At 37.0% G+C, this 71,912-nt stretch overlaps 3 protein-coding genes and 3 long non-coding RNA genes across 16 annotated transcripts; 5 read left to right on the top strand and 1 right to left on the bottom strand.

The window, feature by feature from the left end:
• The first annotated feature begins 232 nt into the window (after nt 1-232).
• On the top strand, nt 233-3,986 carry LOC135839591 (uncharacterized). 4 transcript variants are annotated; one of them, XM_065355683.1, is made up of 12 exons: nt 233-536; nt 673-811; nt 884-1,037; nt 1,106-1,253; nt 1,329-1,498; nt 1,565-1,814; nt 1,883-2,024; nt 2,094-2,299; nt 2,361-2,590; nt 2,718-2,858; nt 3,432-3,576; nt 3,718-3,986. In XM_065355683.1, the coding sequence occupies exons 2-6, from the start codon at nt 711-713 to the stop codon at nt 1,664-1,666; spliced, it is 675 nt and encodes a 224-aa protein (XP_065211755.1). In that variant the 5' UTR covers nt 233-536; nt 673-710; the 3' UTR covers nt 1,667-1,814; nt 1,883-2,024; nt 2,094-2,299; nt 2,361-2,590; nt 2,718-2,858; nt 3,432-3,576; nt 3,718-3,986. The 4 variants fall into 4 exon arrangements, with proteins under 4 accessions (XP_065211755.1, XP_065211754.1, XP_065211756.1 ...); XM_065355682.1 differs by lacking the exon at nt 2,094-2,299; XM_065355684.1 differs by lacking the exons at nt 2,094-2,299; nt 2,361-2,590.
• Nucleotides 3,987-7,405: 3,419 nt separating this feature from the next.
• LOC135838323 (uncharacterized) lies at nt 7,406-8,666 on the top strand. The gene is made up of 2 exons (XR_010557380.1): nt 7,406-7,786; nt 7,878-8,666. It is a non-coding gene; the product is annotated as an uncharacterized LOC135838323 (long non-coding RNA).
• On the bottom strand, nt 8,048-17,757 carry LOC135838322 (uncharacterized). 8 transcript variants are annotated; one of them, XR_010557379.1, is made up of 13 exons: nt 17,626-17,757; nt 17,333-17,528; nt 16,440-16,636; nt 13,553-15,932; nt 13,379-13,474; nt 13,085-13,269; nt 12,909-12,997; nt 10,898-11,000; nt 10,315-10,709; nt 10,055-10,235; nt 9,800-9,916; nt 8,317-9,715; nt 8,048-8,230 (listed from the first exon to the last, which is right to left on the bottom strand). It is a non-coding gene; the product is annotated as an uncharacterized LOC135838322 (long non-coding RNA). The 8 variants fall into 8 exon arrangements; XR_010557376.1 differs by having other exon boundaries at nt 10,805-12,997; XR_010557375.1 differs by having other exon boundaries at nt 10,840-12,997.
• Nucleotides 14,448-23,799, top strand: LOC135838321 (uncharacterized). Its single transcript, XM_065353904.1, has 3 exons — nt 14,448-14,579; nt 16,778-18,194; nt 23,582-23,799. The coding sequence occupies exons 1-3, from the start codon at nt 14,496-14,498 to the stop codon at nt 23,602-23,604; spliced, it is 1,524 nt and encodes a 507-aa protein (XP_065209976.1). The 5' UTR covers nt 14,448-14,495; the 3' UTR covers nt 23,605-23,799.
• A 6,608-nt stretch (nt 23,800-30,407) lies between these two features.
• Nucleotides 30,408-36,654, top strand: LOC135840502 (uncharacterized). Its single transcript, XM_065357092.1, has 8 exons — nt 30,408-31,385; nt 31,478-31,596; nt 31,675-31,979; nt 32,060-32,903; nt 33,149-33,823; nt 33,953-34,215; nt 34,307-34,414; nt 35,832-36,654. The coding sequence occupies exons 1-3, from the start codon at nt 31,360-31,362 to the stop codon at nt 31,959-31,961; spliced, it is 432 nt and encodes a 143-aa protein (XP_065213164.1). The 5' UTR covers nt 30,408-31,359; the 3' UTR covers nt 31,962-31,979; nt 32,060-32,903; nt 33,149-33,823; nt 33,953-34,215; nt 34,307-34,414; nt 35,832-36,654.
• Nucleotides 36,655-57,183: 20,529 nt separating this feature from the next.
• Nucleotides 57,184-70,694, top strand: LOC135838440 (uncharacterized). Its single transcript, XR_010557412.1, has 3 exons — nt 57,184-57,276; nt 57,393-59,143; nt 70,680-70,694. It is a non-coding gene; the product is annotated as an uncharacterized LOC135838440 (long non-coding RNA).
• The last annotated feature ends 1,218 nt before the right edge of the window (nt 70,695-71,912 follow it).

The following is a 71,912-nucleotide window of genomic DNA, read 5'->3' as shown; positions in this document are numbered from 1 at the left end:
TAAAACCGCGACTTACTATGTTCAAGACAATAGCCGTATGTTACGCTTATGGGCCGCTAGCAGTCCATATCTAAAAAGTCAATGACTACGACGAACGTTCCGATTCCGAACAAGTGAACGAGATTGCTCGCTTCTAGAGCAAAATGTTCCGACATGTGTGTCAATATAACCCACCTCTCAAGGACACTCAATCAGCTGTGCAAGGGAATTTAGACGTGGGTATTTTTTTTTACTCGTCTACGACGAAGGCGCAAATAGAATTGACACGTCTTTTAAACATATACAAGATTTACAAGCTATAAAAATGAAGTTAAGGTTGGTTGATGTTTCTCTCTTTTTTTTTTACCAAAAAATTCGCGGCAATTTTTTTTTCTGAGACAGACTCAGAATCAAGCACTGACAGAAAATGAATGAAACATGAAAAAAAGTTCAAACTGCTCAAAGTAGAATACTTCTAGCTTTTACTTACGTATAATCATTGTTATTGTGATTACATTATCAACTGAAATTCATGAAACAAAAATATGTGTGAAAATGTAAGTATTCATATTCGACTTTTACCATTATAGTCAAAGGTATTCGATGTACATGTTGAACAAATACTGCATTTTTACTCGTATACATATAGAAACTACTCTGTTAACTAAAAATGTAACTTGCAATTTTTCGCAGATTTGAAGTTCAACTTGAGTGCTTGCTTGAAATCCACCATGTCTGAAAACATAGCATCTGAGTTGAAAAATTGGTTTCTGTCTCTCGGATTTCAAGATAAAAACGTATCTCCTGAGCAGATTGAAGAAGAATTTCAAAGGTTGGATGAAAAGTGAATTCTCTCTCTGCCTGTGCGTATTTTCTAATTAACTCACGACCATTTACATTTCAGATTATCTCCTCCGGAATTAAGGGATATATGGCGCAGTGTTATGATTCACGTAATTCCATCAAAGGAAGTTCGTTACATAAGGAATTGGAAAGTCTTGATGTTACACGAACTGAACAGGTCAAAAACGACCAAAAGGAAAAAACTGTTCATAACGGTATTATTTTTTTGATAGTTACTTCAATTCATGTTATCGTTGATTTACTGAACTTTTCTCATATGTAGAAAAATTCAAAAACCCTTCAAGAGCTCGAACAACTCAAATCCTTCAATGAGCTACACGATAAATTGAGACATGTCTCAATTTGTTATCAAAATATTGCAACTTGTGAAAATGAGATCGCTTCATTCGAAGTTAAAGTGGCTGAAAAAGGTTATTACATCGTCTTTAACATAATTTTTACCTTTACGAACTGAAGGTGTAAAACTGACAAATTCTGATTTTTAGAACTCGAACGTAAGGAATTGGTGAAAAAGAAACAAATGCTCGATCACACTTCGATCATGATCGATTTGAAGTTGAGCGAACGAGAAAAAATGATCAAAGAGTTATCGGAGATGCATTCCTATTTGAATTATTTGATTTCGTTTTGGCAAGCCGAAAAGAATACTCAAGGGGTATTTTATAACATTTTTTATCAAATGTAATATCGATTCCACGTTTTAATGTTCAATTTTTTTCAGGATGTTATTAAAGATCGCGTAGAAATTGTCAAGGATTGCCTTAAAAACGTTCACGATTTTAATAAACATCAAAATATTTTATCAGAGATATCGATTTGCTGAAAGAAAAAGCGAGTTTGATGAACGATGTTATACGATTAAATGCAAATATTCCAATTTCCAGTTTATACAAAATTGTCATTGATATGTTGAAAGAAACGCTTAGCTCTTCGATAAAGTTAGCAGATTATGTTAACTCAGAAAGCTCGTGGTTAGTAAGTTGAATAATGTGGACATTTTTTTAATTTTTCAAAATAAATTAGTTCATTTGATACTCAGGCTGAACGATGCGAAATTAACCGAACTGAAGAAAAATTGTGTCCAATACTTCTTGAAAAATGTAAACAATGAAAAAAATCTCCAAACCCTTCGGGACAAAGTACAGATTGCCAAATTAGAATTATTCAACGTATTAAGTGACGTAAGTAATCAACAAAATGTAATCAGTATTGACATGTTCAGCAAAATTTATTTTGTGTTATGTTTGAAGAATAACTACATATGGGCTTTCAAAAAGAAACTTTCAAAATATGGTTTGAATCAGAGTGCCAAAAACAGTGTATGGTTACTAGAGAGAATTATCTTCGCAATGAATTCGATTTAATTAAAAATAAAGCGGATAAAATTGTCGATTACTCGTGCGAAGATGACAAGGCAAAATTTTTCGCTGATTTTTTCGACATAAACACTCAAACGGTAATTATAGTTTTAAAAATTGACCATGCACGAAATGAAACTAATTTGTAGTACATTTCAGTGCTTATCAGAGCCAGACGCTATGAAACATATCAATCATTTATCGGACGAACCAATAAATATTATGTTTATTAAATGCCAGAATTACTGTATTACAAAAATAGAGCTTTTTATCGAACAAGAAAATTCGGAAAAATTGGCGCACTTTGCCGATTTGCCTTCGCAAAGTTTAACCAATGAATTGCTAGGACTTAAGCAGCTCGAATTACTAAAGGTTTTGAATAATGTTTGGTAAGTTTGAATCATCGCAAGATGATCAATGATCAGATTGACTACATGATTCTGCGAAAAAATAACGTAATTTTCGGGTATAAAAATAAGATGGAGCTAATCACTTTTTTCTGTTGAATAATTTCAGGTTTTCTGAACTAAACGAATGCAACAGTTTACCTGATTCTTCCATGAATATTTGCATCGAGCAGTGTTATTATTTAATTTATTTAGCAAATCTCCACGAAACATTGGTAAACCAATTTCAACCAGTCTTCCATAAAATCTGGTACACGAATTTGTATTCTATGTAGATATGTGCTGTTATTCAATGAGCGTTTATTTCTATTTACAACATATTTTTTAATTCGTTTTTTTTCATCAGTTTCCAAAATCCATTAAAATATCAATAACGAAAGAAAATCTAAAATTTTTAATGTTTTATTAAGTAATACCTACATTTACAAAATTTTATTTGTAATCATTTTTCATTTTCTATTCGAGCTACTGTATGTGTACCTACTCGTAATTCATGAATAAGGTTTATAGAATTAGGTATAGGTTGGGTTGGTAATAGGTATCGAAGTTCACCTCGCCCTATGACTCATTTTAATGGATAATGAATTGATGATAAGCAAAATTTTTCAGTATACTCGCTATCTCATCGCCATTAAAATTCTGCGGACTAAATGACTTGATCAATGTTTTTCTCGGTGTTCATAAGATTAAAATAAAATTTCCTTGCCGTTGGAATGTATAATCACGAGCGTCGACTCCATTTTCGATAAATGACTCGATAAGAAGAATTGCGAATGATATGTAAAAAAATAATTTTAACGGTTTCGTGTTTTTATGTTCACAGGTTCTCTTATCGACAAAAAACAGCAAATAAAAGAAGACCAAAGAGAATTGTTGAACAAGTTGAAAAAAACCATTCATGAAGCAAAAACAAATTTGAAAAATGTAGAGCAATATGCGTCTTATTGTTCCAAGAATGTAGAATTATGGTGAGAGCGAATAAATTACACGTGTTTTTATTCTATTGTTGTAACAGTCCATTTTCCTTAACTTGTACAGTTCACAGTTTAATTTATGTTTATTATTGACAGATTTATGAATAATATTGTTATTATTTATTTAATTTTCAGGATCAAGTTATCCGCAAATGATTGTCCCGAAAGGAATGATGGTGGCAAATCGAGAGTTTGTTGATTGGATGAAACGCTACGCATCTGTTATTCAATGCTTACGCCATAAAAACGTTAATAATAACAAAACTGTTTTTTAAGACGCTGGCATCCTCGTGAATCAATTTTTGTACGCGTGTAAAAGATTATTTATTCTTTTTCTCCCAAATACTCGATTTTATATCATTTTATAGGTATTTAAATTATAATAATGTCATTGAGTTATACAATGTATTTCTTTTGTCGTTTACTGTTATTAACCTCTCATGAACTTTGCACTTACCAATAAACACTGAAAAAAAATTGATAAATCAAACATCAAAGTACTGATAAATATTATGTCCTATATTGATTTAAAATGTCAAAATTTCCTCTTCGAAAAAAAAAAACAAATGGTAAGAAATTGATCTCAATGATAAGCGCGCGTTTTGAACGGATTAGGTGTAGGTACTTAGGTAGGTAGATATCAGGTTACTATCTTTCCTGATTATTATTAAAATTTTTCCGACCAAAAAAGTGTACTGTGAATTGTGATGAAGGAAAAACTATTTCATCATTGATTCTGAAAAATGTGAAATTGCAATTATTACACAGGCTGTTGTAGAAAAAACATCTTACTTGGTACTGATTTTAGTAAATGAGTTACACGTGCACGCACAGTCGCTTATGTATGTAGGTACTAGGTAGGTAGGTACCATAAATATAGAAATGAAAATGAATCACTTGAATTTGTATGCGTGTTTACTGTTTACAAGCTGTTAAAAAGAAACAGTTAATTGCTTGCCAAAATTTTTGTAGTACATTCATCTCTCATTTTTATATTTTTGTTCGAACTCATTATGCCTATACGCTAACTAACAACCGTTGTCATAATTGGATAAATCTATGACTCAAAAGTTCTCTTCGACATCGCATATTCTAGTGCTAGCGCAGCAGATTCAATACGATCTATACGTGTGTTGTTCGTGTTACAATAAAACCAAAAACCTTCAATTTGAATATCTGCACATTTTTATAACGTTTAATGTATGTACTTACGGTACTTCTACTTGCTATATTCGCGACAGGAAATAAAAAATCTAGAAACTGATTAGGTTAGGTACCGGTTTGTTTATCGCATGATTCATTTTCCTTCTTACGTAGATATACTGTGTAAGTTGGTAAAATTCGGATGAATAAACGGGAAAATTCATGATGAATTTATTGTACAATTTGGTTAGGTACATATGGTATATCTATTCGTAAATTGCCGACGACGACAAAGTAAATTCAAAGATTTGATATTTATTTATTTATTTTTATATTAACTAGGTACCTATCTGAATTTTCTCTCGAATGCACGATCCCCAAGTATACTTACTTCAGATGTGCCATGTTCCAGTCCTCTTTTTAAAATTCTTAGCTAATGTCTGAGTCAGAAAATAGGTGAAATTCTAAGAGATTAGGTTTTGCTCTTTCTAATAAAAATGAACTGAACGTTTTTTTGCACATTATTCATTTAAATTCGATGTCAATATAAATAAGTGAATCTGTTGGAAACGTGTAGATATAAGTATTTACAATTTAGGTAGGTACCTATATTTTTGAGATAATGATATAACATCGAGCAAATTAAGCAAAAAATATTTCCAATCAGATTTCAGTTCATGGGTACAATCAATTCGTTTTAGAAGTTGTTAATACTGCTGAATGTACGCCTACTTTACCTACCTGCCTTGTAGGATACCACAGCTCGTAGCCATATAATAAACACAGGTGTTTCATTGAATGATGACAATGAATATTTTATACTGCGTCGCAAAGTAACATTATTCTGTTTTTCTATCTGTATTTTTCAAGCTCTGCAATGTTTTCGTCCTATTTTTGGTGCATTTATCAAGTGCTAAAATCGAAGATGAGTTGAATAACATGCTTCTAAATTTTAAATCTAAAATTTTCATTTTCTTATTCGATAAATGCATTTCCATACACTCATTGCGATGAAGTATTCATTCAATACAAATATATTAAAAGTATTCTTACCTACTCATTGCATATTGATCTTTACATGGCTTATAATTTCGAGAGAAAAAAAACACTCTAATGAATTTGAGTTGGTAATTATTTGCAAATTTTACCTACATAATATTTGTGAACCAAGCGAAGCAACACTTACCTAGGTATGTCACGTTTATTACCTGCTTACCTGTGTCCCTCTACCTATCTATCAAAGCCAAGTCACGGGTGGGTACAATATCACTTAATTAGTTTGACTTGCATATTAGCACAATGGCTAGTTTAATTTTTCAATTTCATTCTAAGATTGTTTCATTTTTAGTCAAATTTGTTCTGGTCTACAGCAATTACAATTTATTACTTCTTTTCCTAAATATTTTCATATGAACAACCTTTGCCACGTGATGTACTGTACGAATGTACGATACACAGGAAATTTCGATTAGATAAACATGCCTTTTGAGTTTTGATGACATTAACTCTATAGGTATGTATGCTAAGTAAGTATGTACATAAACCTCTATGTACATAGACATACGTAGATTTTGGCACAGAAAATAAAATTTCAAATGTACGAAATTGTAGAAAATTAAATTCTCTACAATTTCGTATATTTGAAATTTCCGTAGGATGCTCGGTTTCAAAAGTGTAAGCCTTTAAAGTTGGAGTAACGAGAATTTTATGAAAATTTACTGCAACTCCAATTTTCAAGTTTAACTTTTTTTACTCAAAACTTCAAACGCTTGCTGCTGTGAAACCGAGCGTCCTACGAAAATTTCAAATATACCAAAATGTAGAGAATTTAATTCTCTTTCTACGTAATGTTATCCGATTTTGCTAGGACGTACGGTCCGTCCGGGATATGCGAAAAACTAAAACACTAAAAATTCTCTCATGTTTACTTCAAAGAGCTTTTGTGAGCGTTTGGAAAATTTTTTTTTGGTTCAAACACATCAAAATATTCTTGGAGGATAGGGCTTTCACCCACAATAAAAAATTTTTCAAAATTGTTATCGGTATCATTGTAGCGAGCATTTTAAAAACGGTGTAACATCGCGATTTTTCTGCTCGGACAAGTACGTAATTTGCACGCTACTGTATTACAATGCCTATTACATGAACCAAAAGGGAAGATACAGCAAGCAATTTTAAAAATTGTACATTTCCCTGGCCCCTACTTCAAGTGTCATAATATGATAGAGGACGAGTGTAGTAAGCAAATGTTCTCTCTTATCGTTTGTATTATTTTTGTAAACTACGATTATACCAACGTCGTCACTATACTACTTACTACAACCATATGAAAATGAATACAATGCAATATAAACCTAACGCGTGTAGCTTTTTACTCATGGGATACGGGTACCCAACGATTCCTCGAAAGCTTAACGAAACAAACAACCAGGATATCAATTTTGTTTCATTGTAATTTAATGAATTTAAAACGAGTTTCAAGAACGCTATAATAGGGCTAAATATAATATAGATTCCTATATTCAACAAAAGCAGGCTAATAACAAAGAGATATTTCTCAGTACTGATAATCGGTGAATAGTTATCCACCATGTTACATACGTTCATACTAATCCCCTTCTTTACGAGAACGAAGTTTCGAAACAAAACCAATTTAAAATTATTAGTAAATTCACACACGGGAGGGTACTTTATACATATCAGTAGGTACCTACTACCTACTATCAAATATCAATTCAATAACCAAAGATGATTCATGGAGATTCGTGATTGCAAAGTACAGTACGAAGCAATTATGTAATTCATCTTCCAATTTTACAAACTTCTTTGACGACCTTTCGTACATTAAAATGGTTTAAACGTAATTAAAAATGATTAAAACTTAATACTAGATAAAAAAACAATTAAAATATAAGTAGTTAAAACAGTTCTTAATACTAATTTTTTTACGCTGCTCGTGTTCTAAAATAACAATAATTGGGAGAAGACTTATCTTCATCATTCGATCATCTTTCCAGACTTATGCATTTCAAAAAAAAACTAACTCCTAATCCTAATTAAGGTAATACCTAGTAAAACAAACTGCTTTTACTTTTAATACTAACATTAATGATACTTTAGCTCGTAGCTTTAAATTTCTATTTACATTTCAGGTTTAGATAATTGAACTGCGTGCAGAATGTGCACGGAGACCAGCTTTTAAAGCGGCTAAGCTCAGTCGTAGATTCGAACAAGAGATGCTGGACTCCTCTCTGAGCTCCAGTTTTATACCTATCGAGAATACTCCCGACGTTACCAACACAATAAAGTTTTTTACTCAGGGTTTTTCGTGGAAATCGATTTATTACACATAATAATTTGACAATAATTACGTGTATAAATTACAGAAAAAATTGTCTCTTGATTCGGATAACGTTATTTTAACTATATTTATTTTTATACAGCTATTCACATTTCACTTATTCGGTTGATCATCATTCCCATCATATTTTCCGGCGTTTGCGGCCTAGATTAAAGTAAAAAAAATTATTAATTCTAAAATAAATATTCAATCAAGCGTCACTAATTCAAACTATGAAACTTCCCGCTTACCTTTTCTTCTCTAGTCGTTATAGATCTGTACTGGCTGCAAGCGTCAAACCCATCTTCGATAGTTTGCTTGGTGAAATTACCTTTGATTATCCAACACTCGTTTGCTCTCGTAAACAGGTGGACGCGAGTCTGGTCCAGAAGGAATTGTGAGATTGCTTCGCCTTTTCTGATCCTCTTATGAAATATTGCGCTGGGTTGGCCGAAAAGGTACGTTACTAAGGTACCGTACGCAAATTCAATTACCGAACTCCTGTTCGGTTTAATAAAAAGAGTCTGATCTGGGGTTCCAGATTTCTCATAAAATAATTGAACTTGAAATGAAAAATTTGTCCCTTGGTTCAAAAAAGTGGCCCGGCCACTGCAAAAACAACAATTCCCTCCCGTCAACGACACTAATAAAACCGTTAAACAAATTGGTAAGGCGAACATTTTGATTATTACGTAGTAATTTTTAACAATATATCGCGCAATAACACTCAACTGATCAACTGTCGAAATGCGTACGGCAGCTTTACCTTTTATGGGTGCTTATCGAAATGAAAAAGGTAGTTCATCGAACTTTACTATCGTTTGTTTGCTTTTTAGCGAAATTTTCAAGGTGAGATCCGTTTATCAGTGGCTCCCACGTCGGGGGTCAGGTGTTGCGGTCGCAACACAAGATGTGCGCTCTTATGGGTCATACAATGAACTCCGATACCCTGACCCTCCTTATTGTAAATTTTAATTTCATTCTAATTACTGTTATCGATGATGATTAATTAACAATCATAAGACGCGAAATGAGGTACATAGTATGTAAATTAAAAATGCTAAATTATGAAAGTAGCAATTAAAACTATTGAATATGTAAATGCGCGTGAAAAAATTTTTCATCGAAAGTTTTAATTAGGTATTATTGTTGCTTTTGTAGTGGCCGGGCCACTTTTTTAAACAAAGGTAGTAATTTTTCAAAACAACAGTTTGACATCAAATACGTATCAATATTTTTAATAACATTTTTATCGAATGAAAAGGTCTCCATGGAGCCTCCAGAATGGCTGGAAATGGCGAAATTCGCCCTCGTGGGGTTGGTTCATGCTGTAATCATTAATCGAACGTGAACACGAGCTCGAAGCAGAGAATTGGTACTTATTATGCTCGAATTTGTCCTGATTGTGTTTTCCACATAAACAACAGAGTTTTCAGTGCTCAGTATGCAGCAGAGAGATGTTGGAAACGCAGCAGCTTATTCGCACGCTCAGCTGCGAGCATATGTACCACTGAGAGTGTTTCAAATTGATTACGAAAGCTGCCGAAGATGATAATACGTGGCAGGTGTGCACGGTTAATGGCTGCGAGCACGAAGTATTTTCCAAAGAGTGCACGAGCTACAAAATTTCGACGCCAGCGGTGTTGGTACCTGCACAAATTCAAGATATTGGTAAAAAATTGAACCAGTTGTCGATCGTGGAGACAGGGTCGGAAAATTTGGAAGCGAACGAACCTGTAGTCATTTCTTCAGACGATGAGCAGGAACGCGAGGCATCGTGGAAACACGAAAAGAAGCCAATGTTACTCAACGGCGAGGTGACCATTACGCTCGTGCCACTGAAGATCCAGCCTGAAAAGAAACAGAAATCGAAAAAGGTTAGCTTTGCGGCAGACATGAAAATGATCGAGAAAAAGACAGCCACAAAGCTACGGTTGGCAAAGAAAAAGAGATGTGTGAAAAAATCGAAGAAAACTCAAAAATGCGTACCTGATTCTGCGGTAAAATTCGACAAGCTCAAAGAGTATGGCACCAAGTGCGCAGTAGTAATCCCGAAACTGCCGCAAGAGACGGTAAAAAACCCGACGCCGGTGAAAATTGATCGAGCTGCAATCCGGATACCGAAGCTAAGTCATCCAGTCAGCGAGGCGGCGATTCTTCAGCACGTCCACTGTGGGAAATGATAATCAGTTAATGAAAAATAGAGCAGAGATGCTGAAGAAATTGATATATGAGAAGAAGAAACTTACCGAAGAGCTTCAGAAGACTCAGCTTCCTCGAGACAAGCCGTTGGCAGTGCCAAAAGAGAAGATTCAGCATCCGGTAGTCGAGCAAGCCGAGCCGCAGTCAGCTGTCCAACAGCACGAGGGCGATGCGGTTTGCGAGGAGCAGAAACAAGGACGAGTTGAGCCGCAACCTGCGTCCATCAGCCATCGAGATGGTGCTCAGCATCCGTCTCAGCGCATGATCAGCGGTCCATCACCGGCACAGCGTTTGAGAGAAAAATTCCGGCGACGAGAAAGCCAGAGAAGTGAGAAAATTCCGGTGAGCAGGGTGCTCGATTTGCGACCATGGCATATCCAGAATCCGAAGCACGTGAAGACCATGAAGACGGTCCTACCTGAACAAACGAAGGTCTATTTACCTGTAACGATACACAATAAAACAGAGATTATCTTCAATGAAGGGCTGAAGAGGAATTGGAGAGTGCCGCAAGAAGAGGCTAAATATATGAAATACCAATATTATACGGGGTGATTCGAGATAACGTATACCTGGAGAAGACGGTGCGAAGGTCATTGACCCACTCGCGATATACAGGGATAACCATACCTGCAGGATATCTCGAATCGACTTTGCGAGAGATGAGAAAGGTACCGCGATTGATGGTCCTGGCAGTGGGACAAGATGACGTCGCAAATCGCACAATTTTGGCCTGTTGCAAAAATATAAAAGAGTTGCTCAAAACCATTGAGAAAAAGGGAGTAGAGAAGCTAATACTACTGCCTATAGCAACATATGAAGGCTGTTCATCCAAACGCCGAAAAGTTAATGAATTCCTGCGATATGAGGCGAGTCCGTATTACCATGGAGCGATATACAGGGTCCGCCAACGAAGTGTATCACATTTGTTTTTCAAATAAATCGGCAACACTGATAGCTACAATGCTGGTAAACACATCATTTGATAGCCAAAACTGCACATTTTTTTTTTGGTAAAACTTTCATTTCTGCTGATTCACTTGTAACGATGCCTGAATGGAATTAACAAAAGAGCTTATTTTGCAAAATTTTTCAAAAGTTCATTGCAAAAAGTTTTAGTTTTTTGCCAAAAAATCAAAAACTAAGCATCCTAGAAAAAAACTAATGACATTATGTCGATTGGAAATTTAATTCTCTACCATTTTCCTCGACTTCATTTTTCCATAGAGTGCTTTTTTCCGCCTCCAGACCGATTGTTATGTAACGCAGTTTGCAAATTTTTCAAAAATTCATTTCAAAAATTTGCAAACTGCGTATCATAAAAGTTGGTCTGGAGGCGGAACGAAGCACTCTACGAAAAAATGTAGTCAAAGAAATTTGTAGAGAATTAAATTTCCAATCGACATAATGTCGTTAGTTTTTTTCTAGGATGCTTAGTTTTTGATTTTTTGGCAAAAAACTAAAACTTTTTGAAATGAACTTTTGAAAAATTTGCAAACTGAGCTCATAAAAATCGATCTGGAGGCGAAACGAAGCGTTCTACGAAAAAATGAAGTCGATGGAAGTTGTAGAGAATTAAATTTCCAATCGACATAATGTCGTTAGTTTTTTTCTAGGATGCTTAGTTTTTGATTTTTTGGCAAAAAACTAAAACTTTTTGAAATGTGAAAATCGAAACAAACTTTTTAGCCACTCTGTATGTGATGACTGTAATGTTGTTCATTCCATTCAGGCATTCTTACAAGTGAATCAGCAGAAATGAAATTTTTACCAAAAAAAAACGTGCAGTTTTGACTATCAAATGATGCGTTTACCAGCGTTGTAGTTATCAGTGTTTCCGATCTATTTGAAAAACAAATGTGATACACTTCGTTGGCGGACCCTGTACTACCTGCGCGACGCAGAAAACATCATTAATAGATGCCCACCCAAGGGGGCAATTAGGGGCGCAGAATACTGCTCCAAAGAGCAGCACTTTGAGCTCACCCTAGGTCTCATGAAATTGACCGATGATATCCGAAGCGGTCGCAGGTGAAAAGAGAGGTGCAAAACGGTCGATGTGGAGCTAAGCTTTGTTGTATTTGTTGTTATTTATTTAAATGGTGAGATAATTTATTTTTCTTGACTTTGTATTTTTTCAAGTTGCACTCGGAATAGATATTTTTGTTGATAATATGGACTAATTTATTTTATAACTCTGACAATTAGTTCTGAAATTTGTGTAAATATTTGTAAATTTTTCCTAACAGAGAAGTTGAAAAAATGCGTGAGTGTGCGTTAAGGAATTTTTGAACGAAGAATTTTCATAAAAAAATAGAGAAGTTCAAAATCCGGGTTCGATAATAGGTCGAGAGAGGGGCGAGAAGGTTTCTAGTTGCGAAAAAATGAGAGAAATCGCAACTTTCGAACTTGGAAAAATCGCACGTGGCCAGCTGTCAGTGAGCATAGCCAAATGTTCCCAGCTGTCCGTGGGAATAGCGACACATTCCCAGCTGTGTGTGGGTGTAGCAACGAGTGGCTAGCTGTCCGTGACGATAACGCGGCACTGAATCAACACAAACACGAGAGAAAACGAACGCGACACGAGTTAGAACTAAAGATAACACTTTGTACGCGTAAAAAGAGATGAGAAACGGGGTACTTAATTCAGCAGAGATGAGAAAAAAGGATTCTGGTTCCAGCTTCGAATCTCGACTTTGAAAAACTTCCAGTTTGAAAAACATCAGCTGGCTGATAACAGAGAGGTTAAAAAAAAAGAAAAAACATAAACAACACGCAGGACAAGAAAAATGGAATTGAAATAAAGATTCAACATACCTGTAACTTCTCTGATAAATTCCAGTCATCGAAGCAATTTTCCGGCATCTCTGTTCAATATGGATTTAGCGAGCTCGAGTTTTAACATCTCTGATGGCTGGTCCATCGCAAAAAGAAGAAGAACGGCTCCCCAAGTGTTGTTGTTGATGGAATGGCGTTCGCCGTCAGGAAAGGTAGCTGGAGCGCTGGAGAAAAAGAAAAATGACTCGCCTAGAGTTTCTAGATGTGACATTGTTCATTGCCGTTGTAAATCCACAGCAACAAATGAACGATAGAATAGGAGAAAAAACTTACCATTATCCTATGCGATGAGGTGAAAGGTTCACCGGTTATGATTAGGATTTGAGAACAGAGAATCCCTGGAACGTGACTGGAGTTGATACAGCATCACTGGAATGATAAACAGAGATTAGCAACGTTCAATATACGAAAATTTTGGGAAATTCAGCAGAGAAGATAGAAACTTACTTTGATGCTGAGTTGAGTCAAAACAGTCATTTCCGTTCGGTTCCAGTGAACTTATTTCAACGCCGATTGAATCCGGGAAAGTTGCTGCTGGAAAAGAAGAGCACCCTTGATTAGTTTAACATCTACAAATACGATTTGGAACGCGTAATTAATTAAAAAGTACCTGTTAATTACTCCAGAAGGAAAGTTCATCGATCTCCTGTTGGAAAACATTCGTTATCACACCGGCAAAGCTTTTTATGAGTTGCGCATTTTTGGCTTTGCGTCGAACCAGTTGATATGCACCTTAGCGCGTGTTTTTACCGTAATTCTCGCGTAATTACGAATTTCGATTTATTTTTGAATTTTTGTATCATTTCTCTGCTTTTTATGTAAATATTTGTGTTTGTGAATTTTGTAGCACATACTTTGACTATATTATATATACATGGACTGCTATCTTCATTGTCGCCGACGAAGCCGAAGTAATAGAGCCCGTGTTGAAAATCGAGAAATCTGAATTGTTCGATTTTCAACTCTGTGATTCTCACAGAGTGAACGACTGAATCAATTAGGTGATTCGAACGCGAACGCTTCGGCGTACGCTTCGCGACTACGCCTCCTCCTTCCCCCCGCGCCCATGGTCCGCTGGATGTTGACAAATGCGAATTCGACAAAAAATCATAAAAAATAAATGAAGCATTTTAATTACAAATCGTCCAATGACCATTGAGCTATCGAAAGGGGAACCCTGTGAGTCGACCATCGGAGGGGAAATATACCTACGACCATTTCTCCAGCTCTAAGAGCTGGATCTTCGATCTTCTGGAAAATAAATACACACTTATTCGTTTCTATATTGCCGTTCTTTGAAGTTTAAAATATCATACATCGTCGCTAAGTTGTACCTTTATTATTTCGAGCCGAGATTTTTATATTCAAAGTTCGAACTTTCGTTTACGCGATGGACGACTTGCAGAATCCTCTATCTCCTCATGAATCCGAAGGAGACGGCGAAGGAGAAGAAGATCACCTGTTGATTGACCCCGTAAGTCTTTTGAACTTTCAAATTTCGTAATAGTGTACTTGCATATTTCAAATTTTAGCTTCGTATATTTTTTGCCTATTTTGATTTTGGTTTTGGCTATTCGTTTTGGTTTCGTAATTTCGTACGTTCGATTTGGTTGTCTTGTTCGTTTGGGTTTATTTTGCATATTTTGAATATTCGTCTCGACTTTGTCTTTTCTTATGGTCTGTTAAGTTACGATTCGTGCCTCGTAGGTTAGGAATTTTGAAATAGGTAGAAAATAGAAAATAGTTAGATAGGTAGTTTTAAAAGGCTTACTCAGAACGCCGTTTCTGACCCAATTTTAAATTTCAGGTTCAACGAACAATCGCCGCTAAAATTCGTGGGAGCTCGTGAAATACATTGATATTATATTTGACGCACCGTTTACATTTTATTTCAACGCATCATTATTCTTATGCACTTATTTTTTACTTCGATGTATTTTTACTCATATTTTTTAATCGATATTTTATATTGGAGTTTATGTTTAATTAAAATGAAAATATACGTAACGTGTACCTATTTGTGTTTTACCTACTTGTGACTGTATGCTCAAATTCGTTCTTTTGTTCGTTAGTTAGTTTAGGGTTCGAAATTTTCGTCTGTCTTCTTTTCTATCTTTTAAAAAATTCAACATATTCGCAGGGAAATTCTTTATATGGTAGCAGAGCGTGGTTCAATGACCTCAGGGAGCTAAACAGTCAAGTAGAACACAATTGGCACGACCTACGTTTCATTAAAAAACAAAAAACTCCAAAAAATGTCGACAAATTCGATAAATTTTGACAAAAGTTAGAGCAAGAAGCTCGCCATACATTAGGAATTTCGTGTAGGAAAATCTTCGACGAAACGACTTGAAATTGCATCATCTTTGACAATTTGACCTTCGCCGTTGCTTCGTGGTTCCTTTGCACACGAGCGTTACGCTTTGGTTTTTATGTTCCATAAATCTGTACCTTAATAACGCCGCCTGGAACTTCGTATGGGTAGGGTGCGAAGTGGCGTTCGTTCAAGGTTGCTGACTACAGGTCCCTTTTATTGCCGTGAAGAATTCGTTTGAGGTCCGGACCGCTTTCTTAGAAAACCTTCTCCTTGTTTATCTTCACGTTGCTACTTTTCGTTTTCGTTGACGATGCGTCATCTCTGTAACATTAGAAATACGGAGAAAAGTACACGCATTCCAGATACGTATAGAAACGCTGATATTTGAAACCATGATTTATTACTTCCCGTCGATCCGATTTTAATATTGCGTATGACGTAATATTCCTTTTTTTTTGATGTTTTGTTTGACCTCTGGCCGGAAATTCGTCGCCGAACATAGTTTCTCTCCTGAAACAAAAATCGTATTTCGTTGACTCAACTGAAATAATACGATATTCGCTAGTCCTATCTTTGAATAAAAATAAAATCTTTAATCTACAATATCTACGTGAATACTTCGAAGAATGATGATAGTAGGTAGTATGGGATACCTACTAACAACTATTCGGAAATATTCAACTAGTTAAGCTCGTACATTGGTAATTTGGTACTCGCTATTTTCGTGTATGATGTAATTCCTATCTTCCAAAAAACGGTAAAAAGGAATCGTGTAGGGTGAGGTGCGATCTTACACGTAATTTTGAAATTCTTCCTACTCGAATACGAATAGGTAAAGATTACCTACATACTTCGGCGGTGTCATACCACTGTGAACCAAGGCTGGTGAATTACGCCGATTACTCCGTGACCGATCTCTAGAATCGAGGAGTTTGTTTTGATTTTCGCCGAGAGAAAAATTGGCATTTGTTTTCGAAAATTACTAGGACTAGATGAGAGAGTAATTCTAACACGTACCTATCGTTGGCCACAGCAACGATCTGTTCGGTTATAGGTAATCGTATAGGATGCGTACGAAATACCACCCAACAAATTGACTTCAACGTTTTGAATTTTTTGAATTTTGATTTGCTTTCGTTTGAAATTTTTGAGCATCCCGGTCAAGTGGTTTTTTGAAATTTCGTCGAGGCGCCTCGCATATAGGAGATAGGTACCTGTAGAAGCATAAAACAGTATAAATTAATCGACTGTGGAAATCATGTGTATTCGAATATTCGATTAGCTAGTTTCTATAACAATGTCGTTTCAAGTCGTAATTCGAGTCTATGGTACTAATTCAATTTTATTTCGATTAGGTTGACGAATTTCGCCAGCGTCTTGAAGCGAAGGAACAAGAACTCGAAATCGTCATTGCGCGAATCAAAGAGGGTCAATCTTTCGCTGAACATAAGCAGTTAATTGATCAAGACTTTAATGTCTTGTCGAATGACGTGAGAAATTTGATCAACGACGTGAATTTGCAATTCGAGTTCATTGAAAAGATCGCATCCCTCCGCGCTAAGCTGAATATTACGATCGATCACGTAGCCGCATCTCGCAATCAACCTTCCAACAATAGGTCTGATCAGATGTTTTTGAACGGAGCAGTGCAGCTCGAAAAAATTAAGCTGCCTATTTTTACTGGTGACATCTTGGATTGGCCCACTTGGTGGGACCTCTACAGCACGGTGGTCCATAAGGAGCCGCGATATACGAACGTGCAGCGCTTCGCTTACCTAAAAACATACACGAATGAAGTAGTCCAGTCCTGTCTGGGCGAGTTGACTGCTACAGATGCGAACTATGAAGAGGCGATCAGCCGTATTTTGGAAAATTACGATAACAAAGAGAAGCTGAAGGACGCTTATTACCGAAAATTGGATGGTATTCAGGAAGCTTCGTCTCCCACAGGTAGCCGAAAAAATATTGAGTTGATTCGTTCGATAGCCTCCAATCTTAAGAATCTTGATGTTGTGACCGACCAAGATTTGTTGAGAAATCGTATATTATGTGCCTTTTCTGAGGAAATGATATTCTACGTCGTGAAGAAATTAAAGAAGCTGTCACCTGCGAACGTCATTGAAACAATTATTGATCTTATCGATAAACGTTTAAAAATCTTCGAACAAGTCGAGATTATTATGAAGCATAAAAAGAAACCTACGACATCTTCCGATTCGCAGTCTTCTTCTGCCAACGTGAATACAGTTGGGGCTTCTTTGGTTGGAGCAGCTGGTGGTTCCGGTGGTTCTGGTGGTTCGACTCAGGCTTCGTCTCGTAAACGTAAGGCGAAAAAGCAGGGTGGCAGTATCCAGACTCAGCCTCCGCAACCGACTCCGTTTCGTCAAAATCAGCCTCCTCCGCAACAACCTACGAACAATATCAACACTAATCGATCACGTCGAACTAATATGCAACAGAATGGTCATATCAATCAGTCTCAACGCAATCCAATGTATCATTATTTGAATACGCCCTGCATGTTTTGCAATCGCAATAACCATCATTCGGCCGATTGCGAATCAATGTGTACTTGGCGTCAACATAAGGAGTTTTTGGATGGCAGCAATCGCTGCTTAGTGTGCGGGTCACCTGACCATAAGTTGGAAGGGTGTTCGCTGCGATTCAATAATTGCACATGGTGCAATAAGCCAGGCCACTGTTTGTTAATGTGCATAAATAATATGCAGGAGGTCGCCAACAAAGCTATGAATCGCCGCCAAAACCGCTCAGGTAAAATTTCGATACCTACTTTATTTAATCCTTCTCGTAAGATAGATGATGTATATTTAGAAACTTTCGTATGCCGTATTAGGGTTCGTTCGAGTAGGAATTCGATCATTGTTAGAGGTTTGTTTGATAGTGGAAGCTCAGCTTCGTATATTGACAAAAACTTAGCTCTTCAGATAGATCCGTCTTTAAATGGTAGGAAACTTCGTTCGACAGTAGGGATTTTTGGCAGCTCCGAGACGAGATTATTAGATTCGACAGAATTAGGTTTAACGCTAGGTAATTTGAATAATACTGAAAACAGACAGGTAAATTTACGAACTACTACTTATATTACATCTTCGAATATTTGCACGTCACCTGACGCAAAATTAGTTAGGAATAGGTTACCTTCTAATCTTTCATACGCTGATACTTCGATTTTCAATGAAAACAAGCAGCCTATTCAGATTCTCATTGGTAACGATCAAATTCATCGTTTCTTTCCAAATGAGCAGACAAAGTTGCTTGATTCTGGTCCACTGCTTCGTAATTCGATATTTGGATGGATTCCAACTGGACCACACGACGTTATACACGATACTTTGCTGTCAACAAATATTCATAAACCTACATCAGTATTTTCTGTATTAATTGCATCTACGACTAATTCGAATAATAGCGATAACAACGATAAACATTTAGGTATCCACGATGAGTTAGAAATTTTGAATGAAAATCTCGAAAAACTTTGGAATTTAGAATCATTAGGTATTAAATCGTCCGAGCTTGTAAACGTTGATGATAAAATGCTTGAGAATTTTAACGATACTACGTACGTCGAAAATAACCGTTTTGTGGTGCGCTGGCCTTGGAAAGATCGTAATCCGACCATCCAGACAAATTTTCAGATGTGCGTAGCCCGATTGAAATCACTCATCGCAAACTCATCTAACGACTTGCTTCAGAAATACGACGAATTACTGAATGAGCAACTTGCTCACGGTATTATTGAACACGCGCCTAAAAAATCGTGTCACCTTATTCATTATCTACCACATCGTGCAATCCTTCAGAAGGAGAAGATTCGTGTTGTGTATGACGCGTCTGCGAAGACACGTTCTGGAAAATCACTCAACGATCTTCTTTTCCGAGGACCAATGATTTTAGAAAATTTAATTGGTCTCTTACTTCATTTTCGATTGAATGAAATAGGTTTAACGGCGGATATAGAAAAGGCCTTTCTTCAAATGGTTTTGAATCCAGTTGATCGTGACTCGGTTCGATTCCTTTGGCTGAAGGATCTGTCAAAACCGCCAACTCTCGATAATTTGATATTCTTTCGTTTCGCCAGAGTGCCGTTTGGCGTAATATCTTCGCCGACTCTTCTCAATTTGGTCCTCCAGCTACTTCTTTCTTCTTCGAATGATCCTGGAAACAGTCATTGGCTTAGCAAGGTTCGAGATAAATTTTATGTAGATAATTTTGTAACATCTGAATCGAATTTAGAATTCGCTTCAAAATTATTTTACCATTTGAATGCGAAGATGTTATCCGCTTCGATGAATCTTCGAGATTGGACCTCCAATTCTCTTGAATTTCTTCGAAGACACAATCTTCCGCTTATCGATTCGTCATCTCCTCCAATCAGCATTCTAGGCTTAAATTGGAACCGTTTCGCCGATACTCTAAACATAAAAATGCAACAAATTTCGTTAGAACCTTATGTAACTAAAAAACTAGCTCTGAGCTTCGCCGCATCGATATATGATCCACTTGGATTACTCAACCCTTGCGTTTTGAAGCTCAGGCTGTTTATACAGGAGTGCTGGAAGGGCAAGTACGAATGGGATACTCCACTCAACGCCGATTTAACCGCAAGATGGATCAAAATCGTGCGTGATTTGCAACAAATTTCGAAAATCGAAATCCCACGTCGTTACTTTGATTTCACTTTAAAAAATGCCAAATTTTCGTTACATATTTTTTGCGACGCGTCGAAAGACGCCTATGCGTGCTGTGCGTACCTTTGTTTTAGCGATAATGCTGGTAACTTCGGTTCCTCATTGTGCTATTCAAAAATGCGCATCAAGCCGATCGCGAACCAACCATCTGAAACAAATAAAAAGGTAGTTGATTACGAAAATCAGAAAATCGTTATTCCGACAAAACTTCCTCAATCTGATTTATCAATCCCAAAAATGGAGTTGATGGGAGTAGTACTTGGAAAACGTACTTCGATATTTCTTCGTAAGCAGTTTAAAATTGCTTTAGATTCCGTTACGTTATGGACTGATAGTACTATCGTACTTCAGTGGCTAACGAACGATGAAACTAAGCCTAAATTTGTTCAAAATCGCGTAGACGAAATTAAGAATACTCCAAATTTGGTAATTAGACACGTACCTGGTACAGAGAACCCAGCGGATCTCGCTACCCGAGGTACGACTCCTTTTGCGCTCGCAGAGAATATTCTGTGGAAAGAAGGACCCTCCTGGCTTTGCCAACGAGATCACTGGCCACAGACACCGGATACTACAAACATCGTTAGCACAATTGTATTAGCTACGATCAATGCTAAGTATACCGGAATTCTGACAGACGAGTTTGAAGAACAGCATTATAAGTTATCGTGGTACAACATCGTGAATGCTTTTGAAAAATTAATCGTTCATACTGTTGATTTTTTCGACAACGCTGATGCGACTCAAAAGTTTGCATATTTAGAGAAGGAATTCATTCGTGAACTACAGAAAAAATACTTCGCAGAAGATATTCGATTACTGAAAAAAGGGTTAAAAACTACGACTAATATAGATCTATTTTTTGATAAAAGTGGTCTTCTGCGCTGTACAGGTAGGATCGCGAATGCAGAGCTCCCTTGGGATGCTATACATCCGATCCTCCTACCGCGTAGAAGCGTTTTAGTAGTTGCGTATGTTAAAGATACTCATCGAAAAAATCATCACGTAGGTGTCTCTCATTTAATGTCTATCATTCGACAACGATTTTGGATATGTAGACTTCGATCTTTGATTAAATCTGTTATCGCGTACTGCGTGCAATGTAAAGAAGCCGAAGGTGGTCCGTATAGACTCCCGCCGGCACCGCCTTTACCTTTCGTACGCGTACAACAAGCCGTTCCTTTTAGGCACACTGGTCTTGATACACTCGGGCCTGTAAATTTAGTTAAAGATCCGTGTGAGCATACTAATGTACGAGAGTACATAAAAGCGTACGTGATTTTATTCACTTGCTTTGTTACACGTGCAGTCCATTTAGAAGTAGTCGATAGTTTGTCCGGTGACGATTTTCTTGACGCACTTACACGTTTTACTGCTCGCCGTGATGTGCCAAGGACCATCACTTCGGATAATGCGACAAACTTCCATTTCGTTCAGAAACTAGTAGGCATAAAAGTCAACATTAATCATCAACCAGTCAAACAATTTGTCGCTACGAATAAAATCAAATGGCATTTCATACCGGCCTATTCGCCTTGGCAAGGAGGTGCGTACGAGCGGCTCGTTGCTTTGGTGAAAGGTTGTTTAAAACGTACCTACGGTCTACAAGAACTCAATAGGAAAGCTTTCGTTACGTGTTTAGCCGAAGTTGAAAATACAATAAATTCTCGTCCTTTGACTTATGTCGCTTCCGACGAAATCGTTTCTCCGTTGACACCGAACCATTTCTTACGGTTACGCGACGTCGACGCGAACAATTTCTTGGAAATCAATTATAATATGCTCGATTCTACTGCTGAGAACCTGCGAAAAGTATGGACTCAGACACAGAACGTAGTACAATCGTTTTGGGATGTATTTAGAAATCAGTACCTGTTATCACTTCGAGAACGACATGATGTAATCGTTAAACCTCCGCTCAAATCTGTTCCATTTGCGCCTCGTATAGGTGATAGGGTTTTAATTAAAGAGGCTTCGGCACCCAGAGGTCATTGGCCATCTGGTACGATTACGCATGTCGACGAAAGAGGAGCAATCGCTCACGTAAAACAAGGCGATAAAACATTAATTCGATCTGTCAATTTGTTGTATCCTGTCGAACTTTCTGACCCAACAAATGAATTCACCGATCTGTTAGGAACCATCAAATGAAAAACATCAATTTAAGTAGTATGATAGGACTTATCTTTAGTAACACTTATCTTTAGTTATCTTCGTCTTTAAGTTGTTCGGCTCTTCTACTTATTATTTCGATTACATTTAATCTTCGTTTCTTCATTTTGGTGTTTTGGGAATCGGCATAGTGACTGTGTTCGGCATACGGCGATTAATCATACGACCATATATCTCGTACACAGTCCACTTCCTCGATTCGAATATCATAATTACATTATCCACGATTCAATAGCCTCGGTAGTACTTTATTTTAGCTTAAATTTAGGAAAAAAATTCATGTACTTAGGATTTTGAAAATTTTTTTTTTTCTCAATTTTGGAAATGTTTGTCAACAAACGACATTTTTCGACTTTCTATTTCTCGTTTTCACTCTGGCCCGTGGTTGGCAGTGTTGAAAATCGAGAAATCTGAATTGTTCGATTTTCAACTCTGTGATTCTCACAGAGTGAACGACTGAATCAATTAGGTGATTCGAACGCGAACGCTTCGGCGTACGCTTCGCGACTACGCCTCCTCCTTCCCCCCGCGCCCATGGTCCGCTGGATGTTGACAAATGCGAATTCGACAAAAAATCATAAAAAATAAATGAAGCATTTTAATTACAAATCGTCCAATGACCATTGAGCTATCGAAAGGGGAACCCTGTGAGTCGACCATCGGAGGGGAAATATACCTACGACCATTTCTCCAGCTCTAAGAGCTGGATCTTCGATCTTCTGGAAAATAAATACACACTTATTCGTTTCTATATTGCCGTTCTTTGAAGTTTAAAATATCATACATCGTCGCTAAGTTGTACCTTTATTATTTCGAGCCGAGATTTTTATATTCAAAGTTCGAACTTTCGTTTACGCGATGGACGACTTGCAGAATCCTCTATCTCCTCATGAATCCGAAGGAGACGGCGAAGGAGAAGAAGATCACCTGTTGATTGACCCCGTAAGTCTTTTGAACTTTCAAATTTCGTAATAGTGTACTTGCATATTTCAAATTTTAGCTTCGTATATTTTTTGCCTATTTTGATTTTGGTTTTGGCTATTCGTTTTGGTTTCGTAATTTCGTACGTTCGATTTGGTTGTCTTGTTCGTTTGGGTTTATTTTGCATATTTTGAATATTCGTCTCGACTTTGTCTTTTCTTATGGTCTGTTAAGTTACGATTCGTGCCTCGTAGGTTAGGAATTTTGAAATAGGTAGAAAATAGAAAATAGTTAGATAGGTAGTTTTAAAAGGCTTACTCAGAACGCCGTTTCTGACCCAATTTTAAATTTCAGGTTCAACGAACAATCGCCGCTAAAATTCGTGGGAGCTCGTGAAATACATTGATATTATATTTGACGCACCGTTTACATTTTATTTCAACGCATCATTATTCTTATGCACTTATTTTTTACTTCGATGTATTTTTACTCATATTTTTTAATCGATATTTTATATTGGAGTTTATGTTTAATTAAAATGAAAATATACGTAACGTGTACCTATTTGTGTTTTACCTACTTGTGACTGTATGCTCAAATTCGTTCTTTTGTTCGTTAGTTAGTTTAGGGTTCGAAATTTTCGTCTGTCTTCTTTTCTATCTTTTAAAAAATTCAACATATTCGCAGGGAAATTCTTTATAGCCCGAATAGAGGTACTTAAGAGGGTGCTCTACCTTTTGTTTGTTTACTTTTTAGCATACCCGCAGGCAGAGATTAGACATTTTTCAAACGCATTTTTTTATTAGTTGGAGAGAATGAAAGTGAATAATTATGAGTGAAAACGTTGTTACTGTATTGAAACAACATAATAAAACTTTGAAACAGGCTAAATGATTAAAATATAATGAATTCAGACGATTCTCTATATTCGAGCATTCATTGTCAGTAATCACACCATAATTCTGAAACTACTGAACAGAATTTGATGAAATTTGGATATATTGTGCATAAAAATGGTCCAGAGAGGTTGACGTTGCCCTTTTTTCAAATTTCTTTGTATTTTTGGAGATATTGCCATTTGAAAATTTCAAATGGCTATAACTTTGATTTAACAAAATTAATCAAAAAAAGGGCAACGTCAAGTTGTCGGGAATTCATTTTTGCACAACATATTCAAATTTCATCAAATTCTGTTCAGTAGTTTCAGAATTATGCTGTGATGACTGACAATGAATGCTCGAATATGGAGAATCGTCTGAATTCATTATATTTTAATCGTTTTGCTTGTTTCAAAGTTTTATGATGTTGTTTCAATACAGTAATAACGTTTTCACTCATAATTATTCACTTTCTTCATCTCCAACTAATAAAAAAATGCGTTTGAAAAATGTCTAATCTCTGCCCGCGAGTATGCTAAGCAGGGGTGGTGACCGAAACGATCGTTTTGTTCCGTTCCGTTCATGAACAAATCACTTTGCACTTTTACTGTTCTGTTCCGGTTTGTTCATCATTTTTTTGTTCTGTTCTGTTCCGTTCCGTTCCGTTCTGTTCCATTTGTTCTGTTCTGTTCTGTTCTGTTCTGTTCTGTTCTGTTCCGTTCCGTTCTGTTCTGTTCTGTTCTGTTCCGTTCCGTTCCTTTCAGTTCTAATAGGGAGGGGGGATCCCACATGGCAGAAAAATTTTTGAACTAGACAAAAGATCGAATCATCGAATTAATATACAAAATTTGACACCATCCAAAATTCTGAAAATTTCAAGAACCCAAGTGCATTTTGTTTCTCAATTTTTGATGAATTTTTCAAACTAAAATTTGGTCTCAAAATGAGAAAAAAAATTAAAATGTTAGGTACTAAATTCATCTAGAAAACCGAAATTTGGAATGTGGAATGTGCTATAGGTAATCTTGTCCCACCGAGTCAATTGAAAATGATTTTAAGTCATTTTAAGCAATTCTGCATTTTCTGCAACCTTCCAGCAGATTTTTGACCTTTCAAAAATCGAAATTCCCATTACCCCCCCCCCCCCCCAATTGCAACCTGCTGAGTTGGCTGATACTGTATATAGTCCGGCATATGACAATAGGAGTGATTGCACCCCCCCCCCCCGCCGATCCTCCGGGACAACTTTTTTCTTAAAGGGGACATCCCAAGGAACATTTTAAAGCAAACTTGCCCAAAAAAAAGTTGGCCTTACTTACAAAATGGCGGCCATTTTGATTGACAGGTCAGCCGAAATCGCAGATTTTGCGTTCCAACATAGGACTTGCACGAAAATTTTCAAACCTTACAAAGGTAGATCGAAAGATCATGCAAAAATTTATCACCTGTCAAAATTTCAAGTGCTAAAGTGCGTTTTTCGATTCTTGGTGAATTTTTGAAAATCCAATTCAGACCGAAAATGAGGGAAAAAATCAAAATTATACCAAATTGACCAAGAAAACTGAAATTTGGGATATACCCTATTTTAGACATGCCAAATCGATTGGAAACGGTTTCAACCAGTTTTGAGCAGTTCTGGAGCCTCCAGCAGATTTTTGAAACTCAAAATTCCATCGAATTGTAGTTACTGCAGGTGAATTTCAAGTCGTTTTGAAGCCTCCAGCGACTTTTTGAAAGTTCTTAAAGCCTCCAGCAGATTTTTGAAACTTTAAATTTTCACAAAATTTCATCAAAAATGGAGATGGAAAGCTGAAATTTACTCTATACTTCTTCCAATTTTATAACACTCTCCGAAGACGACTTCAGGTGGGTTCAAGTCATATTAGAGCCTCCAGCGACTTTTTTGAAAATTACTGGAGCCTGCAGTAGATTTTTGAAACTTGAAATTCCCGCAACATTAATTTTACAAATGGAGTTGGCAAGCTGAAATTTACTTCGCAGACTACATGCTGGTTTCAAATGGTTTTGAAGCTTCCAGCTACTTTTAGAAAATTTCAATTTGCCAAAAAACGCCATACAACCGTTCAAAAAGTCGCTGGAGGCTCCAAAACGACTTGAAATCCACCAGCAGTAAACTTCGTAGTGTATTGAAATTAGTTTGCAGAATGAATTTCGACTCTCCATCTCAGTTTGATGAAATTTTGGAAATTTCAAGTTTCAAATATCTACTGGAGGCTCGAGTAATTTTCAAAAAAGTCGCTGGAGGCTCTAAAATGACTTGAACCTACCTGAAGTCGTCTTCAGAGGGTGTTAAAATTGGAGTGTAGAGTAAAATTCAGCTTTCAATCTCCATTTGATGAAAATTTTGTGAAAATTTTAAGTTTCAAAAATCTGCTGGAGGCTCCAAAACGACTTGAAATTCACCTGCAGTACTTCGTAGCATATTGAAATTAGTTTTTAGAATAAATTTCAGCTTTACAACTCCAATCTGATGGAATTTTGTGGGAATTTCGAGTTTTAAAAATCTGCTGGAGGCTCCAGAACTGCTCAAAACTGGTTGAAACCGTTTCCAATCGATTTTGCATGTCGAAAATAGAGTATATCCCAAATTTCAGTTTTCTTGGTCTATTTTGCATAATTTTGGTTTTTGTCCCTCATTTTCGGTCTGAATTGGATTTTCAAAAATTCACCAAGAATCGAAAAACGCACTTTAGCACTTGAAATTTTGACAGGTGATAAATTTTTGCATGATCTTTCGATCTACCTTTGTAAGGTTTGAAAAATTTCGTGCAAGTCCTATGTTGGAACTCAAAATCTGCGATTTCGGCTGACCTGTCAATCAAAATGGCCGCCATTTTGTAAGTAAGGCCAACTTTTTTTTGGGCAAGTTTGCTTTAAAATGTTCCTTGGGATGTCCCCTTTAAGAAAAAAGTTGTCCCAGAGGATCGGTGGGGGGGAGGTGCAATTACTCCTATTGTCTTGTGCCGGACTATGGACTAATACTGTAGGTAATTTGTTCTGTTCTGTTCTGTTCTGTTTTGTTCTGTTCCGTTCCAATTTTTTTTCTGTTTTGTTCTGTTCTGTTCTGTTCAAGAGCACTTCGTTATCTTATTTGTTCTGTTCTGGTTTCGTTCATTTTGTTCTGTTCCGTTCCGTTCCGTTCTGTTCCGTTCTCAATAAGATTTTTTCCTGATTTGTTTATTGTTCCGTTTATTTGTTCCGTTCTGTTCCGTTCCACCAGCCCTGATGCTAAGTGTACGGTTATAGTGAAGCAGAGCCGCGCAGAGCCAAGCAAAGTCACCAAGCTAGAAACACGGAAAAAAGGTGGAAGGACGAGCCTAGCAGAGCCGCGCTGTAAAGAATAGCGATTGCCATTCTTGAAAGCGTGGCTATGCGTTGGTGAAAGGTCCCGTCAACCTTTTTATCCATGTTTCAACGTTAGTGACTTTGCTTGGCTCTGCGCTGCTTGGCTTCACTATAACCGTACACTTAGAAGTAAACAAACAAACGTAGAGCACCCCCTTAATCGGGAGGAGGTGGGTTATATTGACACACATGTCGGAACATTTTGCTCTAGAAGCGAGCAATCTCGTTCACTTGTTCGGAATCGGAACGTTCGTCGTAGTCATTGACTTTTTAGATATGGACTGCTAGCGGCCCATAAGCGTAACATACGGCTATTGTCTTGAACATAGTAAGTCGCGGTTTTACTTCTGCGCATGCGCCAGCTGTGTTATGACGTTATGCCACCCATGTATGGTTACACGGAGGTGCGGGAGGTATAACATCATCCTCGTCGTCGCTTGGTACGCGACGTTATTTTTCAGATTCCGGCATGCGCAGAAGCCAAACCTCGACTTACTGATAAACTATGTTCAAGACCATTGGCTTATGTACCGCTAGCAGTCCATATCTAAAAAGTCAATGGTCGTAGTACATAGGCCTAATTGCATTAATTTATTTTCGAAATTTTCTTTTTTCAACAAACAACTTTAAAGTTTGAATTTTATTGAAGCCTAACACTTTTTCGATTTTTTTCTAAGTGAAAATGAAAATATGTACGTATCTAGTTTAGATTCTGTTTCAAGTTTCAACGTTTTCTGTTTTTGGTCGTTTTTTAAAATCCGTATTCCGTATTGAAAGTAAGTACATACTCGTACAATGATGACATTTTTTCAGTTCCCATTTTCAATCATTTTTATTTTTTTTTATATCTGAATACTTCGAATATGAAAAAGTTAGGATGCATGAAATTACATCAAAACCAGAAAAGGTATGTACGTAGAAAGGGCGTCTATTTTCATTTTCAATAGAAAAAAAAATCATAACAGTTTTCTAAAGCTTGAAGAAATGAAATTAAGAATACTCTAAAGTAGGTACTTTTAAATGCTCATTGTCATTGAGAAAAAAAATATACGGAAATGACAGAAGTTCCCTTTTTCAATACTTACATACATACCTACGTACATGCACTTCGAAAATGAAAATGAGAAGCATGAACTTTCAGTCTTCAATTCCTTTTTTATGCCTTTCAGCGAAATAAAATTAATAATTATAAACGATTGTGTCAGTAAAGATGAAGAAAATACAACAACGGGTAACGAGTGTATTCAGAAGCAGAAAATGTTTCTATGTTTGGACTTTGGATAAAGACATGATGAAGAAAAGTAACAGTACCATAGTGTATTAATTTCATCGTAATAAATTTTATAAAAACTGAAAGTTAACAAACATCAAGACTTTGTACTTTGTAGGCTTAGCTCATTCTGAATTCAATCAGCAATAATTCAGCATCAGCTGATGAGGTGATACGCAGTGTATAACCAAAAGAACTGAACTACGGACTGAATCACTTACAAGATTCGGAGTTCGTTCGCCGATGTTCCAACATGTGTGTCAATATAGCGCATCTCAATCGGGACTATCGGGAGCATCGGGAATTTTCATCATGCGCGCGCAGGAATCCGAACCGCGCTCACACCTTTCAATCACCACTCACCAGCGACTAGTGATGTCAGTACTATCGATACTATCGACGATACTACCGATAGTTTGATTTTTTTAGGACTATCAATAATACCGATAGTTGAAGACAATATATCGATATCGTTTTTTTTTTCATCAAAAATTGTCTATTTTCTCAAAAAGTGCGTGTTCATTTCATATTTCAACAAAAAAATTGAGAGATATTATTTTTGAAATGTGGAATTATTTCAAAATACAGACGAAAGCACCAATTTTATTGCTTTGTTACATCATAATGACGCTCCAAAGTGTTAATTAACAATTATCCTGCCCATTACTGTGCAATTTCACGTCTTTTTAACGTTCACCAAACTATCGATACTATCGATATAATACCGATAGTTTGGTTACGATAGTTTTTCAATACCGATAGTTGAAAAATATCGATATTTTGCATCACTACCAGCGACGGACACCCTCCTACGTTCTAACAACCGCACTGCTCGTTGCAACGAAATTGTCGTCGAAAGATTAAAATTCGCAGTAAAATCGCGATTCATCGAATAAATTTCATATATATAAAAACGTGCACAACGTGCAATAAAATAACGCATTAAAAACCATACGTTTATTTCAACGTGAAAAACAATAATAAGTCACATTTCGTATTTGGTATTCAAACTTTACAAAAGCTCTTAAATTAAAAGTTACAGCAAGTTTTCATAAAAGCGTTAAAGCTAGTAAACTAAAACTAAACCGTAACTATTCGATAACGTTATTTTTCTACCTATTTATATTTTTCTAAACTACCTATCTAAAACTTATATCAACTTCGAATATATAGCAAGAAGTCATGACCATAACTTTTGTAAAAAACGTCTAAAAATCACGCAAAAGTGCCATTTTTTCGATTATTTTTTATTTATTTTTTTTTTAAAGAAATGCGCGGGGTCGCCGAGCGGTACGCGCGGGGATATGCCGCCGAGCGGTACGCGCGGGGATATGCCGCCGAGCGGTACGCGCGGGGATATGCCGCCGAGCGGTACGCGCGGGGATATGCCGCCGAGCGGTACGCGCGGGGATATGCCGCCGAGCGGTACGCGCGGGGATATGCCGCCGAGCGGTACGCGCGGGGATATGCCGCCGAGCGGTACGCGCGGGGATATGCCGCCGAGCGGTACGCGCGGGGATATGCCGCCGAGCGGTACGCGCGGGGATATGCCGACGAGCGGTACGCGCGGCGGCATATCCCCGCGCGTACCGCTCGGCGGTATATCCCCGCTCGTACAGATTGACAGTATCTTCAAGTTCATTTTTCAATTGGAATTTGAAAAAAATTGAAAAAAAAATAAAATCATTTTTAATAATAATTAGTGTGCACAAAAATTCATTATCATTGTTCAAAAGCAGAAAAAAATAATTAAACTGAATTTTCTGTAAAAATTGAACTCGTAAAAATAAAAATCGCGAAAAAAAATTTTGAAAAAATGTCTGCCTGACGCGGGAATCGAACCCACACCTCTTGCACGGCGATCCGTTACCACAGCCAAGCGTCTACCGGAGCAGGTTGCAGAAATGCGTTTTTTAACGATTTACATGTTGCAAAACACCGTCGAAAACTACCCCCCCCCACGCGCGCGCACGTATACGCGTACGTACGTACGTGTACACGCGTACGCGTATATAGAAAAGTTACGGTCATGACTTTCTACGCGAATATATCGATTAAAAACGACACATTTATCACACTCCTCCTTAAATTTAACCCATCCAATGGGGAAATTTAGAAAACATCGAGCGTATTAAAATTCTAACGGTGAAAGCTCAAAAACAACAAAAACAAAACTACAAACACAGCAAAAAGATAAATATTTACGAGCTTTCACTTTTTAATCGATCAATTAAACTAATTAAATTAATAAACACTCGAATTAAAACCAACACTTTTCAATGAAACGCGATTAAAAACTAATATCGAACAAATACAAGGCAAAAGCCATTATGCTGCGAAACACTGATGCAGATCTTTCGACGCAAAACAAACAGCAAAAAGATGAAATTTTTTCAAACTACCGAACCGGATTAAATACAGGTAAATAAAAATTAAAAACAGATTAAATAATCATTAAATTAATTAAAACATATACATAATAGTATAGAATATAAAATAAACATAAAACACACTAAAACAATTGATATAACACGATGAATAATTTCAGATATTAAACCAGCACGTATATTCGCCTTCGGCGAGATGATAAAATAAGAATAAACGACACAGAAATAAAAATGCACGATAAAAACATCTATCAAAAGTAAGTACACGTTTTTCAAGTACTAAGTACTAAGTACATAAATTAATTAAAAAATAATAAAATAAAAAAAATAAAAACACCATTGTGTTTAGCTGTTTACAGAGCGACCAGGTCAACTGCAAGAAAGAGAAACTACCGAACCAAAGACACTACGAAGGGAACAGGTCATCGACGAGGATTGACATGAGCAGATCTTTCAACTTCGAACCAGGTAAAGATTTCATAAAGACATCAGCAATGTTGTACTCACCAGGTACTTTAATTAACTTAACTTCCTTATTTTTTACAGCTTCCTTAGTTAAATGGTACGAGACATCGATGTGTCGAGTTTTTCGAGATTCCATCGGATTATGGACGATATTCATCGCCGAATTACTATCACCGGCGAGCAATGTGGTCTCTAAGACAAAGCCGAGTGACTTCAAAAGATTTCTTTGGGCTCGAATTTCGACGACGGCTTCGGCGGAACTACGGACGACACACCGCTGTTTTCTAGACTTCCACTGTATGGCGCAGCCATACAAGAATACGATGAAACCAGACGTTGAGACTCTATCAGCTTTATCACCGGCGTGATCAGAATCACTATACACGGTGAGTAACGTGTTGTCAAACGCAGTAAAACATAGTTTACGTTCAGCGGTACCTTTCAGATATTTTATATACGTTTACAGGCAAGAACCAACGACGCTGAGGGCTTAGATTGGTAACGAGAGACCAAATTAACCGAGTACGAGATATCTGGACGTGTCCAAATCGAAATATAGGAAACCCCATTGGGTGAAAATCTGCCCATCCGCTGAAAAAGACGCCAAAACCAGCTGGTTTATTGACGTATTCTGAATATACGCATGAAAAAGCGTTGTTCAGAAAGCGAATTGGTGCACTGAAAGAAAAATCTGCCAAAAAATACGCTACATGAATATTTCGTAGCGTATTTTTCTCGCGTAAGGCCACAACGCGTTCAAATTACGGGCGTCTTTTTCGCGTTGAAAAAAACCAACTACAAAATACGCTACGAGTATGTTTTTTGGCGTAATTCTTTCGCGTATTTAATAAACACACGCGTAAATGCGGTATTTTACGCGTGTGTTTTCGCGTAGTATAGGAATATTTGCATTCAATTAAATACATGCTGTGGTGGTCAGGTTAGTAGAGAAGTCGCCCACCGATCCGGAGACCCAAGATCGATCCCCGACAGTGCCAAAAAATTTTTCGTGAATGTCGAACATTGGCAGAATTTATCGCGTAAAAAAATACGCGCGCGGATTAATGAGCAGAAAACTATTGGCGGAAAGTGTTGCGATTCCTGCCGCGTTTTTTTGTCGCGTATGATCGGCAGATTTTCACCCAATGGGGAAGACACCCAATCATCGACCTACACAAGGTCTCCAATTTCGGATCGATTTGTATGTTGGGATCCATGAATGAAATATCCTCAACGGGCTTTTTAACACTGTCAGCGTCAGATAAACCGAACTTATCGCATACCATAGCGATGTACTCCGTCTGATCGAGGTAAATGGCTTCATCAGTTCTTTTTACACGAACACCTAGGTAATTTTGGACTGGACCGAGGTCCTTGACCTCGAAATTTTGCTTCAACAAGTCGAGCACCTGCTCGATAAGCGCGTCATCTACGTAGACTCCAACAATACACCTAGTAGGTGTCGATGCGCAAATAAAAAGAGTAGCGCAATACCAAGAAACAATTAGCCCTACTTTAATGAGAATTCTTTTCAATTCGTCGTACCATGTTACAGGCGACAACCTGAGACCATACAACAACCGCCAGAGCAGGGCTGTTAGACACGAAACGTAAACGTTTTGTTTCGTTTCGGTTGAGCTCTTTGAACCAAACTGTTTCGTTATACCATTTCGTTTCGTTCCATAAAAGTGGTATCATTTCGTTTCGTGCCGTTTTGTGTCGTTTCGTTTTGTTTTGATTCCTTTCAGCCAAAAAAGTGAGAAAAGCGGACATTTTATTAATAAATGAAGAAGAGAACCCCTCTAAAGGCTCTAAATGGATGAAATTTGAGTGAATTTGACAAAATTTGGCCAAAATTTACAAAAAAACTTGCAATGAAAAATCAAAAATTGAAGAAATAGAAATGATTTGTTTCGTTATAACGTTTCGTTTCGTGTAATTTTTTTGATTCGTTTCGTTTCGTGTCTCATTTCGTGTCCAGAGGGAAAATTTTCCGTTTCGTTTTGTGTCTTTCGTTTCGTTTCGTTTCGTATTAACAGCCCTGCGCCAGAGTTCCATCACCGGATCTTTCAGCCGACCAAAATACTGGAAACCCTTTGGAAAATTTACATACACTCGGAAGGCAATTTACCGTACAAAAATTCGCCAGTAATATCACAGTGGCGTAATTGCCAATTGAAACGAATAGCCAAGGCAATCAATGCCCAAACGACGTCGACTTAAACGACCGGTGCGTACACGTCGAAGTCACTGAGCGCCAACCGCTCCATATAACCCAGTACGACGATACGCGCCTTATACGTACCGTCGCTTTTAATTCTGAAGACCCATTTCAAACCAAGAACTTTTTTGTCCGCAGGTCGTTCGACGATTTTATATGTCTGCATACGTTGAAGCATCGACAATTCGGCCGCCATGGCCTCCTTCCATTTCTCGCTATCCTTACCAGAGATTGCCTCTTCGTATGTCACCTGCGGAACGCACGTCGCCATCATCGCCGCGTCACTCAGACGTTCGTATTCTTCGGTGAGATATTCTTCGGTAACGTTGATACGTTCGACGAAATCAGCGTGAACGATGGACTCATCGACCTTTACATGGTTCGCCGGAATAACTTCGTTGGTAAATACGTCCAATAAACGATACCCAGTATCAGTGTAACCGACCAAAACCAAATCCAACGATTTCTTATCGATTTTCTTTCTTTTTTCAGGTGTGATGAACGACCGGACCAAGCAACCGAACAAACGAATCAGCTGCCAATCAACAGGCTTGTTATTCCAAAGCTCGTACGGGATTTCACCACCGATAGCTCGACTGGGTAATCTATTTACTATGTCGCACGCCATGTATGCCGCGTATGACCAATATTTCGAGGGCATACCGGAGTTGTACAGCATGGCGCGCATTTTCTCTACGACAGTACGGTTAAGGCGTTCGATTTTGCCATTATGTTCATGCACGTACGGTTCGCTTGGCTGCTGCACGATGCCACGAGCATCGCAGATCGACCTCGTTAGGCCCCGCACAAATTCTAAAGCGTTATCGCACCTCAGCTTATGGATTTTTACTCTAAATTTCGCGTTGGCCACTTTCTCAAAGTTTTCAAAGCACTTTCCAGTCTCTCCCCTATTTTTCAAACAATACATCACCGCGAAATGGGTAAAGTCGTCGAGAAACAACAATATAAACGAGCATCTGTCGACTGAAACTGGCAGAGGGCCAAGCGTGTCGGGATGGACGAGCTCCAAGACCCTGCCAGCAGTCGCTCTCTCAGTGCAGCACGGTAACCTGCACATTTACGACCTCGAACACACCCCACAGGTCGTCTTCGTGAGTACTTTGTTCGACGGAATTCCAGGAATATTCGCGATGGTATCGCCACAAGCGTGGCCCAGGCGACGGTGCCAAAGCCTAACATTTTCGTCCACGACGACAGAAGCCAACTCATACCGAAACTTAAAGACGTGCAGGTTATCTTCATTCAACTCTGCCTTGGCGATCAATGCCCCATTTGGATCGAACAACGCGACCTCCTCGGCCAATTCAATTCGACACCTTTTCTCACGTATACGTTGGCTCGATAATAGGTTCAACTCGAACTCCTCAGAATACTTGACACCTTCCATGGTGTAACGCCTATTCTCACCATCATACAAAACTATAGTCCCTTCGCGAGTAACGGTCACAAATTGACCCTTTTGAGCCGTACATACGAGCTCACGAACTTCTCTAGACTCGACAAAATAATCTTCAGAGTTGACAAAATGATTCGTAGCTCCACTATCGAGCATAAACACGATTTCGTTCGGACCAGGTGAACTGGTATAGGTACCTACTCCACCAGCCATCAGAGCAGTACTGGTGATATTGTTCGGACGACGATTCTGACTAGTATTATCGCCCCACTTAGGACAATTAGCGACGATGTGTCCATAGCCCTTACAACGAAAACAACGAGGAGGGTTCGGATCGTTGGGACCTTTCCAATTCTGATTCGTATTGGTACCAGAGCTCGAACCAGGCAAGCCTCCGGCCGAATGAGCAGCCTGTTGAACACTTCGCTTGCCTTGACCAGTCCCTTGATGACCCTGATTTTGCCTAGGCCAGTTATACGAACCGCTACGACCGTTAAACCCACTATAATTCCTACCATTTGGCCCTCCAATACGATTATTATACGGTACAAAATTATTAACACCATTATTATTAACAAAATTACCTCTACTTTGTTTCAGGCGACACTGTCGCGCAAGATGACTGGGTTTATGACAATAATGGCAGGTAGGACGCGTATCACCGGCAGCCGACATTGCAGAAGATCTCGGCGTAGCAGAAGACGACGACAATGTAGACGGAGAATTGGTACGGAACGCTTCGATGATTGCTTCTCTAATTCCAACGGTGCTACCGTTCATCAGCATCGACATACGTGCAGATATTTGAATATTGTTACCATCAGCGTTCTTTGGTAGCCCGTTCAACAGCCAAGCAGCTTCATCTGTCTCACCAGTATCATTACACAGTTTTCGAACCATATCGCAATATTCTTGCGGTGTCTTGAAGTGGCCTAATTGAATATTTGCTAGGTGAAGCTTGGCGGCGCATTTCTGGGCGGCAGTCTTTGTGCCATAACGTTCTTCGAGCGCTTTCAGTATCGCAAACGGCGTCGTCTGCGTGAACATTTGGGCTAGCTGCTGACTCATCATTGAATATATGGTATCGATACGAGCGTCTGGAGTCTGACATTACACAAAACCTATCCGCCAATCAGAATCTGTTAGGGAGGAGTTTCTCGTTATCACTTTTGAATATCATATTATCAGATGCTAACGAACTCAATTTTGAAAAAAAAACATCAAAAATGTAAAATTTCTATGATGAAATAGATGAATAAATAAAATTAATATACTTCCATCAATTCAAATGTCGCTTTGAAAATGAAAAAAAGTAAAAACATGTCCAAATTGACTTGGTAATTGGTAAGATCACTAAGATCGTTGATTTTCATGTGTGTGTTGTGATGTTACTGATTATTAAAAGAATACGTAATGAAAACGGTTTACTTAGTTTTTTATTTATCTAGTTTCAATAGTACCTATGACATTTGTGCGGAAAGATTTTGCGAAATATACAACACTTCGAACGCATTTGAAGAAAATAAATTCATACTCTTGAAACATCATCCATTCAAGACCTCATACTTGGGAAGAAGGAAGGCGTTTTCAAATTCAATTGCTCACACTTCTCAAAGTCCTTCAATTTAATTATTTAAATCATTATTATAATCATCATCTTCTCTCTTACATATACTTTACCAGTTCGCTTTTTCTGAAATCTGAAATGAATGATGTTTCAAAGTGAGATTGACTGTTAATATCTATTTTGGTAACAAACTACTTTTTCAACATACATAGTATGAGATTTAAATTTTGTGATTACTTCATTATTTTCATTTCGTGCTGAATTAAACAGTCATCTAAGTCTATTTTTTTACTTTATTGATCATTTATACATTCAAACTAGTTCGAATTGAAAGGATGATGATAAGCACAAAAATAAATAAAGTGCTACTTGCAATATGATTGGCGGATAGGTTTTGTGTAATGTCAGACTCCAGACGCTCGTGGTATCGATGGCTTGAGCTCGCTTTTCCAGAGTCTCAGCCTCCGCCGACTCACAGGCCTTGGTCAGGCCTAACGCTGCCAATCGAATTTTCAGCCGGATAATCCAGCTATCATACCGAACCTCGGCACCATCAAACTATTGCGAGCGCTCGACCAGAGCAGGTACGTAGGCCATAGCGACTGGTTGAATTACCTCTCCCTCGTCGTCTTGATTTTGCTGGTCAGCCAGGGCAGAATTTCACTTACGTCTATCTTTACGCTTTCTGTTTCTTTCAGCTTTTCGTTGCGCTGCTTCAGCTTCCAATTGGGATCGAGTTTTTACCATTGACTGGGTAAAAACGTATCAGAGCGTAACACGTGCTCGGCCAATCTGTTCAGCGTATCGGACACCAGCCCAGATCACCAAAACAGACAATAAAAACACCTTCGGTCGCGCAAGGCGAAATCGGTCGCGTACAGCGAAATTGGTCGCGTAAAACAGCGAAATAAATCGGTCGTCTAGGACGATAAAAAGTACTTACGTGTTAGGCCTAGCCTATACACCATTTCGGTCACCACTAGGTGAATAATACACTAAAACACTCGATAAAAAATAGTTAAAAACGTAGATCGAAACCTAAGCGATGCTACCATGTCGTCGAAAGATTAAAATTCGCAGTAAAATCGCGATTCATCGAATAAATTTCATATATATAAAAACGTGCACAACGTGCAATAAAATAACGCATTAAAAACCATACATTTATTTCAACGTGAAAAACAATAATAAGTCACATTTCGTATTTGGTATTCGAACTTTACAAAAGCTCTTAAATTAAAAGTTACAGCAAGTTTTCATAAAAGCGTTAAAGCTAGTAAACTAAAACTAAACCGTAACTATTCGATAACGTTATTTTTCTACCTATTTATATTTTTCTAAACTACCTATCTAAAACTTATATCGACTTCGAATATATCGATTAAAAACGACACATTTATCACAGAAATCTCGCGCATGCTCAGAGCCCATGTCCCGATTAAGTACCTCTATTGCTTTGGCTTCACAATTCCCGTTCAACAACAATAGGAGATAGCAGTCCATGTATATATAGTCAAAGAGCACATAGCGACTAAGATGTGACTTAATTTTAGGCAGGTATCCTAAGACAAAAATGATCGCTTAAGCAACAACTAAGCACCGGATTGTTGGTTGCTTAGCCAATAAGCTAGCATCATGCATTGCTTGCTTAGCCGTTGCCTAACTTTAAGCAATGGTTTTAGGATACCTGCCTTAGTATTTTTACGACAAATTGTTTGCATCTAAGATAATTTTAAGTCGCTAGTGCCGTGAAAAAGCAGCAGAGATGTGTAAAACACAGAAATTCGACTTGTGGGAAGTCATGGATGGATGCCGAAGAACCTAGCTATTCAACATCTGGAAGCTGCGGGTTCATAGAAGCGGGGCAGAGGGGCCCTACCGTCCGTTGTCCGATTGGCCAATTTTTGGCTTCAATGTTCCAGCATCTCCGATGTCCACGCTGTTCAAATAGAAGCGGGGCATATCAGTGTTGTCATAACGAAATTTTTTTTTCGTTATGTTATATCGTTTCGTTTCAGAATTGTGAAATTTTTCGTTACGTTATTTTTCCGTTATTTCGTTACACAGATAATTCCGTTACGTTATGTTTTCCGTTTATCGTTATTATATCATTTCATTTTTCCGTTATTTCGTTATTTCGTTTCGTTTTTCGTTATAGTACAAAAATGCCCAAATTGGGGTTACTCTGAAAAAACTGAAAAAAGTACAAAATGTTTCAAAAATTTCTCAGTATTGGGGTTGAAAATTTTTGTGGGGATACGTACTAAGGATATACATAATACATAACTTTCAGAAAAATTTTCAAAATCGGTCAACATGGGGCTGAGAAAAGCGTTATTGAAATTTCAGAAAAGGGGGGTCCAAAAAGCGGTGGGGGTGTGGATCTGAAATTTTTCACGCGCAAGTTTCTCCATCGTACCGGCGTACCCACCTTCCATGCTGATATATGAACTCGAATGCTTTCAGGGACCATTTCACCCCCCTTAGGCGCCTATGCCTATATCCTTTTATGTATTTTTCAGGAAACCCCCCTTTTTTGAATAGTTGTACCCCCTTGAACATACAAGGAAAGTTGATACATCATTAGATCGGAAATTTGACATAGATTCTTTTATGTTTTATCTAACCACATATTTTTTGCTAAAATGCAATGCGGGGGAGAAAATGGCGAAAAACTGTGCTAGGGGGTACAAATGTGGGTCTGGGGGGAGAAGCTCCAGGCGGATTTAGGGTGGGTTTTAGTATGTCATTTAGGACACCATCCTGAGCATTTTGGCGCAAAAATAATTTCTAATTCGACTGGACTACTTTTATTAATTAATAATTTTTTAATCATTTTGCAAACTTTTTTAAAAATTTTGTACATTTTTTATTTTTTTTTAATCAATGCTTAGTAAAAAAAAACGGAAAAAAACGAAAAAAATAACGGAATTTTTTCCGTTTTTCCGTTTTTCGTTTCGTTATGGCACAAAGATTTTTTCATAACGTTATAATTTCGTTATCGTTTCTTATGTAGAAAATTTCGTTTTCGTTTATCGTTACGTTATTATAACGGAAAAAATTCCGGTTTTTTCCGTTTTTTCGTTTTTTCGTTACGTTATGAATAACGTTATGACAACACTGGGGCATATGTACCGGTAGGGGATGTGCCCGCAGCTTCCACCTAGAGGGAGTTGTGTTCCTGTCGGAGTGGCAGCACTGCCTACGAGTAGTGCACTCTGTTGAAGTAGTTCGAGATGCGCCACTCCGAGCTTAGAGATGTGAAAACTCCTTTAAGTATATGTGCTGCCAAACGTGCTGATTTTCAAGTCGCGTCAGCACCTGTGCTGTTTTTCAGTGCTGATATGTGAAAATTGCTGATTTTGTGCTGATTTTACACCAAAAAGTGAAAATTCCTATCATTTTGGTCAAATTTCATTAAAATTTCATCAATTTTAGCACTTCATTCACGTATATTGTGAAATTTGAACAATTTTTCACAAAATTTTGTCATTTTTTACTAAAATTATTTACTTTTTAAAAATAACTTTCATTGATTTTTTTTTAGTAATTTTTGACACTTCTTCATGCGTTTTAGATAAATTTCAAAATTCTTCATTTTTTGATAATTTTTATACTTTTAATGCTTGTTTGAGTGTACTTATTGTTCTAAACAGTTTAAAATCATTTTTCAAGCAATAGAAATTAATAGAGATGTGAAAATCCTTCAAAATGATACCCATATTGCATTATGTGCTGACAAGTGCTGATTTTTTTATCAAAAATTGCTGATTTTTGGTTTTATCAATTTGGCAGCACTGTAAATCACTGGTGCTAGCGTATGGTAGTTCTTCAGAGCTTCCACACACACTCACACAGTCGTCACTGTGTGTGCTTTTATTACAATGTATTGTGTGTTTTATTCGATTCGCGTTTATATCAGAGAAGAGAATAAATCATCAATCCATCGCATCAATCACATTTGCGGTCTTTGATCATTTGATTCATTTCGCGGTGTAACAGTCACCTTTGCAATTTGATATCTTTCGTAAGGATATCCGTAGAGTACAGGTTCCCTGGGCTTAATATATGCACGCTGGTCTTGGCGACGTCCCTCTCAAAGCAAGGACGTCCCAAACCACCACAGCCCTCTGTGCACACACTTCTCATTCTTAACAGTTGCGCTACTTTTGCTTCCCGCATACACTGAATGAGTTGAAATGCTCGTGAATTGAAAATGTTTCCACTGCTACTGATGAATGAATGTGGCCTAACGAAGGTTTGTGTGGACTTTTGACTCGAAACCGCTCCTTTTTCATGACAACGCTCGCCCCCACTGCTCCCGCGCCCCCTTTCCCACATTAAAAAATTTAAATGGCAAGTTTTTCCACATCCTCCATATTCCCCTGATCTTGCTCCTTCTGATTTTCATCTGTTCCCCAAGCTGAAAGGCTTCTCAGGAACTCAAAAGTTCAAGAACGACGCGGAACTGCAACTCCTGGCTACAGAATTTGGACGGAAAGACCTAACCCGCGGGCATAGGAAAGCTAGTCTCTAGATACGACAAATTTTTGAATATAGAAGGTGATTATGTCGAAAAATAGAGAATTTCCTCACGATTTCAAATCTTTTTTAATTTTTTTTGTAGCTTAATTTCAACTGTCTCTCCCAGAGCGTGGCTATGACTTCTAAAACGCCCCTCGTATAAACAAACTTAACGCATATCGTTCTATACGTAAACGGAATCAATAAGAAATGTAGATAATTGCTTGCTTGAGCAGTTTACTGAAAAAATGAAAAAAAAAGAATAGACGGAAACTCATTGTTCACTAGGTATGTGAATGCAATTTGCATGTTATTTTGACAAATGGCGCACCTACTCTCATTGTCATTATGTTCTGTTAGAAATTTTAATGCAATATACCTACACCTTTGAACACATTTTCGGTGATTGAAAATTCAAAGAAATTGAATTAAAAATATTCCAACAAGAAAATAACCTCAATACTGTCCGCCTTCGATATGAACCGAATCGCGAGTTTTGGAAAGAACATGGTTTGAAACCTCTCATAACTGAAATTCCCGCTGCCCAAAATTATTTTTCAATTTTTTTTTGGTGAAATTTTGACAATTCAAAATTCATTATTTTCATTGATTTATTATTATTTTTTCCTTGAATGCGTATTCAAGCCCTAAAAAGTAATACTAACCCCTTGAATCTGATTTTCACAGTGTACAACCATTTGGAAATCCATAGCCCAGTTTCGATTTTATTCTCCAGAATTTTGAATTGGCCCCAGAAGGCGTGGATAATACCTATTTTGAGCAGCTAACTGGGAATCTCATGAAGTATCCCCCGGGGATTTCAAAAAGTGCTATGTACCTCCGACGGTCAAGTTTTTCTCACGGCGTTGTCGTGGGAAAATTTATACCTACGGGCTTGATCAAGGAGCGTTGTTTTATTTTCCCTTTCAATTAAATTTTTCATATTATAATTTTCGAAGATCAGTCAAATTCGTTATTTTCGATGAAAATTCGAATAATCCTTGAAAGATGTAGGTAATATGAGAAATTTAGTCGAATGGGAAAATGAAAGAAGTCACTTGTGCAAGCGCGGGCCAGAATTTTCCCACGGAAACACCGTGGGAAACCCCCTAGCGTCGGGATAGTGATCTTTGAAAATGTTAAAATTCAAAATTTGGCTGTGGGTGTTCTAAATTCTACACTGGCAGCTTAAATTTTAATGGTGTGGTACTTGGGCCGAGGGCTACCTTTGAGACCACTTGATATCTAAATTTGGGGGAAGGGACACTCCATCAGGGTCCCTAGTACAGCTCCCGATATTTAGGTGCTCAAGACAATATCCATGCACGCGTTCTGGAGCAAATTCAAAATTCTGGAGAAAACGATAATCGAGCTGGTACTCCCAACTGGTTGTAAACGGTAAAAATCGGATTCAAAGGGAGAACAATGTGGGCTTGAATACGCAATTTAAAAAATAAAATAATTTTGCATTTACAAAAATTCGCCTACAGTCGAAAAATGAATTTGGGCAGCAGAAGCTTAGGTTAATGAGGGGTTTCAAACCATGCTCTTTCCAAAAATCGCAGTTTCGTTCAAATCTGAGACGGACACTTCGTGAAGTTTCTTTGTAAGTTTTCAAATACATATGAATGAGCATTTATTCAAGAAGGGGGTTTGCATTGACCTTGACATTTGAAATTTTTCTCACGTCTTCCCGAGGTCATTCATTCGGTCGTAATTTTTTGCTACACTTCAGCACCCACTCCTTGTACTTAATTTTTTCTTCTTTTTTTTTTGTAATCCAAGAATTGATTGCAAACGCTATCCAACATGCACCTCTACCTAATGCAGCTCAAAAGCCATTTTCTTCAACTCTTATAAGGGAACCTCTTGAGGTGTCCGCCTCCGATTTGAACGAGACCGCGATTTTTGTAAAGAGCATGTTCTAAAACCCCCCTAACCCAAATTTTTAGTTGCCCAAGTTCATTTTTCAGTTTTTGGCGAATTTTTGAAAATACAAAATTGACTATTTTGGTGATTTATGCTTTTTTCAAAAAGTACGTACTTGATCAGTAAAAATGTTCAAAATAAGTCCTAAAACTGATATTAACCCCCCAAATCCAAATTTCGCCATTTCTAGCCATTCTGGAGCCTCCAGCGCTATTTTTCAAGAAATCTGATTTGGTAAAAATCGCAGGTTCGAGACCATTACATTGGTATTTGATGCTTTTTATTTTTTCAGGTTTTCAATGTAGATATGGAAAAAAGTCTTGATTTTTACCACGATTTCTCATCAGAAAAAACGTTTTTTGAGAATGATAAATGATGCGGATTTGCAAAATGATTGCATCATTGAAAAGAGGATGAAATTTTCTATAATATAGTGCAAAAAAATAATATGGTCGTTGAGATGGATGTTGAGCAAAATGCAGATAAAGTCAGAGTCAACCTCGGGGACTATTATACATACACCGCGGGCAACATTTTTCGCCTTCATATTCTCCGTGCAGCGAGCTAGAAACGCCGCGGTGTGCTAGTGGCAATATTCGACTGCCCTACCCGCGAGATTTTTGATCTTTTTTCACTTTTTTGCTACTGGAATTTTTCTCGGAACAGAGCATTTTACTGCCATAAAATGTAGCGTTATACTTACTTTCTGGAATGGTACTTGATAAAAATTGCAAACTCTTCAACATTACTTTACTAGGTACTTAATGCTTGTCAAGTTTTCAGTGTATGAAAAAAGCTTGGTTTTTACTTTTTTAGTATTTTTTTTATCAGGAAAAGCGCTTTTTTGAAAATGATAACTGATGCAGATTTGCAAAATGATTGCATCATTGAAAAGAGGATGAAATTTTCTAAAATATAGTGCAAAAAAATAATATGGTCGTCGAGATGAATTTTGAGCAAAATGCAGATAAAGTCAGAGTCAACCTTGTGGACTACTACACATACACCGTTGGCAACATTTTTCGCCTTCATATTCTCCGAGCAGCGAGCTAGAAACGCCACGGTGTGCTAGTGGCTATATTCGACTGCCCCACCCGCGAGATTTTCGATCTTTTTTCACTTTTATTTTTACTGCTGAAATTTTTCTCGAAAAAAAGTAATTTACTTCCATCGAATGTAAGATTGTGGGGATTTGAGAAATGTTTGCATTAATTAAAAAGGAAATTTAATTCTATATACTTAATCTGGCGCAATAAAATAATATTATGGTTTGCACGATGAATTTTAAAAATAAATTGAATTTATCAATTGCATCCCTTTGGCTTTTGTTCCTAAATACTTTTCCACTAAAAAATTGCTGTTTCTGGATATGATCGCGTATGTGGATATTTAAAAAAATCACTCTAATAGAAAGAAGATAACATTTCTTTTTTTGTAGTATAAAAAAATTATAGGGTCCTCGAGATGGGTCTTGACTCTTGAGCAAAGTACAGATCAATTTCGGAGTCAACCTTCTGAATGGGAACTAACAAGCATTCGCCACCCATGAAACCCAATCCCTATAAGAAATACGAAACATACCTATTCAATTCAAAAGAATAAATAAATAATGAATGTGAATCATCGACCTTTTATTCTCCTCATCTGGACCGCGATTCGAAGGGTTCATTTTGATGCAAACCTCCCAAATCGAGTTTGTAAAGAAAGTCTCTGCACTAGACGTTAAAGTGCACTAGTTTTTTTTCCGGTGCAAAAACTCGGAAGCTGTCGGGTATTGTCGGAGGTACTTCGTTCAACTTGTTCTATTTTTCTAGTGTGATAACTCTGATGACTCTTTAACATACAGTACCCTACTTTAACTCTGTGCTGCTTGATAAAGGTGAAAATATAAAATAAAATACCATTATACGTACTACATGTATGATTACTTATTCAGCATTTGCATTTTCCATAATATCAATTGTTAGATGGATCACTTATCATCATTTCAAGGTAGTTGTTTAGTAAAGTTAAGCCTGATGGTGTTGATACATAATATCGTTCATCGACTGTACATACTCCGCGAAATATATGTACGCAAATTTGGAATCATATGAGTCGAGAAACAATTGTGGAAAGCTCGGAAATGCGTAATAATCTACTTAATTCAACTTGTGCTCACTGTTTTTTCATATTTTCGTCTAATTTTCGTTCTCAGTTTGTGGTGATTTTTTCAATTATCTTCACCTCTACACTACAGTGACAGTGGTTTTTCAATCAACATCAACATAGTATCAACGTATCAAGTAACTATTAAGTTCATATGAACATCATTAGTATTATGCTTTAGTTGTGGAAAAATTCTTGACATCGAAAATTTGAATGTGAAAAACCAGTGTCAGGGGTCAGGGAAAAATAATAAAATCATCGCACCGACAAAACATTTGGATTTGGCCTTTGGAAACTGGAAAGTGGAAAGAATCGAAAGATGACGATGAAATGATAAATATAAGTTGAACGAAGTACCTCCGACAATACCCGACAGCTTCCGAGTTTTTGCACCGGAAAAAAAAACTAGTGCACTTTAACGTCTAGTTGCCTCAGCGCATTGCGCGAACTCGTCTCTTACCTTACCCCACTTACCAAGCGTACGATCTTTCTTAATCGCGTGTGGAAGGTGGTTATCTCCTTCCACACGCGATCATGATGGATTAGGAACAATCTCATTTGGTCCCAACCTACGGAAGCGTTCCATAAGATTGCATGTAAATTTGCTACTTTTCAATTTCAATTTTCTCTGAAATGTTGTGTTAAAAAAAGCTAGTTTTATAATATGATATGTTAGAAAGTCTAAATTTTTGTTTTAAATAAGTTTTTTATCAACAAGTGTCTTATTCATTGAGAAATTTGAACGACAAGTATGCCATTTTTACATGGTTTCTTATGGGACTACAGTTTTGTTTGGGACCAAATGACTGAATGAGAATGTGAAATCCGGGAAATCCCGTAAAAATGCGCTGTGATGTAATTGTGACGTCACACTTCGATTCCCAATGCGCAGAGGCATTCTTTACAAACTCAAATTGGGAGGTTTGCATCAGATATTTGCTTGAATTCCGATTAGAATCGCTGTCCAGATAGGGAAAAGGTCGATGATGTGAATGAAGCTTGAAGCTATAGACAGTATAGGAAAGACAAATTACTCTGTGTTAGAACATTGTAAGTTGACGCGTCGTGGACGTTAGAGGGCGCTCGCGCATATACTTTTGCATGTTCTTATGTAGCTTGAATGGTTTGAAATATGTCGCGTGTATTTTCTTATACTATTTTCAATTTTTCAAGCAAAATTACGGGAATATTATAAATTTGACTGATATCTTTTATTTGGAGAATTTAAAGCTGCATCCACTGCATTTATTCAAAAATTTTATTCCCTGTTGAATTGAAATTGAAAACGAATAAGCAGTTTTGTTTTGTGTACAGTATGGTATAATTTCTCATTCTTTCATTCATTTTTTTTCATCCAATATAAAATGAAACGAAAATTACTAAAAATACGTCGAATTCACTAAAACAAAAACAAAAATTCAACCTAAGAAAAAATACCCATTAAATCACTCAAGTACTAATATAGACTTATAAAATTCAGGGCCGTATTTATAGGAAGGCAACATAGGGTCATAGACACGTACCTAGGGCGGCAAACTTTCGCAAATTTTTCCAAAAAAAATTGAGTTATATTTTGGAAAAATTGAAAAAAAATTGAAAAAAATTGAGACAAATATTCGACGTTGACCAAATACGTCTATCGACCGTTGAATATAGGTACTTACCTATTGTTCAAATTCGATCGCGTTCGTTTGTGTACGTTGCCGTGTAGGTACCTATGTTCATTTTTCAAATTCCAAAAATTAAAAAATCGACTTCAATTTTTTTAATACCAATTTTCACTATTTTCCATCCATTTAAAATTTTCAAGGTACATATTAGTCCGGCATATGACAGTAGGAGTAATTGCACCCCCCCCCCCGATCTTCTGGGACCACTTTTTTCATAAAGGGGACATCCTAAGGAACATTTTAAAGCAAACTTGCCAAAAAAAAAGTTGGCCTTACTTACAAAATGGCGGCCATTTTGATTGACAGGTCAGCCGAAATCGTAGATTTTGCGTTTCAACATAGGACTTGCACGAACTTTTTCAAACTTTACAAAGGTAGATCGAAAGATCATGCAAAAATTCATCACTTGTCAAAATTTCAAGTGCTAAAGTGCGTTTTTCGATTTTTGGTGAATTTTTGAAAATTGAATTTAGGCCAAAAATGAGGGAAAAAATCAAAATTTTACCAAATTGACCAAGAAAGCTGAAATTTGGGATATACCCTACTTTCGACATGCCAAATCGATTGGAAACGGTTTAAACCCGTTTTGAGCAGTTCTGGAGCCTCCAGCAGATTTTTGAAACTAGAAATTCCCACAAAATTTCATCAAAATGGAGTTGGAAAACTGAAATTTACTCTGCAAACTAATTTCAATACGCTACGAAGTCAACTGCAGGGGAATTTCGAGTCGTTTTGGATCCTCCAGCGACTTTTTAAAAATTCCTAAAGCCTCCAGCAGATTTTTGAAACTTTAAATTTTCACAAAATTTCATCAAATATGGAGATGGAAAGCTGAAATTTACTCTACACTCCAATTTTAACACCCTCTGAAAACGACTTCTGGTGGATTTCGAGTCATTTTAGAGCATCCAACGACTTTTTTGAAAATTACTGGAGCCTCCAGTAGATTTTTGAAAGTTGAAATTCACCTGCAGTACTTCGTAGCGTATTGAAATTAGTTTTTAGAATAAATTTTAGCTTTACAACTCCAATTTGATGGAATTTTGTGGGAATTTCGAGTTTTAAAAATCTGCTGGAGGCTCCAGAACTTTTTTTTTGATTATTTTTAACCAAATTTGATTGAAAATCCAAAATCAATCGCCCAACACTTCAATTCAATACTCCGTTACTTTATAAATTGATAAATTGTGATGTATTTTTCAACTTATTTTATTAATTGATACTTTTTTTTCATTAAAAAATTACGTTTTTATGGCCAGCTCATTTTTTAAAATGAAAATTCAAGTACCGGAGAATTGAGGATGGAAAAAATCAAAAAAATGGGGGGGGGGGGGCAAATTTCCAGGGACGCGAAAATGTTAAACCTGGCCCTGGATTTGACAGATATTTTTTCATTGGTTGAATTAAATTTTTGTTTTTGTTCTAGTGAATTCAACGTATTTTTATTTTTTAGCCATTCAAAATTCAAATGGAAATGGTTTTCACTGTGAGAGGCTATTTTTTACAATTTTGAGCTTTAGTAACTTTTGAACGATAAATCTTCGGCAAAAAATCATTTAAAAGAGGATAAAATTACGAACATTTTAGTTGAATAAAATACTTATGTGTTCACTAAAAAATTTCGCGTAATTTTAATTTAAAGTGGGATTTTTATCGCGGGTGGCTACTTTTTATAACTGAAAACTTTTGAACGGTAAACGCTAACGCTTTCAGTAAAAATCCATTTGAAAGAAGATAAGATTTTGAGCATTTTAATGTATTAAAATTGTAAATTTATCATCAAATTCATACGAAAACCTCGTTATAAGTACGCTAACCACACTCAACTGATATCATAACTGCAAAAGTATATGCTCGAGCGCCCTCTAACGTCCACGCCGCATAATGTGAAGAGTTCGAAAGACCGCCCATTTGAGTGATTTGTCTTCCCTGTACTGTCTATACTTGAAGCGGTTCTCAACGGTAGCGAACTGGCAACGTTGATGTACAAAACGTTGAAATACAGGAGTGTGTAAAGACCGACGAGAGGGAACGCGAGTACACGTACGTACCTACGCGTATACGTGCGCGCGCGTGGGGGGGTAGTTTTCGTCCATGTTTCACAACTTGTAAACGGTTAAAAAACGCAAACTGGCAAGCTGCCTCCGTGGCGGCTTGGCTATGGTAAAGGATTGCTGTACAAGAGGTCTTGGGTTCGATTCCTGCGTACGGCACAAATTTTTTCAAAATTTTTTTTCGCGATTTTTATTTTTACGAGTTGAATTTTTACAGACAAAGTAATGAAATTATTTTTTTTTGTTTTCAAACAATGATTAAATTTATTAATATTATTTATCTAATGGCATGCCAAATTAGGCGAGGCGAAGCCGAGCCGTTTAAAATTTATATTTCACTCGATGAGCATTACTCCCCTTGGTGAGTTCAGACGGAGGCTGGACATTTACCGTGTATGTAGCACTTGCGGTTGTTTATAAAAAAACTGTACTCACCGAGGCCGAAGGCCGAGGGAAGTTAACAGACATAGTATGAACAACAAAGCGACCCGCGCAACCGAGGCGAAGCCGAGGTGAGCGGACACAACGCCCCCCAACACTAAAAACAGCAATACATTCGGTGACAACTAGACACCCTCTCGTCGCTCTTTACACATTCCTTTACCAGTTGCGAAAAGAATAACGAGTTTTAAGAAATTTCCTACTGGAACACTTCTCGCAACGCTAAAGGAAATAATAGGGAGGGGAAAGAACAGTCACTGACGATAACGATAACAGAAACGATACCTTAATAAAACTTTATTGAAAAATGAACTATGAAATATGAAATAGCTTCTAATTTCTAAATAATCTAACATATTTGTTTTCGATTTAAACATAATTAAATTCTATCTCCAACGTCTGTCTCTGCTACCGCGAACACTGATGTTTTCGTATACTCCTTCTCGTCGTCGACGTACGTGCCGTCTACCCTCAAAATTCGGTATTTAATTCTCAGAATGACCTATAAAAAATATGAGTTTTTCAGCAAATTTTCTGGTGAGTCCCTACGCTACAATTAAAATTTATAAGACTCGAGAGAGGAATTCGTGATGCCCATTTTAGGTGTAGGTAACGAATAAGAGACTTGATCAAATAATTACGACACAACGAACCTCGTTTCCAAATTTGAGGTCTACGAAAATTTGAGACGAATTTGAATTTTTGTTGAGAACGACTAATTTGACGAATAAGCGAAGATGTGGTGCGAATCAGAGAAACTACGAAAGAGAATAATCGACGATCTATTTACACTGAAGACTATCGTAATTCGACGTGAATTTGTCGTATAAATACCCCTACCTATTTAACCTAGTTTAGGCCGATGTAGTGCAAAACCTCAAATAAATATTTACGAGTACCTATTAATATTTTATATTGAATTAAACTCACTGTTAGATGGATTTCCTGCCGAGGGGGACCTTGGGGGGCTCCTCCGTCGCCGCCAATCACCGGTTCTCCAATATCGGGCATATTTGAAATTGACAATAATTATCGAGCACGAAAAAAACACAATTTGATTTATCGAAATCAAAAGTTTGAAAGTTTACGTGGATTTGCGTGAACTTAATGGTTCAAAAGTTTGCGTAAAATCGCGTATAGCAATATGACTCGACTCGATCAGACGATCACTCGCAAGCGCCACAATGGGACTACAGTAACAGTACGACTAAATGAAACTCTCGATTCTGTTTCTTTTTCGAGATCGAGAGGAAAAAAGGATCAGGGATGAGGGATCTGTGCTGGCTTCCAGTTCTACATTTTATTGCTTTATTTGTTTTTACTGCCCGATGCACAATTGTGTGGATCATCGGCTACGTGTATTTCTTTGTCTGATGTCCACACACGTTAAGGGGTAGTTTCTTTTATTTCTAAATACCGAAATACGTAGACGCATAAATTAACGCCTCTTTCAATCTCGAGTGTCAAATTTGCCACCTTTGAAATTCCGTTCCGTGTTGACTCGACGGAGACCCTTAGAGCATTTAAGCATTCCTTACATCGTTTCAGCAACGCGTACATGCGCGCGCACGCGTATATAAGTAGTTTTCAGCATTCCTTACATCGTTTCAGCAACGCGTACATGCGCGCGCACGCGTATATAAGTAGTTTTCATTTTCATAGCTTCTATAGCGTTCGAAAACGAGTTTCAGCAACCAGCAGTGATAGCGGTGTGGCAGGAGACCAGTGTTGCAAGAGTGGAGTAAGAGTAGGAGTAAGGAGTGCAAGGAGTGAGATTTTTTGAGGAGTATATGCTTGGAGTAGGAGCACTCCATGCTGTAGTGTGGAGCCATACTCCAATGCTGGAGTACTCCCACAGTTTCAAAAAGGAGTAGGAGTGGAGTTGGAGTGTTGCCAAATCAAAACTCCTTACTCCTCCTTTTTTTCCCAATTTTGTAGTGATGGGATAATATTGATATTTCGGGATATCGATATCGTCAAAATATCGGGGGTCTGATATCGATAATATCGATATATATCGGATGTTTTTGATGTTCATAAAAAGACCATAAAACAGCTGATTTTTGATGAAAAGAGAAACTGAATCATCTCTAAGCTGTTTCTATTCCTTATTTTTTTGCTTTTTCAGTATCTAGGTACCTATTTGGCGCTTTTTAAAATAATGATGACATTGATGACGTAATTGTCAACATTTCATCATTCTAATTCTACAGATATGGCCCATGGCTACCATTAATAGCTGTGATAATCATTATTTTACTCTAAAAGAGTCTGAAAATGCTCAAAAAGAGCAAAAAAATACCTCGCACAATTTATTTGAGGAATTTTTGCATATTTTTTAAAAATTTTCCGATAATCGATTATCGGCTTCAAAATATCGATATATATCGACGGGGGCAAATATCGATATATATCGATAAATATCGATAATATCCCACCACTACAATTTTGTGACTAATTACATCAAAATGTTGCTGTTACTCACGTATTTTTAATTCTTTTATTTGTTTATTTTACTGTTTTTCTCATTCATTATCGCCAATGATACTATTTTATCAATTATTGATATACTTTTACCATCTTACACCTTTAATTCATGGATATAAACAACAGGGGTGCTAACCGTAACCGCAAAAAACCGAAAACCGTAACCTAAACCCAAACAAGAACCTAATTTTAGCCATTTTCAAACCCTAACTGAAAACAAAAACCGAAATTTCATAGGTTTTGTTAAAAACCGTAAAAAACCATAACAATAAAAATGAAGCAGAGTGAGTGAAACCGAAACCTAAACCGATATAATTTATTTCGGTTTTTTTCGGTTTTCGGTTTGGGTTTTTTCAGGTTTTTCAATTTTTTGGGGGGGGGGGGATTTTTTCACTTTTTTGACTTTGGTTTACAAATTTATGTATTAAAAAAATTATACAAATTATTGTTCTTGAAAAATATATACTTTTTTAGAATTAATGTGAGATTACTATACTTTGTTTCCTGAGATTGAGAAATTTTGAATTGAAGATGTTTGAAAAAAAAAATTATGTAAAACCGAAAAAAAACCGAAAACCAAAACTGAAACCAAAATTTTTATAAATGAGATCAAAACCGAAACCGAAACCCGAAATTTTGAATTTCAAAACCGAAACCAAACCGAAAACTGAAAAATTTCAAGGAAAAATTGGAGTGAAACCGTAATTGAAATTAAAATAATTAAGGTTAGCACCCCTGATAAACAATCACTCAATATCTGTAGAGTCAAAATTCCTGAAAAATAATGAAAAATGGTCAGGGCTGTTGGACACGAAACGTAAACGTTTCGTTTCGTTTCGTTTCGGTTGAGCTCATTGAACCAAACTGTTTCGTTATACCGTTTCGTTTTGTTCCATAAAAGTGGTATCATTTCGTTTCGTGTCGTTTCGTTTCGTTTCGTTTCAGCCAAAAAAGTGAGAAAAGCGGACATTTTCATTAATAGATGAAGAAGAGAACCCCTCTAGAGACTCTAAATGGATGAAATTTGAGTGAATTTGACAAAATTTGGTCAAAATTTACAAAAAAACCTGCAATGAAAAATCGAAAATTGAAGAAACAGAAATGATTCGTTTCGTTATAACGTTTCGTTTCGTGTAATTTTTTTGATTCGTTTCGTTTCGTGTCTCGTTTCGTGTCCAGAGGGAAAATTTTCCGTTTCGTTCCGTGTCTTTCGTTTCGTTTCGTTTCGTATTAACAGCCCTGAAAATGGTAGGAGTAAGGAGTGGAGTAAGAGTGTTGACAGTTCCTTTGGAGTGAGTAAGGAGTGGAGTATAATGAGTAAATTCTAAAACTAGGAGTGGAGAGTGGAGTTTGGAGTATAATGAAAATGCTTGGAGTAAAAACCACTCCTTCGGAGTGCTGAAACCAGCACTCTTGCAACACTGGGCAGGACAGAAGGCTGTGTAAGCGAAAGGCATAGAGTTCGATCCCCGCTCGATGCCAAATTTTTGAAAAATTTTTTTTGCCATAAATTTTTTTTCAAGTGTATTTTATTATTATTATTTTTATTTTTCGAACAGTATGCTGAATTAGGCGAGGCGAAGCCGAGCCGTTCATAATTTATATTTCACTCGATGGACATTACTCCCCTTGGCAGGGGTGCTAACCTTAATTATTTTTATTAAGGTTATGGTTTCACTCCAATTTTTTCGTTGAAATTTTTCGGTTTTTGTTTGGGTTTCAGTTTTAGAATTCAAAATTTCAGTTTCGGTTTGGGTTTCGGTTTTATTTACAAAAATTTCGGTTTTGGTTTCGGTTTTCGGTTTTTTTCGGTTTATGTATTTTTTAAAAATTTCTTCAAAATTTCTCAATCTCAAAACACAAAGCGATTTAACAACCCAAAAAGCAACAAGTCAACAACAACAGCCAAGGACTCAATTTGATAGGTTCATTAAATTTATCAATTTCCCCGGATTTTGAGTCTCAAAAGTTGAAAATGTGAAAAAATCCCCCCCAAAAAATTGAAAAAACTGAAAAAACCCAAACCGAAAACCGAAAAAAACCAAAATAAATTATATCGGTTTAGGTTTCGGTTTCACTCACTCTGCTTCATTATTATTGTTATGGTTTTTTAGGGTTTTTAAAAAACTTCTGAAATTTCGGTTTTTGTTTTCAGTTAGGGTTTGAAAATGGCTAAAATTAGGTTCTTATTTGGGTTTCGGTTACGGTTTTCGGTTTTTTGCACGAGCGTCTAGATTCATTTCCGTGGCGGGGTGTAGTGGAATTTTTTTTTCTGGACTTGGACGTTTTTTCGTCTTGGGATAAACATGTTATCTTATCATAGGTATGCATACAATTATTCGTGTATAAAATGCAACTTTTTCGATTGTTCGCGGGTTCGGATGAACTTTCATGAGGTCTCAAATTAAAGACGATGAAATTCCTTATCGATTGGTGTTAAATTTTTATTATTTCGCGTAAAAATGACGATTTTATGAATACTTTTATTTCACTGATTTTTGCATACTACGTACGTCATCTTTAAACTGAAAATACTCGAAATTTTCATTAGACACATACGTATTTGAATACAGCAAAATGTTCGTAATGTTATCCTCTTTAAAATGAGCTATTACCGAAAGCTCTACATGCAACCGTTCAAAAGTTTTCGAAGTTTTAAGTTGCGAAAACAAGCTGCGGATGGTAAGTATTGATCTTTAAATTAATATTACTCGAAATTTTCAGTGGACACATAGGTATTTTATTACATCAAAATGTTCGTCATTTTATTCTCTTTAAAATGGTTGTTTACCGAAAGCTCTACCTTCAACCGTTCAAAAGTTTCTGAAGTTCAAAGTTGCAGAAAGTCGTCTAATTGTGTTATTATTATGGTTATCCTGTTATCAGTAAGTTATAGTTTTGATCAGTAACCACTTTTCGCAACTTTGATCTTCAAAAATTTTTGAACGGTTGAAGTTAGAGCTTTCGGTAAACAGCCATTTTAAAGAGGATAAAATGACGAACATTTTGATGTATTAAAATACCTATGTGTCCACTGAAAATTTCGAGTAATATTAATTTAAAGATCAATACTTACCATCCGCAGCTTGTTTTCGCAACTTAAAACTTCGAAAACTTTTGAACGGTTGCATGTAGAGCTTTCGGTAATAGCTCATTTTAAAGAGGATAACATTACGAACATTTTGCTGTATTCAAATACGTATGTGTCTAATGAAAATTTCGAGTATTTTCAGTTTAAAGATGACGTACGTAGTATGCAAAAATCAGTGAAATAAAAGTATTCATAAAATCGTCATTTTTACGCGAAATAATAAAAATTTAACACCAATCGATAAGGAATTTCATCGTCTTTAATTTGAGACCTCATGAAAGTTCATCCGAACCCGCGAACAATCGAAAAAGTTGCATTTTATACACGAATAATTGTATGCATACCTATGATAAGATAACATGTTTATCCCAAGACGAAAAAACGTCCAAGTCCAGAAAAAAAAATTCCACTACACCCCGCCACGGAAATGAATCTAGACGCTCGTACAAAAAATTGTATTTTCGTTTAAAATAAAATTTAAGAAATACTTAGAAAACATTGACTGAAGTGGGCACATAAGTATTTTAATAGTGTAAAATTGTCTACAATGAATAATGATTATTGATTTCATTGATTTACATGGAGAATCCTAGCTTAGCTCTTAGCTTTTACCACTCAAGTTTTATTCAAGTTCAAAGTCTGCTCTCCTCTTTGAGTATATTTACATAGGTACTCAAAGGCTGACAAGTTCCAAGTATTATTTCATTGTATCGTATCGTAAGACAAAATGGAGTGGACATATGTGATATGTATAGGTGTTTCAATAGTGTGATGACAATTACTCGTATCTGCATTTCACGCTCTACAATCTACATGATGCAATAAATTACAAAATTCCAGCATTAATTACCATTCAATTTTTATTAGATAGAGTTCAAACTTCACTTTGATATATTTTTACACTAATATGTATAACACCCCTGTGTTCACGCAGCTTCGTCTGCAATTTTAATACAGTGTAATAATATATGTACTTTGGAACATGCCAATATTGTAGGAGAAAAACTTTGAACTTGGAAACATCAATTTTATTCAATTAGCATGGCGTATTTTCGAAAGATCATACTTACAACATACAACAAGTTAAGTTTTAAAAGCTATATTCCGCAGAATTTAAGTGAATAATCATCGGTACTTTGGTAGATAAATCATTTTGAAATTCGAAGTTGAGTGTTATTTGTTTACCTTCACAGACTGAACTGATAACTGACTCGTATAGGATTCATTTTAGCGTTCGTTCAGTGGTGGTGCCCAGGGATGCGGAGCGGAATGAATTTCGTTCCGGGTTCAGGGTTCAGCTCCAGCATGAAAAATAATTCTGTTCCGGGTTCCTACATCATTCCGCTCCGCTCAAAAATATCGTTCCGTTCCGGTTTAGCGTTCCGTTCCGCTCCGATTTTTCTTTTTTGTTTTAGAGAAGGTTGCATTCAAAGTACATCAGAATTTTCATGTTCTGAGCAAAAATTGAAGTTGAAAATGTTGAAATACCCGAAATTTTAAAAAAATGGTTGAATTAGGCGCGTTTTAATGAAATTTAAAGTCCACCTCACTGCTCACATGAGAAATTTGAATTTTGATCGCTGAAAATTGCAGCTTTGTTCCAAAAGTACATTGTATAAATGGTCTTTTTCATGTCATTTACCATGTCTTTTTACAATTTTCTAGTTTATTGAGGTAAAATTTCAGCAAAAACACCTTTTGTTCACACTATAATCTTGAAAATCGTTCATTAAAGGTCAAAAAAGTTTGTTAGGTCGGAGCTTTAAAAACCCAAATTTTTATTCCGGTTCGGTTCCGGTTTCGCTCCTGCATATTTTTTGAAAGTTGCTCCAGGTTCCGTTCCGCTCCACCAAAATTCTCCCAAAAGTTAGGGGTTTAGCGTTCCGGTTCGTTCCGGTTCAGTTCCGCTCCGCATCCCTGGTGGTGCCGAACTACAAGAGCATTTGGAATTATGCGTTATGCATGGCAATGATATTTCGTTTTAACAGAATTTTGTCAAGTATTTCAATCTCACTGCAGTTGTTTTTTTTTTTTGTAAATCAAACAGAGTTACGCTCTCAAAATGTTTGTTTTACTTCCTGCATTTTTGTTATCTGATGAAAAAAAAAAAGAAAAAAATACACATTTGAACAAGGTACATTAATGATTGATCATTCTTATTTAGATGGTTAATTGATGTGAATGGATTAAGATGCGAGACAAGATCATTACATGCAGGTTTGCAGTGCTAAATTGTTCTTCTTTGTCTAGCGGCTTCCAATGTTGATTTGGCTTGGTGAAAACGAGTTGCCATGGAAACGAAACGGTTCAAAACCAGTTAACAGCAGCTTAATAGCATTCTACATTCTTGGTGTTTTATAATGACAGAAAGGAGGAGCCGCAGCGGAGGAGGTTACAGTAAAGTTATGTGGTATGATTTAGGTAAGATAACATCAAAACAAAATTCCTAATATAAAGGAGCTGGCTTGCTCAGTCATTGAACCCAACGAATACCTACAAACAAGAGGTACGCGTACCATCATGTGACCTTCAAATAGACAAAACTCACACAAGTTTTCAGAGTAGTGAGGGTTATAGAAAACCGAACAACCTACTGGATCATTGGATGAACCCAGGGTGCTACTTCTCGTTTGCTTTTTATAAAAAATATAAATACCTATGTTCGTTGACTGAATTGTATTCTCGGTTCAGTGTGCTCAGTTGTCGTCAGTGCTTTGCTTATGTGACCGCGCTTTATTACTACGTGAGTAAGAAGAATCAGATTTTGTAGCCATTTTAGAATTATTGCAATAATTGTGTCTACTAACCATTATGAAAGTATCTTTTTTATTATTTGTCATCATTTCATCCTTAGAAGATACATATGTATCTTCTTATACGACAGAGTTTTCGATCACAGTTATGAACGGAGTCCAACGTGAGCCCTGGTTTTTCGTTTCCTATACTATAGCTTATGATGATAGCGAGCTATACTCGTATGTGTATAGATCACCAATTTTGAAAAGTGCAGAGGATCAGTTTTGTCGATATAAAAAAATTAATGGTTCATACCCGTACATCACGTTCTTCAAACATAAACCCTATACATTCGTCAAAGAAGGCGGAACTAACTATGGTATTAATGCAGATGACAAAGGAACTGTAATCACTAAAAAAAGACTGGAAAGCGATGGTTCTTTATTCATCGTAACAGGAGATTATGATGAGCCGGATGTGCAGAAAATGTAACAGAATAGGTACTCATTGTGCTAGTATTAGTGATTGTAGACAGAATAGTAGACAGTTTTTTAGTAACAAATTTGTAATGAATATATTTCGAAAAAATGAAAATTACAAATATATTGCATCAAAGAGTGTCGGTCTATTATTAAGTATTTAATTAGGTATTTATTTGACTCATTTACAGTAATAGCTTTCCATTAATGTTTTACGATTGCTTAGGTAAGTATAATTCCTTAATTCGTTTGGTAAACAAAATGTCGAGTTTGTGGTGTCATCACGCCCGTAGCCGGGATTTCCTCCAAGAGCAATCTCAATTGATAAAATTGTGAGCATTTTGCTGGCGTTACCTCCGTAGGTAAGGGGTAAGGACAGCCGCCATTGCACATCCAAAAAATGGATAAACATGTTATCTTATCATACGTATGCATACAATTATTCGTGTATAAAATGCAACTTTTTCGATTGTTCGCGGGTTCGGATGAACTTTCATGAGGTCTCAAATTAAAGACGATGAAATTCCCTATCGATTGGTGTTAAATTTTTATCATTTCGCGTAAAAATAACGATTTTATGAATACGTTTATTTTACTGATTTTGGCATACTACGTACGTCATCTTTAAACTGAAAATACTCGAAATTTTCAGCAGACACATAGGTATTTTAATACAGCAAAATGTTCGTTATTTTATCCTCTTTAAAATGAGCTATTACCGAAAGCTCTACATGCAACCGTTCAAAAGTTTTGGAAGTTTTAAGTTGCGAAAACAAGTTGCGGATGGTAAGTATTGAACTTTGAACTAATATTACTCGAAATTTTCAGTGGACACATAGGTATTTTAATACATCAAAATGTTCGTAATTTTATCCTCTTTAAAATGGTTGTTTACCGAAAGCTCTACCTTCAACCGTTCAAAAGTTTTCGAAGATCAAAGTTGCGAAAAGTGGTTACTGATCAGAACTATAACTTACTGATAACACATGATAACACAATTTGACCACTTTCCGCTATGCAGTTTTAATTTTACGTCTTTCAACTCGTCATGAATGATGAAATTAAATGGAAATGGAAATAAAATATGAAAAATCAAAAATGTACATGTTCATGTTTTACTTTTAAATGTAAAGATTTTTTGGTGCGCCATTTCAGTCAATTCAATTACGTTGCCCAGCGTTGAAAAATTAAAATCCAAAAATGTGGAAATGAAAATTGAAAAATGAAAATCGTAAATCTTTGCATCTTTTAACGTTGTATTTTGATAATCATGATGGTAAGAAGGGCACCTATGATGTATAGTTTAACTCACGTTGAAGCTTGAGACTGAGAGTTGATATTCCAATTTCCAGTATGATATTTGAATTTGTATTAACTATTAATCAATAAGAGTACCTATGTACTATGTAGGTATATTATGTATTTTACTTTGGTCCTTTCCTTTCTCCTTTTCAATGGAGTAGGTAGTAATTTATTTTTTCTTTTGGCATTGAAAAAAATGATACTCTATGTATGTAATGTGTATGTGTACGATACCAAATTACAACATTATTATTATTAGCCCAGTCAAATAGCGGAAAAAAATGGGTGAACCCGGACATAATTGGGATCAAAGGTTTTTTTTGCGAATATTGTCTAGGATGGTGTAGTGAACAACATACTAAAAGCCCCCGCCCCTACCCCTTGAGCGAATCCCCCCACAGTGGATCAAAGCCCCCCAAAATCCGTTTTTTGTCAAAAAATTACTTTTGAGGAAAATGAGCACTGATTATTTAATCTCTCCTCAAATACCTATCAAATGAGCCATCAACCAACTCCCTAGCCCCAAGGGGGGCGCTACGACCCCTCAAAGTGATGTGATTTCAATTTCATGACTTTGGGTCTTGAAACCTGTTCTAATCGATCAAATAAAGTCAAACTTGGGGAATGAGATTACTTTGGGACCTCAAGTCGACCCCTAGGGTGGGGGAGGGTCAAATTCGAAAATTACGGTAAGGTCATTTTTTTGGAGGACCATAATATGGTCCCAAATGAATGAAAATGGTCCAAAATCATATCATTGGTCAGTACTCCCATTGTGATCAACATATCCAAATTTCAGCTTCCTAGGTCATCCCCACTTCTTTTGAGGAGGAAAAAACCGAAAATAGGGGTAAAATGAGGGGTTTTCCACCTTAATTCCGCCTTAAATAGAGTGGGAATGACCTAGGAAGCTGAAATTTGGATATGTTGATCACAATGGGAGTACTGACCAATGATATGATTTTGGACCATTTTCATTCATTTGGGACCATATTATGGCCCTCCAAAAAAATGACCTTACCGTAATTTTCGAATTTGACCCTCCCCCACCCTAGGGGTCGACTTGAGGTCCCAAAGTAATCTCATTCCCCAAGTTTGACTTTATTTGATCGATTAGAACAGGTTTCAAGACCCAAAGTCATGAAATTGAAATCACATCACTTTGAGGGGTCGTAGCACCCCCCTTGGGGCTAGGGAGTTGGTTGATAGCTCATTTGATAGGTATTTGAGGAGAGATTAAATAATCAGTGCTCATTTTCCTCAAAAGTAATTTTTTGACAAAAAACGGATTTTGGGGGGCTTTGATCCACTGTGGGGGGATTAGCTCAAGGGGTACGGGCGGGGGCTTTTAGTATGTTGTTCACTACACCATCCTAGACAATATTCGCAAAAAAAACCTTTGATCCCAATTATGTCCGGGTCAAATCGTAATTTGACTGGGCTATATTAAAAACGAAAACATTCAGATTCATGATTCACTCAGTGACTGTTTTGTTTTTGTAATTTTTTTGCTGCTAAGAAGTAAGAACAAGTCGATGACTCAAATTTCAAATCAAAATTCTAAATCCAAAATACCTACATGTTATTAGGCAAGAATCAAGATCAAGAAATATGTAATAACGTATATTACATCAATAGGATATGAATAATGTTGAAATTGTTGAATTTGAATGTTCATATCATACCCGAGTGATCCCGAATACCGGGCGAAGATGAAAAACTCCAAGTCATACGAATCCTTCCGAAAAAGCAGTAGTTTTTTTCACTGTTTTGCAGTAAAAAAAACTACTGCTTTAAAAAGGCAAAATGTCGTGACTGCTAAGCAGTGAAATTTGACTGCTTTAAATTTAGAGAGTAGTCGCCAGTGCATTATAGGGAAGGCAACAACACATAAAATTGTTGCACTGTGCAAAAACAAAAACCGGTATTGTCGAAAATTCGGCAACGCCATACATCGTCGCACGGCAGCGGCACTCGAGCAATGTTGCCAAATTTCCGACTCCGTGTCCAATCGTGCATTTTTCCATTCCTTACATACATTTCAGCAACAGCGGATATTTATCACGGTTATATACTATTATTTCACAGGGAAAAGAAATGAAAAAAACACTCACGCATTTAGCGTGAGAAGACCGACTTTTCTTTGAATAACATTTTTTTAGGAACGAATTGATTCACTTTTTTTGAAATATTTTTATACAGCAATTGATCTGTTTATAATCGAATTGAATCATTTACGAACAATTGGCAATTTAGTAAATAAATTGATTGATTTCTTGGTGAATCATTCGCGAACGAGTTAATCAATAGTTACTAAATTATTCGCGAACAAATTGCAGGGGTGCTAACCGTAACCGCAAAAAACCGAAAACCCAAACCCAAACCCAAATAAGATCCATAATTTTAGCCATTTTCAAACCCAAACTGAAAACAAAAACCGAAATTTCATAGGTTTTTTAAAAACCGTAAAAAACCAGAACGAAAATAATGAAGCAGCGTGAGTGAAACCGAAACCTAAACCGATATAATTTATTTCGGTTTTTTTCGGTTTTCAGTTTGGGTTTTTTTCGGTTTTTTAAGGTTTTCTGTTGGGTTTTTTTTCGGTTTTTTAAATTTTTTGGGGAGATTTTTTCTAATTTTTGACTTTTGAGACTCGAAAGTCGAAATCCAGGGAAATTGATAAATATAATGAACTGAACCTAACAAATTCGGTCCTTGGTTGTTGCTGTTTGGGTTGCGAAGAAATTTTTTAAAAAATATGTAAAACCCAAAAAAACCGAAAACCGAAACCAAAACTGGAATTTTTGTGAGTAAAACCGAAACCCAAACTGAAACCGAAATTTTGAATTTCAAAACCGAAACTGAAATCAAAACCGAAAAATGTCAACAAAAAAATTGGAGTGAAACCGTAACCTTAATTAAAATAATTAAGGTTAGCACCCCTGACAAATTGATTAGTATAAGTGTCGAGAGAATAGAATTCTCACGAGCAAATTATTGTTAATTGCGAATTAATAAGCGAAATAAGTACGCGAACATCTTACCATTTTGATGGTTTATTAACAACTTTATAACAACATCTTAAACTAGGATCACAGACACAGTTCGATAAATAGCGCGCCTAACGGCATACTCGTGTACTATGTACACGACACTGGGGGGAAAGCGAGAAAAAAAAAAAATTCTAAGCGAAAAAAAAAAATCACAAAAAATTGATCAAAAATGAACATGCGAAAATGAAAAAATTGAAAATTGAAAAAAAAATACATCGATCGAACAGTGAAACTGAAACACTTATTGAATAAAATGATAAACTAAAACACAAATGGCGATTGGCGAATACAATCTTGAAACTAATCACTAATGAGAATAAAACTATTGAAATAAACTATTGAATAATATTATCAATGATAAAACTAGCGGCAAAAAACATCAATAATATTTGAATTGAATTTCAGCTTACAAACTTAAAACTGAAACAGATTAAACTTCGATTAAATAAAACTAAATGATTAATTGATAAAATGAGTAAACAATGAGCGAATTCTTAAGAAATAAACTTTGAAACAAATTCAATGATAAAATAAACAAAATTAATGTGTATAAAAAGTAAAAACACTTTTTAATTACGCAAAAACGTACATTAAACGATGATAAGCGCGATCACGATCTTTAAAATGATCCACAAAGGACACAATATTCGATAAAAGCACTTTGAAACGAGAATGTTTGAAATTAAACTCATTACCTGAGTAAGAGTATGAAATGACCGATGACGTTTTTACACAAGAAACAGATTGAAGATCACGTTGATCTGATGCCAAATTGCAACTTACTGACAGTGATAGCGGCGTGATAATGGACTTTAATTTGTCCGGAGCGCGTTTTTCGATCTTATTCTGCTGATGATGATTCGTTTTGATGATAACCGAAGTTGGTGAAGTTGATTCAAGCGGATATACAGTGAGAGGAGCGAGATTAGCGTTTTCTGGTTTGTTTGAAGCGGATGTTTGATCGAATATGAACGATGAAGCGACTTCTAACGGATGTTGATTGATGGGTTGAGAATCGATTGATAAATAGCACTGGTTGGCTTCAGCTGACGGTGATATTTCATCAGATGATTTGAATACAACGGATAACACATTCGAGGAGGCGACTTCAGCTGTTTGCTGATCGGATGGACGCGAAAATGACGATGAATGATGATTATTACCTTGTATCGGTGTTGAATTTTCAATCGGAGCGATGGAATGACCAGTGTTGGCGAGTAAACGTTTGACCGTTGGAACGAGATGTTTACCTTTTATCAGTAACGGTAAAGCGAGCGTGATATCGGATGGCGGATTCTTACTTTTGATTAGCGATGAGCGGCAGTGGTCAACTTCTTGAATATCGACAGAAAGTTGATCGAAAGCGAGTTGAAGGGAAGCGATGTCAATCGATGAAGCGTTGATGAGTGAAGACACATTTTCAGTTGATTCTTTGAGGCAATCAAGCCACATGACGAATTCGGCGACTTCTATATCCATAGTAGCGACAGGATATAGTCGGTTTTGAGCGAATAGCGAATTGGAACGAAATTAAAAGGCGAATTGAGCGAATTTTATATCCATAATAGCGACAGGATATAAAGCGGAAAGCGAATAGCGAAATGCGATGTGTTGACAAACACGTGGTGCGAAAAGTGAGTGTCACATTGATTACGAAAAAAAACTAATTAAAACTAGAATTTTCGCGATGCGGATAAATTGAATCGTTACTTCTCTGCTACCATGTCGAGAGAATAGAATTCTCACGAGCAAATTATTGTTAATTGCGAATTAATAAGCGAAATAAGTACGCGAACATCTTACCATTTTGATGGTTTATTAACAACTTTATAACAACATCTTAAACTAGGATCACAGACACAGTTCGATAAATAGCGCGCCTAACGGCATACTCGTGTACTATGTACACGACAATAGGGCATTTACAAAACCGGTTGTGGCGGGTGGTATCACACTGGCCCGTTGATGTGAGAGTGCATACCGAACGTGAAGCTATACTAATGCATACAATTTTTCATGTAAAAATACAATTTTTTCGATTATTCGCGAGTTCGGGTGAACTATTATATGGTCTCAAATTAATGACGATGAAATTCCCTATCGATTGATGTTAAATTTTTACCATTTCGCGTAAAATTAACGATTTAATGAATACTTCTACTTTTTACCGATTTTTCTTGCTATATATGTCAACTTTAAACTAAAAATACTAGAAATTTTCAGTGGACACATATGTGTTTTATTAATTCAAAATGTTCGTAATTTTATCCTCTTTAAGATGGGTGTTTACCGAAAGTTCTAACTTTTACCGTTCAAAAGTTCTGAAAGATCAAAGTTGCGGAAAGTAGTCATAATTGTGCTATCATGTATCACATCACTGTTATCAGTTACATAATGTTGATCTGAAACTACTTTCCACAACTTTGATCTTCAAGAACTTTTGAACGGTGAAAGTTAGAACTTTCGGTAAACACCCATCTTAAAGAGGATAAAATTACGAACATTTTGCTGTATTAAAATAGCCTCGTGTCCACTGAAAATTTTGAGTAATTTTAGTTCAAAGTTCAAAACGTACTGCTTGTAGCTTGTTTTCGTAACTTAAAACTTTAAAAACTTTTGAACGGTGAAAGGTAGAACTTTCGGTAAAACTCCATCTTAAAGAGGATAAAATTACGAACATTTTGAATTAATAAAACACATATGTGTCCACTGAAAATTTCCGAGTATTTTTAGTGTAAAGTTGACATATATACCTAGCAAGAAAAATCGGTAAATTGAAGTATTCATTAAATCATTAATTTTACACGAAATGATGAAAATTTAACATCAATCGATAGGGAATTTCATCGTCTTTCATTCGAGACCATATAATTGTTCACCCGAACCCGCGAATAATCGAAACAATTGCATTTTTACATGAAATTGTATATGCAGTAGTACAACTTCACGTTTGTATGCACTCTCACGTTCACGGCAGAGAGGTATGCAGCAATTTTGTAAATCCCCTATAAGTGACTCGTTCGCGAACGAATCGATTCGTACAAGTGACTCGTTCGCGAACGAATCGATTCGTGTAAGTGACTCGTTCGCGAACGAATCGATTCATTTACTTAATTTTTGATGAATCATTCGCGAACGAATTGATTCGTATTAGTGAATCATTCGCGAGCGAATCAATTTGTATAAGTGACTCGTTCACGAACGAATTGAACTTTTCACTTAACCCTTTGTTGCGCAGTGGTATCACAGTGAAACCACCTACTATTTATTTTTTTACTGGTTTGCTAGACATGATTTCACAACAAAACCACCTCTGAACCATTCACTAGAGTGCGCTAAGTACCAAAAAAAATGTTTCTGTTATGTAGGGTCACGACCCTCTTCATTTAACAGGCCGGAACCGCTGCTAACGGCAACGCCGCATTTTTACGATTATCAGGCCCAGATAACGCATTGTTGTTATGGCGAAATGTACATTTTTGACGTTTTTCGTTAATTTCTTTTTATGGGGTACATTAAACTAAAATTTTCTTTAGCATGGTCGAAAGAAAATTAATTATTCTATCGAATGGTATATGTACTTATGAATTTCACTTCGTAAGTAAGCTTATTAGTAGGGAAAATGTGTACAACAATTGTTGAAGGTCCGCTATTAGCACAGATTGTAGCAATTATTTTCATGTAAATTATACAATACTATATATCGTTGGAAAGAGCATAAAAAATGCTACCTTTTGAGTACTATAAGTGTTGAGTCACTTGTTACAGTATTTGAAATAATTGAATTTGAATTTTCAATCGAAGATTTTCTCAAAACTATGACAGATTACTTGAAACTCGTATTGTTCAAAATGTAGCGTTTTTTATCCTCTTTCCAATGATATATAGTTTTATATAATTTGAATGAAAATATTCGGTGCAATTAGTGATAATAAGAGGACACCCAACAATCATTTTACACACATTCCGAGTTGATTAATAGTAAATTGACTAAAATTCAACAATGAGTACACCATTCGATTGCAAATGTTATTCTCTTTCGATCTTATACAACAAAATTTTCATAAAATCGCTGACAAAAATATTATTTAACGAAAAACAGTTTAAAATTCTATCAGGCCCATTTAAACGCATGTTATCTTTGGCGTGATTTGGGCCTGATAACATTGTTGCCAGATTTAGCGGTTCCGGCCTGTTAAATGAAGAGGGTCGTGGTAGGGTCCATTTTAATAGGTCTATGTGAATTTCTTATCACCAGTGTTTGAAAAAGTGATCCTGAGCAACTGGTTATTTTAATTTTCAACAAAAATGTTATAAAATGAAATAAAAACTGGAAACAGTTATTATTTTCATCAACTTTATGATATTAAGGAGCAATTAAAGTAAAATTTAGAACAAATAGTTGATTACATTTTGTTTACTGAGTAGTTTTACATGAGTCACAGTATGAAACCACTGCGCCAGTAGTGTCAAAATGATACCTACTATCATGTTTTTTTCTTTCAAGTTTTTAATGTTTTTATGGTTTCTTTTTAGTTTCTAATGTTTTTTATCATTTCTTTCAACGTTTCTTATCGTTTCTTCATAGTTTTTGTCATTTTTTGTTGTTTCTTTCTACATTTTTTATGGTTTTTTTGAATTTTTTTTCATTGTTTCTTCTTAGTTTTTAATGTTTTTTTATGGTTTTTTAAAATGTTTTTCATCATTTCTTGTTAGTTTTCAATGTTTTTCATCGTTTCTTTCAACATTTTCTATCGTTTCTTCTTAGTTTTAGAAAATTTTCTATCATTTTTTTCAACATTTTTTACAGTTTTTTCAATGTTTTTTATTGGTTTTTCTTGGTTTTTAACATTTTTTATAGTTTCTTTTATCGTTTTTTATCGTTACTTCTTCATTTTTAACGTTTTCTTTTCATTTCAAAGTTCATTAACTTATGACTTTTAAGTTTCCATATGTATTTTTTCAACACCCAGTGGCGCAGTGGTTTTGATGGGTAACCACCCCCTCAAACTTCGTGAGAAATTGACCTAGATTTTTTTCAAAGTCTATACTGAAATTGGTACCTTTGAACAGCATATACACAAAATTTGGTGAAAATTGGTCAAGTATTCTTCAATTGCTCCACAAAGGGTTAATTATTTTTTGTGAATCATTCGCAAACGACTCGATTCATTAAATTAATTTTTGGTTAATTGTTCGCGAATATATCGAGTAATTATCGAGTCCAAAATTGATCTGCATACATTCAAAATAAGAAAATCGATAAATTTCAACATTTTCTGTCAAAAATCCATTTAATTAATTTTGATTTTTGACGGTGTAATTCTAGCATAGCGGTGTCGTCTTCAACATCGCATTGAAATCGAGGTAGGCCATGTTCAGTTGTCTTTCGTAGCTCATTTTCGATGACTTGCCAACATTCGCGGTGATCCAAGGTCAAGTGGTCATCCCAATGGCCAATTGTAATCCGGATGAATTTCGCGTAGAAATACTTTCGCGTTGACCAAGATGGGCGAAAAATAACCACATGGATCAAAGAACTGAGCTGCGACACTGACCACTGTTCGTAGCGTCAGTATAGCATCGTTGGTTGCATCGATCAGTTGAATTTTCAGAGTATCGGTGTACTGATTCCACACAAGACCAAGTATGGAGATAGCGGCGGATCTGTCGGGTTGCTCGAATCGAAGGCGGAGTTCGTTATCCTTACTCGCCCATTTTCGTAAATTCATTTGACATTTTTTGAAAACTTCGACTGAGGTTTCGTAGAATGATTCACCAGTTTCACACCTTTGAAAACCAGTTAAAATGTTGTCGGCATAGATGTCGTTTTCAATCTGCTTCGAAAACTCGTTCGGATTCTGTCGAAGGTGATATTTTACCGTTGCTTGCAGCGTGAATGGCGAAGCGATAATACCAAACACGTAGCTCAGGAACCAGAGAAAGCGTAGGTTACGACCGCTGGCTGGTTTCGATCGATCATGTACAAACAGGAACATCAAATAATCGCGGTCTTTTGGATCGGATAACAGCTGATGAAATGCTTTCTCAAGGTCGCTGACTAACGCAATCGGATGAAGTCGAAATCTGATTTGTAGTGTGCAACCTTTGGCAAGCAGATTTACTCCTTTGTAAATCATGTCGTTGATCGATGGTTCGGTTTTGGTTTTTGCGCTGCCGTCAAATACTATGCGCAGCGGTGTGGATTTTTCTGGTGTAAATACGGCGTGGTGAGGTAGATAGTGGCAATTACCTCCTGGTTCTGGCGGTTCGACTTCTTCGACGATGCCAGACTCAATTTGTTCATCGATTATCGAGCGATATTGTTCGAAGGTTTTTGCGGTGAACTTACGGAGCAGCGATTTTAATCGTCCGATCGCCATTCCGAAGTTGTCGCGTAGCGGTGGAGGAAATTCGCGCCACGGTAATCGTATTAGATATCGGCTGTCGACCACTGTTATGCTTTCGTAGAACAGAGTGAGAGCGGTTTCTTCTTCGTCGATGGCAGATATCGGCATGTCCTTGATTCCCATCGATTCCATCGAACATAATTCGGTGACTGCTCTGGCTGGCGTCATTCGGTACAGAATCGATTGTACTTTTCGTTGGTCGCTTTTTCTTCCAACTAGAATGGAACCAAACGGCGTGTGCATAACGTACAGGCCTTCAGCGACGACTTCGCGTTTTTCTGGTTTGATGAAGTTGTAAAAATAGTCGGATCTGATGAGAAGTTCGATAGGGAAACTCACTCCCTGGTCGACGAATTCGGTGGATCGATGATCGGGTTGAGTCGTTAGGAACTCGTCGTAATCGAATAACTGGACTGCTTGTGGAAGTTTTGGCGCGGTGTCGGCAACAACGTTGACCTTGAACTCGCTATTGTTCGTAACAATGAAGGTCGTTGTGGCTGAGTGGATCGTTACTGGTTTTTCTCCTTGAAAAACGTTCACTGGTAACGGGACGAACGGTGAGAGCTGCACTCCCATTTGTTTGGCCGCAGACTCAGCGATGTACGTCTCTTTGGAGCCATTATCAAATAGCGTACGCACCAGATATTTTCGTTGCATTTTCGGATTGATAATCGTGACCATCACTGTCATATGCGCTCCGGAATGCTTTTGAGCGAAGTTCACAGAGCGGGTCTCTGGCGTACCTTCGGGCGTACGTGGCGGCGGTTCTGCGTTACTGACGACACCAAACTGCTTCGGACAAATGCAGGAATGATGCTCGTGTGTCGCTTTGCAATAAAAACAGCACATCGATTTTTCGCATTGGGCTTTCCGGTGTTCCCGATTTAAACACAGGGAGCATCTGTCCTTGAGTTTCGCTTTGCGTACGTCGAGCTTAGTGTAAGTCGGACATTGAGCGCTGTAATGCAAAGCGTCGCAGAAAATACATGTTGGCGTTTGGTTAGTTCTTGGGGGCTCAGGAGCTGTCGGTACTTCGTTTGGCCTTTTCGTTGGTTGTTTTTTTGATTGTTTCGGCGTTGCAGACAGCCCACTTGACAAGTTCGAGGTCAAGGCCGATGTCGTAGCTGGCTTTGGCGGCGTTGCTGGCGAATATGCGGCTTGCGTAGCTTGAATATTTGCTCGCATTTTGATCAGTTTACCAACCACAGCTTGAAATTCCAAAATTCCCAGCTTTGTCGAACCGCAAACTTAATGTATGATAAACGTCGGGTATTTACTGTACACTTTATCGGGTAATGGCGGGAAATCGGTTAGCGTTTGACCGTGACTGCGTAACGCGGTGATTAGACTTTTGAGTTGCATAAATGTATCTTTCAACGATGCTGTATTGCTTGTTGCTGGCGTAAGCTTTTCTAATCGAGCGTACAATTCGCTTATTGTATCTTCGGCGTCGAGGTAGGATTTGTCGAGTTTCTGGAACGCAGCTGCATAATTACAATCGAATAATTTGACCTGTTCGATGAGTTGATGAGGTTCACCAATTGTATTTTGTTTCAGGTGTTGCAGGCGTTCGCGGTCCGGTATCACTAGATTGTCGAATTTCAATTTGAACATTTCGACGAATGATCAATACTTCGTAATGTCACCGTCGAACTTCGAGATTTCTAATTCAGGAATTCGTCGAGTACAACCATTATTCATTGGCGGTGGCGTTGGTTTTATTTCGGCTGTTACTTCCATACTGCGTATAATTCGATTTGCAGAGCGTACCAAAGTTTTGGCCTTGAAAGTAACAGGAATTGCGATTGCGTAATCGTAGTCGTTAGCAGGGCGATTTCGGAACTGCTCAACTTGGATTACGTCTTTGTTTACATCTTCAATTGCAATAGCAAGAGATGCGGTGTTTGTAGCTTTGTTCGTTAATTCGGATTCGAGTTTTGAGACGTTCAAGGTCAAGCTGGTAAACCACATATCAAACTCCTGTTTCTCAATTGAATCAGGCATTTTGAATTCGTTTCGTTTTTCGGTCAAGGTCACTGATGTTTTCAGATTCAGCGTAGGTGTTTCGGTTACCGACGACTGCAGACTTGTAGCGTTTAACGTATCTGTAGGCGGCAATGCGTAGTTTGGCGATTGTAGACTCGTATCGATTAACTTATCAACAAACGTAGGCGTTGCAGTTATCGACGACTGTAGATTTGTAGCGTTTAACGTATCTCCAGGCGACGATGCGGAGTTTTGCAACGTTAGACTCGTATTGTTTAACTTGTCTTCCGTTGCAAGCGATGCAGGATTCAAGAAATGTGACCTTGAATCTGCTAGCGGCGATTTCGAGAGTAACAACCTTGAAATCGTAATATTTGGTGGTGACCTTGAAAACGAAAATTGTTGCGGCAACCTTGAGCGAGTTGGTGACCGTGGGATCAATGTATTCGATGACGGCCGTGAAATCAGACTGGTTACTGACCTTGAAACATTTGGCGATGTTTCCGAGGTATTTAGAGGTGACCTTGGAAACTGTGGCCTTGAAATGCGATGCAAATCATTCGGCAGTGGCCTTGAAGCGTGTTGCGGTGTTTTCGGAGCGTTTTCAGATGTATTCAAGGCTTTCTGCAATGACCTTGAGTCGTTTAGCGGCGTTTTTGCGTCGTTTTGCGATGACCTTGGAAGCGTTGGCCTTGAAATGCGCGTTAGCGATTCTCTGGCAATATTTCAGCGGATATTTTGCGGAGATTTCTGTCCGTTTTGCGAGCACAAGCGATCATACAATTGTAAACGCGACACATATTT

This window comes from Planococcus citri, chromosome 3 (genome assembly GCF_950023065.1).
Source record: "Planococcus citri chromosome 3, ihPlaCitr1.1, whole genome shotgun sequence".
NCBI lineage: Eukaryota > Metazoa > Arthropoda > Insecta > Hemiptera > Pseudococcidae > Planococcus > Planococcus citri.
Note: the sequence above shows the minus strand (reverse complement) of the source record. Positions and strands in the feature narration are given on the sequence as shown.

Bases quoted from the DNA above. Each gene is read 5' to 3' on its own strand.
- LOC135839591 (XM_065355682.1), top strand. From the start codon at position 1,684: ATGAACGATGTTATACGATTAAATGCAAATATTCCAATTTCCAGTTTA. The intron at 2,025-2,360 runs GTAAGTAATCAA...AGTACATTTCAG, and splicing joins TATTCAACGTATTAAGTGAC to TGCTTATCAGAGCCAGACGC. The intron at 2,591-2,717 runs GTAAGTTTGAAT...GAATAATTTCAG, and splicing joins AAGGTTTTGAATAATGTTTG to GTTTTCTGAACTAAACGAAT.
- LOC135838321 (XM_065353904.1), top strand. From the start codon at position 14,496: ATGGACGACTTGCAGAATCCTCTATCTCCTCATGAATCCGAAGGAGAC. The intron at 14,580-16,777 runs GTAAGTCTTTTG...TATTTCGATTAG, and splicing joins ATCACCTGTTGATTGACCCC to GTTGACGAATTTCGCCAGCG. The intron at 18,195-23,581 runs GTAAAATTTCGA...TTTAAATTTCAG, and splicing joins TCGCCGCCAAAACCGCTCAG to GTTCAACGAACAATCGCCGC.
- LOC135840502 (XM_065357092.1), top strand. From the start codon at position 31,360: ATGCACGATAAAAACATCTATCAAAA. The intron at 31,386-31,477 runs GTAAGTACACGT...CATTGTGTTTAG, and splicing joins GATAAAAACATCTATCAAAA to CTGTTTACAGAGCGACCAGG. The intron at 31,597-31,674 runs GTAAAGATTTCA...TATTTTTTACAG, and splicing joins ATCTTTCAACTTCGAACCAG to CTTCCTTAGTTAAATGGTAC.